A 68,571-nucleotide genomic window follows, 5' to 3' on the forward strand; every position below is an offset into this window, starting at 1 on the left:
GGAATGGTGCGGGCTTCTTCCTGCGACCCTACAACTTCTTTGACCATGAGCCATCCGTCAGTTCTGACTCCATCATTCCCAGGAAGTCCAGGATGCTGGGTCCTACTAGGTCAACTCCCTGGCTTGCCTGCCCCAGGCTCCTGCCTGTGTCCCTGACCTCCCTGCCTTCTCCCACGCGGGCTTCTTCCAGAACTAGGTGTTCCCTGGGATGGGGAATGAGAATGGGGCTCCAGGGTCTGGGAGTGTGGGGAGAAGGGCCAGGAACTGGGGAGCCTGTGCCCTCTTCTCCCTCCTCACCCCCAGGGTCCTCTCTCTCCTCCATCGTCCTCCCTTGCTTACCACCTCGCTGGGATCATCCTGAAGCTATGCTGCCTGAATCAGGGGCTTCTCAGCTCTGTGCACCCCAACAAGCTGGGTTCCTGTCACAGAGGAGAGGAATGGTCAGATGAGAGTCTGGAGTCATGGTTACACCTTTCTAGAAGACTCCTCAGTTTGGTGTTTTTCATTTTCTTTTCTTTGGTCTTTGCTTTCTGCTTTCCCCAGATCGTTTTAGGCCATGCCAGGTCTCTCTTGAAACTCCCCAGTCCTCACCTGGGAGGAGAGGATGCGGGGTCTCTCTGGGGCTGGTTGCCTAGAGGCCCTGGGCAGGGTTCCTGGCAGGCTTGTGAATCCAGGAGTCCAGCCGGAAGGGGCTCTTTGGCACATGTTTCCTCTCATCCTGGTTCTCCTTCTCCCTCTTCCTTCTTGCCTCACCTCCTCCCATTCTTAACTATTCTTATAACCTGGGATTTACCTCCCAGCCCTGAGGAGATGTTCCTCAGCTCTCACTTTTCAACTCTGGTCTCCTCTTCTGACTCTAGGCCCGTGGACGTCTGAAAATGCAAGGGCCCTCTAGCTTGAGAGGACAGCCCCCGTCTGTCTCCCTGTGTCTGGGAGCTGCCCCTTCCCCCAGTGCAGGGGCAGGGTGTTTCCCCACAGTTCTTCCTGCCCATGTGTATAGGCCTGTCTTGCGACCTCTTGCTGAGGATGCTCATGGAGACAGCAGCAGCTCTAGTTAGCACCTGAGGTGGTTTGTGGGTGCAGTGGTAATGAGGAGTGGTCATTTTGTGCCAGGTGTGTGGTGTGACCAGTGTCCTCTGAACTTGGCAATAGCCAACATGGAAGACTGGGTGAGAGCCAAGGGTGAGAAGCAGAAAGACCAGTCACACCATGCCATGGGGGCGAGGGGCTGACCAATCACGTGTGAGCATGCAAATGAGCCAGGGCCTCTGGGGCTGGAGTCTCCCCCACAGGCTGTCCCTTCAGGATCCGGGGTCTCTCCACACATGTCCAGAGATTGGCCATAATAGAACTCTGCTTTCTTGAAAATTTGTTAGGCAAGTTCTAATTTGGCTTGACAAAACAATACTCTGCAGCTATAAAACTGTATCTTTTTATACAAATTACTCTTCTAAAGAGTAAGGCAATGCACAGAATTGTGGACCGGGCACCTCCATTTGTATTTTATGGGGGAGGATCATATAAATCCATATTTTCATATCTTATAGATACATATTCAGAAGACACGGGTAACACTGGTTGCTTCTGTGAAGAGGAACCAGGAGACTTGATACTTCATATCCTTTGGTACATTTTGAATATTGAACCGTGTGACTCTATTACCTATTCATTTATTATTATTGAAAAATAAATGGGGCCAAGTAGTTTCTGACTTCATTCTTTAAACTAACTTGTCTTCTTCTTGCCTGGAAAATCCCATGGACAGAGGAGCCCGATAGGCTACAGTCCACGGGGTGGCAAAGAGTCCCACATGACTGAGCGACTTCACTTTCAGGGTAGGGGAGGGTACTGTGCCCAGGGACTCAATTTTTTCAAGTGTTTGAGACCCAGAGAAATGGGTGTGGCCTCTGTGCTTATTCAGTCAATCACGGCCAACTCTTTGTGACCCCATGGACTATAGCCTACCAGGCTCCTCCATGGATGGAATTCTCCAGGTAAGAATACTGGAGTGTATTGCCTTTTCCTTCTCCAGGGAATCTTCCTGACCCATGGAGAGAACCTGGGTCTCTTGCATTGCACAGAGGTGTGGCCTCTGGTGACCCCTTGGCCTCTTCTTGCCTGCATATCTCCAAGAAAAAATGTTAAATGTCAAGAAATTTCTTCTGCTGTCTCTTGCTCACTCTCCCTGTCTGTCTCACTTCAAAGAGGAGGAATGAGAGCCTGCTGGAAGCCAAGGTAGGGCTGGGCGTTGAGGGACAGGAAACAGATTTCAGATGCCGCTCAGCTTCTGACTGGAGGGAGATCATATCCAGGGAACACAGAAGCTTCTGCTCCCTTCTGTCCTGCTCCAGGCCCAGGTTCACTTCTGGGACAAAGGTGGATGAAGGTGAGCTGGACAGAAGCTAGGTTCCAAAGAACAGGGAGAAAGCCCTCAGTCAGGAGAGAGGGCCAGCGCTGGGTGGGTGAATTTATAACATGACCTGAAATGAAAGTCAGAGTGACAGAGGACAGGGCTGGAGGGAAAGAGAGGCTAAAGACTGAGACAGAGGAGAAAAATGGGTGCTGTTGCTGCTGTGGCTCAGATACTGACTTGATGCCTGTTCTTTCTCTGACTTGAGTCATTGAACTTCTCCACGAGCACTTATACGGTTCTCTCCACCTCCTCCTGGTTCCTCTGTCTGATCAGATGCACAACAGTGAGTGCTGGAAGCAAATGGAAGAAAGACATGTTGTGTCCACCGCTCCCCCACCCTGGTTGAATAAGTTACAAGTCATTGCCTTGAGTCCCATGTCCAGACCTAGGCTGTGAGTGTTTGCAAGTAGTGAATGTGCCTCTGAGTGTGTGTGGCTGCACGCTTAAAGCTTTTCTCAAAGTTTGTTGTCGCTTTTTTTTTTTTAATTTATATTTCTTTCTTTGGCTGTGCTAGGTCTTAGTTGCCCCATGAAGGATCTTCAGTCTTAGCTGTAGCCTGTGGGATCTGGTTCCCCAACCAGGGATTCAACCAAGGCCCCTGCACTGGAAGCAGGGGAATGTTACCCACTGGACCATCTGAGAAGTCCCAGGCATTGCTATATTTAGGAGCACTTACCACCTGGCAGGTTCAGTTACTGATTAAGGTAAAATCCCAGCCAAAAATCAGTAGTAGTTTGTGCGGTGATGAGATATTAACAATTGTGTAGAAGATTCTTGTATACTTTACACAGTGCTTGGTGGGTTTGGAAAAAGGGGATACCCTTAACCAAATAAAAAAGGTGTATGAGGTCCTGCTGACAGCTTCTCTGATGAGACTTATCAGTGAGAATCGGCTACCCTTTCCAGTATTCTTGCCTGGAGATTCCCAACAACAGAGGAGCTTGGCGAACTACAGTCCATAGGGTCGTGAAGTCGGACTCGAATCGACTTAGCACAGCACCTATCAGTGAGAATGGGCTCGTTAATTCTACAGCCTGTTCACTTGTTTTAAGGGGAAACCCACCCCTCCAGCTGCTCCCAAAAGGTTCTCTCTCATTTATCCAACCCTCTCCCTTCCCTTTCGATCTCTCCCTCTTGACTAGCTCTTGACTCACATCTCGTTAAGTCTCTGCCAGGACCCTGACTCTCCAGGACAGGGTCTTCCCTCAGCTTGTGCTTCTCAGATGCCTTCCTCCATGGAGAGCTCTACTTTTCCCGCCTCCAGCTTCCCTCCCCACCCAGTCCCTCCTTATCCTGCTCTTCCAAATGCTGATGCACAGTCGAATCACAGTCCCTTCCAGCCGCCACTTTCTGGACTTCTGGATGGCATTGGTCCTCTCTGATTAGTCCCTACTGAAAACTCTCTCCTGTTGTGACCTCCTCCCAATCTGACCCCTCCGAGGGCATGCTGGCTGCTTCTTAGGCTCCTATGCAAGCCCCTTTGCCTCTGCTGTGCCCACAACCTGCTCAGCCCACACATGGACATCTTCTGGACTGTGGCCCTGCTCCTCCTCTCTCCCCTCTGCAGAGTCCTCTCTGGGTGATCTCAGGCTTCCTATCTTCGTGCGTTAGTGGCTCAGTCATGTCAATTCTTTGCCACCCCATAGACTGTAGCCTGCCAGGCTCCTCTGTCCATGGAATTCTCCAGGCAAGAATACTGGAGTGGGTGGTCATTTCTTTCTCTGGGGAATCTTCCCAACCCAGGGATCAAACCTAGGTCTCCCATATTGCACACAGGGTCTTTATCATCTCAGCCAGTGACTACCTTTTGTTGGTTGACACAAATCTCTATTTCTAGCCTAGAGGATGTTCTCTGGCCTTTGAAACCTTTAGACCCAATGCCCCTTTTTCTGGGCATGTATGCTGGGGCTTCCCACAGGAACCTCACCTCAAACTTGTTGGAATCCTCCTTCAACTTGCTGCTCCTCTTGTAGGTCCTTCTTCTGGAGAAAGCCCCTCACCCTCCCAAGTCACCCAATGGAAACCTGGTGTCCTTGTGTCACCAAAGAGTCTGTATCCTTTCTCCCGCACCCACCCAGTCAGACACCATGTCCTGTCAACACCCCCGGCCACATTGCTCAGATTCCTCACTTCTCTGTCCTGGAGGTCACTGGCCTCATCTGACCCTTTGCCTCCTGTCGCTGTCCTCGCTTCTGTCTTTCACACACTTGGTGCTCTCTTAGCACTGAAGCCAGAGCTGTACCCCTGGGGTGCAGATCAGAGTACAGTGACCTGGGCATCCGGGGCGGTTCCACTGGCCTCATGGGGACTCCGGGATGGCAGGCAGGCTCAGGCAGCACGTTCTGGGGCCCAGCCTGGGGACTGGGGATGGCACCTGGCTCCCTGGAATCCAGTCACCTTCAGCACATTTACACAGGCTGCGGGCAAGTTTGTCCAAAGGGCAATAAGACTTACTGGAGGAAGCAGGATGTGTAGCTCCTTTCCCCTGGGTAACTGTCCAACAGGAACACGTTTAAACAGTTGTTTACAGTGTGTGATATGGTGATGGTGAAGCCTAGGATGACACAAATTCAGAGGAAGCCATGTGACAGCAAGACGCTTCTAGAGAAGGTGGGCAGAGGGGCACCTTCTGCTATGTCAGTTCCTCCTCAATGTCCGGCCAAAGCTCTCCCTCCCACTCCCTGATCATTACTCACTCTCCTCTGGGAGACCTGGGGATTCCCCACCAGAGTGGACATTCTTGATCTGTGATTGGTAACACTGGTCGGGACAAAAAGTTGTAGGTGTTCTCTTGACAATGTGTTCTGAGCTGGGAGGAAATACCACCACTTATCAAAGGATCCAGAATGAAGTTCTTGGGCTGGAAAGGCTTGCCGTGAGGCCAGGGCCGGGTTTGACCTTAGATTCTGTCCCCCCTTTATTACAAAGTCCACATGAACCATTTCAAGCTGAGACAGGCTAGGGCCTGAGTTCCTATACTGGAGTGCTTGCACTTGGCATGTGGACAAATATCTCCTTGAGCAACAGAATACAAAGGAACTGTAACAGGCTAAAAATATCGGCAAGCACTGGGCAGTCCCCGCAGTTATGTACAGTGAGACACAAAAGACACAGAAACGTATTGCTGCTTCTGAGGTGAAAGGAGAAGAGCAGGTGTTGGGCATGATCCCTGCACACAGCACCACCAAAGGGGTGGGCAGACCACCTAAGCCAGCCCTCAGTCTGCTCCACGGATCTGCTCCGACTCTTACTCCACTGAAGGAACCTGTGTTTTCTTCTTGCTCCTTCCTGCAGCAGCTTGAGTACCAGTTAACTCTTATTTCCTTCACCAGCTTCTTTATCTATTCAATTGATGTAAGAGTCCGAGGATCCAGGTTGGTCACAAAATGAACAGTGTGTGGAATTTGCATATCAAAATAGAGCTGGTTGCAGAAGCAGCTGGTATCTGGAGAACTGACCTTTCTGAGGTTGATTTCCCTGATTTCACAGTGCCCAGATTCCTGTCTTTCTGCAAGGCCTACTTTGCTTAAGACCCACACACTGCACAAGCCTTCCTGACCTGATCTCTTCTGCTGTCCCACCGATTCCTGTTTCCACCTCACACCCAATGTGCTGACCTCGGCCATTTCCTGCCCATGCCAGGTGCTTCAAGGTACCTTTGCACCTTCTGATCCTTTTGGCTGGGATGTACTGTCCATTCTCCTCCAGCAAACATACTCTGTCTGCAAGGTCATCTAATGTGCTTTCTGGGAAAGTGGTCTTGGACAAGTCCAGGCTGGAAAGGTCTTCCCCCAGTTCACCAGGGAAGCATGTCCCATCTCTGGATCCTCAGTCTCTCCTGGTTCCCTCAGGACCTGGCTGAACAGAAGATGGTGTCTACGTCACATCAACTTCCTGACAATGGTGATGGCTTTGCTCTCTGCTTCTGCAGCATTCTGGAAAAGGGTTTCCTGGGGATGAAGGCTGTGGACAGCAAGGTTAAATTCAGAGCCAGGGTGTTATGCCCCTGACGTCTGATGTGGTCCATCAGTTCTGTTCGATGGGGGGTCTCTGTAAGCAGCAACTTCCCACCCGCTCCAGCTTCTGAATGGATTCACTCCCCTCAGGCTCTCCTCTAGTGACTCAGGGAGTTCAGGACCTCCACGATGTTGACCGGGCTCAGCTCTTCAGCCCCCCAGCTCCCCACAGGTGATCGGTGTTCTCAGCATGACTCTCCAGGCTCCTATACAAGTCAGAAGGGTTCTGGTTGCTGCATGGGAGCCCTCATCAGAGGGCTTCTTGGACTAGAGGAAGGAAGACAGAATCTGGCTGGATGGCTGAACACAGGAGTTTTGCTTGCAGCCATGTAGCAGGGAGCAAGGTTCCATCAGGAGAGTGGAAAAAGAGCCCCAGGACCCGTCACTTCTACCACTTCCTCCCTCCAGCTGTGTCTCCCATACCCACCCCTCCCCCATTTTGTGAAGCTGAGTGTTTGATTTGAAACAGGAAGACAGAGGCTGACATAGGCCACTTAAAATTTAATTTACAACCTCAGCTGCATCTTCTGACCTGGCCTGATCACTGCCCCGCCCAGCCTGCAATCACTGCCAACCCTCTTTCCTTGGCTCTTTGTCCTCAGTGTACATATAACGCGTTGACTCAACCACAACTCAAAGACAGGCACCTACAGACACTGAAGGAGGCACTGTGCCCCCAGTTCTGTCGGTCTGTCCATCTTGCCTGCTGCACTCCAAATCAAGAGCCTGAAGACAGCCAGAGCTTTAGTGATGTTCATCTTCATTTCTCTGTCCTTGTGGACTCCTCTGGTGATGGGCAGGGAGGAAGGTGGTACTGGGTGTGAGGAGGGCGTTGGAAAGCAATGTCATCCCAGCCTGCCTCCCCCTTGCCCCTCCGGATCCCCCAGTGCCCAGCCCTGGACACACCCTGACCAGAGCCAGCTGTTTGCAGACCTGAGCCGAGAAGAGCTGAGGGCTGTGGTGAGCTTCCTGACCCAAAAGCTGGGGCCAGACCTGGTGGATGCAGCCCAGGCCCTACCCTCAGACAACTGCATCTTCTCAGTAGAGCTGCAGCTGCCCCCCAAGGAGGCAGCCCTGGCCCACCTGGACAGGGGGAGCCCCCCACCTGCCCGGGAGGCACTGGCCATCGTCTTCTTTGGCGGACAACCCCAGCCCAATGTGACTGAGCTGGTGGTGGGGCCGCTGCCCCAGCCCTCCTACATGCGGGATGTGACCGTGGAGCGTCATGGGGGCCCCTTGCCCTATTACCGACGCCCCCTGACTCTCCGAGAGTACCTGGACATAGACCAGATGATCTTCAACAGAGAGCTGGCCCAGGCTGCTGGTGTCCTCCGCCACTGCTGCTCCTACAAACAAGGAGGAAGGAACCTGGTGATCTTGACCACAGCTCCCCGTGGTGTCCAGTCAGGGGACAGGGCCACGTGGTTTGGCCTCTACTACAACATTTCAGGATTTGGGGTCTACCTGCACCCTGTTGGGTTGGAGCTGCTGGTAGATCACAAGGCTCTGGACCCTGCCCAGTGGACCATCCAGAAGGTGTTCTTTCAGGGCCGCTACTATGAGAGTCTGGCCCAGCTGGAGGAGCAGTTTGAGGCTGGCCGGGTGAATGTGGTGGTGATCCCAAACAATGGCACAGGTGGGTCCTGGTCCCTGAAGTCCCAGGTGCCCCCGGGTCCAGCTCCCCCTCTGCAGTTCCATCCTCAGGGCGCCCGCTTCAGTGTCCAAGGCAGTCGAGTGACCTCCTCATTGTGGACTTTCTCCTTTGGCCTCGGAGCTTTCAGCGGTCCTAGGATCTTTGACGTTCGCTTCCAGGGAGAACGGCTGGCTTATGAGATCAGCCTGCAAGAGGTCCTGGTTGCCTATGGTGGGAATACCCCAGTAGCAATGGTGAGCCACTATATGGATCGAGGCTTTGGTCTGGGCAAGTTCACCACGCCCCTGACCCGCGGCGTCGACTGCCCCTATCTGGCCACCTGTGTGGACTGGCACTTCCTTCTGGAGTCCCAAGCCCCCAGGACCCTACACGATGCCTTTTGTGTGTTTGAGCATAACGAGGGCCTGCCCCTGAGGCGACACCACTCAGATGCGTTTTCTCACTATTTTGGGGGTCTTGTGGAGACAGTGCTGGTCTTCAGATCTGTGTCAACCTTGTACAACTATGACTATGTGTGGGATGTGATCTTTCACTCCAGTGGGGCCATTCAAGTCAAATTCTATGCCACGGGCTTCATCAATGCAGTGTTCCACTTTGGTGCTGCCAGAAGATATGGAAACCAGGTTCGGGAGAACACACTGGGCACTGTCCACACCCACACTGCCCACTACAAGGTGGATCTGGATGTGGGAGGTAAGACCCCCCAGGGGAGGCACGGATTGCAGTAGAGGGGCCTGAAAGATTGGGGACATCTTTGGGTGAGAGGTGGGAAGCAAGGGACACACTCAGTCTGGCCTTGTCTTTGGCTCCTAGTCTGAAGCCAGAAGCAGGCAGACTCCAGAGGGGGCAGGGTAGCTGCCTGACTAACTCTTGCCCCTCCCGTCTCCCCACTCCATTCCTGCAGGACTGGAGAACTGGGTCTGGGCTGAGGACATGGCTTTTGTCCCCACTGCGATACCCTGGAGCCCTGAGCACCAGATACAGAGGCTGCATGTGACCCGGAAGCAGCTGGAGACAGAGGAGCAGGCTGCCTTCCCCCTGGGAGGGGCCTCCCCTCGCCACCTGTACCTGGCCTGCAAGCAGAAGAACAAGTGGGGACACCCTCGGGGCTACCGCATCCAGCTGCTCAGCATCCCTGGGGAGCCGCTGCCCCAGAACAGCCCTTTGGAGAGAGCCGTCAGCTGGGGGAGGTGGGTGGGGTGCGTTGTTGGAGGGTTGGTTGAGATGAGAAGAGTGTTGGGAGGGGCATTTGGGAACCCAGTTCAAACTGTGCATGAGGCGAGGTAAGAGCCCAAAACCTATTTCCTGATTATCAAAAGGACCACACTGGATACACACCGCCCAAGTGGGAACAGTCTTTTCTGTTTGGGTGGGGCCATGTTGTGAAATTGAAAGGGATGTACAGATAAAAATGGAAAGGTGTTGGGCCACCCACTAGAGTGACATTGAGTGATTGTAGATGAGAGGGGAAACCTGAGGTCCATGGGCTCGGCTCCCTTCCATGATGATCAGGCAGCAGGACAGGGACAGTGACCATGGAACCCTGACCAGAGCATCTCTAGGTACCAGCTGGCCGTGACCCAGAGGAAGGAAACAGAGCCCAGCAGCTCCAGCGTCTTCAACCAGAATGACCCCTGGACTCCCACCGTGGACTTTGCTGACTTCATCAACAATGAGACCATTGCTGGAAAGGTCAGCTGTATGTGGGAATTGAGGGAGTTGTGGGGGACACAGAGATCAGCCCCACCTTCTCTTGGATGGGGCTTTGAAACCCTGTGAAAACCTGAAGGGCTGAGCTGACTCCTGCTTCTGTGCTTTTGTGGATCTGCTCCTTACCTGTGGAGGGAAACATCCTAAGCTGGGAGTTCATCTGCAGACCCTGGCTGAGGCTCCAACTTTTCCTCGAGAGGCAGCAGTCTCTCAGTCTCTGCTTGTGTACTGAGTCCTTAAGGGCCCCAGGATTCAGAAGGGCTCGAATGACCAGGGAAGACCACATCTCTTATACCTTAAACCTCTCCCCTTCTCTCTTCCCCACCAAATGGTTAATTTCTAAATGTCAGCCTTTGTGTCACCCACGCCCTGATTTCACTCCTCCATTCACCTCCTCTCAGTTACACTTTGGGAACTCTCCCAGAGTCAGAGGTGGTGCTGAAGTAGCCTGTGTGTGTCATCATTTCTCTTGGAATGGGTAGGCTGATGGCGATGTGATGGGAATTGTCAGAGATGGCAGCTGCAGGCTGGAACAGTGGAGGCTGGTGTTGCTCCTAATATGAAGTTGATTTCTTATGCGTTGACTTCTGGGCTACTATGATAAAGCATTTAGAGCTTAATACCCTCTTGAGTGACGGTGGGCTCCTAAAGTGAATTCTGTGGGAGGCAGAGGTGTTCTTAGCAGCGCCAGGCCTCATGACCCTCTTTCTTCCCCTACTAGGACTTGGTGGCCTGGGTGACAGCTGGTTTCCTGCACATCCCACATGCAGAGGACATTCCCAACACGGTGACAGTGGGCAACAGTGTGGGCTTCTTTCTGCGACCCTACAACTTCTTTGACGAGGACCCCTCCATCAATTCTGCGGACTCCATCTACTTCCGGGAAGACCAGGATGCTGGGTCCTGTGAGGTCAACTCCGTGGCTTGCCTGCCCCAGGTTGCTGCCTGTGTCCCTGACCTCCCTGCCTTCTCCCACGCGGGCTTCTCCCCCTAGGTGTTCCCTGGGATGGGGAACGTGGCTGGGGCCCCAGGGCCAGGGAATGTGTGGAGAAGAGCTGGGAGCTGTGGAGTCTGTGCGCTCTTCTCCCTCTTCACTCTCCAGGGTCCTTTCTGTCCCTTGCCTTCCCCTCCCTGCTGGGAGCATCCTGAGCCTGTGCTGCCTGACACAGGGCTGTCTCAGCTCTGTGGACCCCAACCTGCGGGATTCCTGTCACAGAGAGGAAAGGAATGGTCAGTGGGGAGTCTGGAATGATTATTAAACCTTAGCAATCGATTCCTGGTTTTGGTGTGTTTTGCTTTTTTATCCTTCTGTCTTTGGTTTCCTGCGCTCTCAAATCTTTTTAGGCCATGCCAGGTCTCCCCAGTCCTCACATGGGAGGGGAGGATGGGGGCTGTCTAAGGGGGTGGCTGCCAATAGGATTCCTGGCAGGACTGTGAATCCAGGAGTCCAGTTGGAAGGGGCTCTTTGGCCCTTGTTTCCTCTCATCCTGGCCCTCCTTCTTCCCTTCCTTCTTGCCCTGCCTTCTCCTGTTACCTGTTCTTCTATCTTGGTATTTACCTCCTGGTCCTCAGCAGAGGTTCCTCAGCTCTCATTGTTCAACTCTGGTCTCCTCTCCTGACTCTAGGCCTGTGGAAGTCTGAAAATGCAAGGGACATCTAGCTTGAGAAGACAGTCCCCATCTGTCTCCCAGTGTCTGGAGGCTGCCCCTTCCCCAGTCCTGGGGCAATGTGTTTGTATGTCCTGTCTTGCATCCTCTTGCAGGAGTGGTCATGGAGACAGCAGCAGCTCTAGGGGGCACTTGAGGTGGTTTTGTGGGCACAGCGATAGTGAGGAGTGGTCATTTGTGCCAGGTCTGTGTGTGACCTGTGGCCTCTGCACACGGCAGCAGCCAGTGGAGGAGGCTGAGTGGGCACCTAGGGAGCGAGGCAAGAAGACCTGTCATGGGGCCAGGGGTTGTCCAATCACATGGGAGCATGCAAAGGAGCCAGGGCATCTGGGGGTGGAGCCTCCCCCACAGGCTGTCCCTCTGGAGATGTGGATGGAAAAGGTCTGGATATAGGGTCTCTCTACAAATATCCAGAGACTGGAAATTATAGAACAGTTTTTTTTAGAAGATTTATTAATAAATTCTAATACAGTCTTACAAGCAATATTACGCAGCTGTAAAACCAGTCATATTTCCTTCTAGAAATTAATCTTCTAAAGAGCAAGGCAAGGTAGAGAAGTGTGTATAGGGCACCACCTTTTGTGTTCTAAAGGAAAGGTCATATGAGTACATATTCCCATATCTTATAGATGCATATTCAGAAGACATGGGTGACACTGGTTGCCTCTGGAGAGCATCCAGGTGGAAGGGACCCAGGAGGGGGTACTTAGTAGTATAAGCCCTTTTAAAAACTTTGAGCCATATGAGTATATTATCTATTCATTTATTATTATTCAAATAATAAATGGTCCCATACAAGACCTGACCGCATCCTTTAAACTATTAATAAGTTGTCTTTTCAGATAGAGTATAATGGGGGAGGATAAACTGTGTTGAGAGATGAGCCCAGGGACTCAATTTTCTCAAATATTTGAGACCCAGAGAAAAAGGTGTGGTCTCAGGTGACCCCATGCTATGGTTTGTGCAGTAGTCATGTGTGGATGTGAGAGTTGGACTATAAAGAAAGCTGAGCACCGAAGAACTGATGCTTTTGGACTGTGGTGTTGGAGAAGATTCTTGAGAGTCCCTTGGACTGCAAGGAGATCCTAAAGAGGATTAGTCCTGGGTGTTCATTGGAAGGACTGATGTTGAAGCTGAAACTCCAATACTTTGGCCACCTGATGCGAAGAGCTGACTCATTTGAAAAGATCCTGATGCTGGGAAAGATTGAGGGCCAGAGGAGAAGGGGATGACAGAGGATGAGATGGTTGTATAGCATCACCGACTCAATGAATATGAGTTTGGGTAGAGTCCGGGAGTTGGTGATGGACAGGGAGGCCTGGCGTGCTGCGGTTCATGAGTTTGTGAAGAGTTGAACATGACTGAGTGACTGAATCGACCTGACTGACTGACTGATGACCTCTTTGCCTCTTCTTGTCTGTATGTCTCCAAGGAAAATGTTAAACCTCAATCAGTCTCTCTTTGACTGTCTATGGCTCACTGTCCCTGTCTGTCTCTCTTCAAGGAGGGAGAATGAGAAGCAATGGGGAGGGGTGACTTCCACCTGCTGGAAGCCCAGGCAAGGCTGGGAGGTGAAGGACAGAAAACAGATTTTAGATGCTGCTCAGCTTCTGGCCTGAGGCAGTCACATCCAGGGGGCTCACACAGCACAGAAGCTTCTGCTCCTTTCTGCATTGCTCCAAACCCAGGTTCCCTGCTGGGTCAGCAGTGGATGCAGATGAATCAGTGAGCGGAGAGAAGCTAGGTTTCAAAGAACAGGGAGAAAGCCCTCAGCCAGGAGAGAGGGTGGCGGGTGCATGAACTTATAACACGAGCCAAGGTGGAGGCCAGAGTGCAGAGGACAGTGACTGAGGAGAAGGAGAGGCTGAAGACTGGGACAGAGGACAAAAATGGGTGCTGCGGCCGCATGGTTCTGATACTGACCTGATGCCTTTTCTTTCTCTGACCTGAGTCACTGAACTTCTCCATGAGATTTGTATGCCGTTGTTTCTTACCTCCTCCTGGCTCCTTTTTATGGTCAGTTGCAGGAGAGTCAGTTTTGGAGGCAATGGAATAAAGGAACTTATTTTGTTTTTGGAATAAAGGAATGTGGTATCAACCCCTCCCTTACCCGGGCAGAATAACTTGCAAGTCATTCCCTTGAAACCATGTCCAGACCAAGGCAGTGAGTGTTTACAGTGGTGAGTGTGCATGTGAGTGTGTCCGGATGGTCGCTCATAGCTTTGATGTGGAACAGGGACTATGGTTGAGTCTCTCTACAGCTGGTCTAGGGATGACTTCCCTGGCCCAGGCCTCAGTAGACATGTAGATAGTGAGCTTATCAGCCCACTGAGGTCAGGAGGCCTGCAAGGCAGACCTCCAGCTGGCCACCCCTCCCACTCTCATTAAAACCTGAAGCTTGCTGGATTGTTGGCCTCAGACTCAGCGTCAAGCCAAAGGAGGGAAGAGTAACCCAGGATGTCAGGTTCTGAAAGAACTCTGCCGGGGGCCAGTATGAGGAACTCCGCCCATGGCAAAGATCATGAGGAAGGAAGCTTGGCGTACGCAAAGGTGTGATCAAGCCTCAGGAAACCTCCTGTTCCCGAGCATCTACCCCAAAACCAGAGTCTGTTTCATGCTCTCTCCTACACCTCTGACTTTACAGGGGGCTCTCCCCCATAACCATTTCTCTCGGACAAGGAGTTAACTTGCAGCTCCAGTTAATAAAAATTCCTGGGCGTGCAAGAGTGTTTCAACTTAGAAATTCTTCTGGAGGTCCTCTAGCCTTCCTGATCAGGTTTGTAAGGCCACATGTGACTGTTTACAGCCTCCCAACCTTGAGAGGCATGAGATGCTTTAAAACTTTCTAAATACAGACTCTTTTGAGAAGTTAGATAATTATTAGTATAGTATAGTGGGTTGATTAGAAATTATATTGGTGAAGGGTTTTTTCATTTGTTGTGCCAATAATTACTGCTAATTCCCTGCCCTGGGTGTGACAAGGGTGTCTCAGGTCAAACCTCTCTGCTGACAGACTAGCTTGTGTGACAACCTCTCAACCATAAACAGCACAGAGAGTTTGGAGTATTAGCATAGGGCTTTTTTCATTGATGAGTCAATGATTGCTGCCAGGCCTCCATATCCTTAGGCAACTGGGAATATATTAATCAATGTATTTGGAATATAGAAAAGGAAATATAGTAGTTTTTTGATGTTAGCAATACTAGACTTTTTGCGTTAATGAAATTTCTCTTTTGTTATAGATCACTGTACTTTGTTATAAATCACTATAAATCACTATGCTATGTAATGTAACTTTATCACTATCTTAAGACAAAATAGATCTTAAGGGGAACATTGGTGAAGGGTTTACATTTGTTGAGCCAATATTTGCTGCTAAATCCCCATATTCCTTGCCCTTATAAAGAATATAACTAACATATAGGAAAAATAAGTATTAACCTTTAAGATTAATCATGTTAAACCTTAGGTTAAGTAAATTCCTTTTTTGATTGTAACTCACTACACCCTCACCCTATAGGAATACAACTTTATTTAGAGGGTGGTGCCTGATTTAAGAAAAAATCACCCCTGGAAAAGTAAGTTTTCTGGTTAACTGACCGATATCAGAAAGGGCCATGAAATGTCAGCAGACCTCATGGCTAGAAGATGATGTAAAAACCCATAAGACCTTTGTATAATTTTATATGAAGCACCTGATTGTGACAAGGGTCAGGTCTGCTGACCCCCGCGTGACTCTGTATTCATCCCTATGTATAACAAAAAGGTATATAAACAAACCTGAAAAATAAAGAAATCGGATCAGTTTCTAGAAAGACTGATTCCCCCATGTCGTTTCTTTCTTGCTCCCCATTTTCCTGGCTGAATTCCCATCTGGTACGAGGGTAAGCACCAAGCCCACTAACTTTGCCGGGGCTTCTAACTTCGGACCGGGGAGGCCTCAGTGCCTCCTCTCCTTCGGGAGAACGGAAAGACGCCTGTGGCCTACGTAGGTGGTGATTAGTATTCTACGTGAACCAGTTATTCAGCCTCTTTTTCTCCACTAATTTTCCTACTACACTATCTGTTTCTAATCTCTCTCTATATCTGCAATTAAATAAGTTTTTTCCAGGACGCCGATTCCGTCCCTACCTTCGAATTACCCTAGATCCACAGGGGCTGGACCCCGGAGGAACTCCTGTCCACAAAGGCACAAATTCTGGACTTGGGCCCATTGCCCTTGAGGAACTGAATTAGGGGACACCCAAGATGTCCTTACAGGAGGGGCATAACTGGGATTCCAGGAATGGAGACACAGGCAAACTGTGAGCAGCAGAAGCTGTGCCCTCCTGCCTCGGCTCTCGTCCTGCAGCCCCTAGGCAGGGCTCCCTCTGTGACTGCAGGATAGGATTCCCACACACATTCAACAAGACTTCCCCAGTGCCTCTTGTGTGCCAGGCGCCCTGGGAGGCACCAGGGTACATTATGGAGTAAGACACAATGTCATCCCCAGGGGTGATAGCCGCAAGTCAGGAGTCAGTTACATCAGGGACTTTTTCAGGGAGGTGGGAGGAGGACAAAGCAGCGGCTCCTGACCTGGACTTAGGGACTGGAGAAGGCTTCCTGAGGGACGAGATGTCTAAGCTGATGGATAGAGCTGGCCATAGGAGAAGAAAGTGAGTGGTGACAAGTTTCCTGGAAGAGAGAACAACATGTTCAAAGGCCAGGAAGTGACAAGGTAACACCATGCAAGTCCCCAAGTTCACTGACGGGTGTGTGGGCTGAGAGGAGAGTCTGGAGGGACAAGCAGGGGCAGAGAAGGCAGGTGCTTGCAATCCATGGTTACCCTAAGGGAAATGGGGAGCCATGGAAGGATTCTAAGCAAGGGAGTGCCAGGGTGAGAGTGTGCTTTGCCCCTCCTGCAGTGGGGGCCCAGCGTGTGAACCACTGGGCCACCAGGGAAGTCCCAGAGCATCACTGTATTTAATGAACACCTAACACTTGGGAAAGTCAGTTGCTGATTAAAGTAAAATCTTACCCAAAATAGTTCCCTTGGTCCTTTGTGCGCTGATGGGATAATTGCTTAGATGATCCTTGTAAACTTTATACAGAGCATGGTGGGATGGGAGAAAATTAAACCCCTAAGGAACAAAATAAAAGGTTTCTTGGCTCTCCCAGACAGCTTCGACTGGATTTGGCAGTGAAAATGGGTTCATTATTCCTACAGACCCTTTACCTGTTTTAAGGGAAACCCACCCCTACTGGCCCCCTCCAGAAGGGGGTCCTCTCGCTAAGTCAAATCCAGCACACTGCCTCTCCTGGGGGTGTCTTCCCTGGGTCTGTTCCTTCCAGGCACCATCCTCCAAGGAGAGCTCTCCCTTTCCAGGGTCAGCTTCCCTTCCCCCTGAGTCCCTCCTCATCCCATTCCCCTCCATCTGCTGAGACAGAAGCCACAGGCCCTTCCAGCCCCTACTTCTGGACCTCTAGGTGGCATTGGTCCTCTCTGACTAGTCCCTATGGAAAACTCTTGCCTGTTGTGACCTCCTCACCTTCTGACCCCTCCGAGGGCATGCCGGCTGCTTCTCAGGCTCCTGTACCAGCTCCTTTGCTTCTTCTCCACCAACCAGCCCGCTCAGCCCCACACCTGGGCGTTTTCTGGCCTTTGGCCCCGCCCCTCCTCTCTCCCTTCTGCACAGTCCCATGGATGATTGCAGGCTCTTTTATCTTTAATGATTACTACTTGTTGTTCGATCTACATCTCAATTTCCAGCCTAGAAGCTGCTCTCCCATCCCTGGAAACCCATAGAGACAATGGTCCTTTTTCTAGGCATGTATGTTGGGGCTTCCCAGGAGCACCTCAACCTCAAATTTATTGGTTTTCCCCTTAACCTTGTTGTTCTTCTTGTAGGTTCTTCTGATGAGGAAAACCTCTCACCCACTCATGTCACCCATTAGAGGAAATTCCTTGGCGGTCCAGAGGTTAGGGCTCCTCTCTTCCACTGCAGTGGTCACGGGGTCCATGCATGGCTGGGGAACTAGGGTCCTACAACGTGCAGTGTGGGACCAGAAAAAGAAAAATCCATATATAACCAAATCACCGAGTGGAATTGTATCTTTGTGTCATGTAAGACACTGTGCTCTTTCTCACCCATCCACCCGGCCAATCTGATACTGACTCCTGTCAACTCGACCCACCACACTGCTCAGACCCTCGCTTCCTCTTGTCCTCCAGGTCAGTGGCTTCAGTCTGGCCCATTGCCTCCCATCCAGTGTCATGATCTCTGTCTGTCCCACATCCAAGCCTGCTCGGAACCACAGGCAGAGCCGTGTCCCCAGATTGCAGATTGGAGTGCAGTGAACTGTGTGTCCTTCTGCTGCTAGACCGGGCCTCCAAGCACAAGCTCAGCTCAGTCACCACCTCCTGGGGCCCAATCGTGGGGCTGGAGATGGCTCTGGGTCCCAGGAATCAACTCACCTTGAGCATAGTCACAGAGGCTGAGGAAAAGTTTGTCCAAAGAAAAATAAGACCTACTGGGGGGAACAGGACATGTGGTCCTGTCTCCTGAGTAATTCTCCAAATGAGACTCCTTTTTTGTTTTAGGATGGCTGACACGATGATTGTGAAGCCTTCAATGAAAGGACATCAGAGGAAGGGATGTGTCAGCAGGACGCTTAGATGGGCAGGGGGCACCTTCTTCTATATCAGTTCCTCCACCAGGTCAGGCAGAATCTCTCCCTCCTGCTCCCTGATCATTACCCACCTTCCCTAGGAGACCTAGGATACCCCAGCACAGTGGCTCTTCTTGACCTGTGCTTGGTCACACTGGTTGGGATTACTTTTCCCAAGCATAGGGAAAGCATTATCCATCCTCTTGATGATGTGTTCTTACCAAGGAGAAGAGGCCATCGCTTACAAAAGGATCCAGAATGAAGTTCTTGGCCTGGTGAGGCTGGCCTCGTGGCCAGGGCTGAGTGTGACCTCAGATTCTGCTCTTCTTAGTACAACGTCTGCATGAACAGTTTCAATTTCAGAGACTGGGGCTGAAGACCCTTGACTGGGGTGCTTGCACTGGCACATGGACAAATGTCTCCTCAAGCAACAGAACACAGGGAAAGTATGTGGTATTCAAAATACCGGCATGGACCAGCAATTGGGGCGATCATGAACCATAAGATACAAAAAGAGCACAAGTGTACTGCCACTTCTGAGCTGCCAAAAGCAAAAGCAGTGTATTGGGCATGATCCCTGCCACAGCATCACAAGCAGCTGGGCAGACCACCTAAGCCAGCCCTGGGGCCCGCTCTCCGGATCTGCCCCCACTCATTCTCCATTGAAGGAACCAGGCCACAGAGGGCAAGCAGGGAACCTGTGTTTTGTTCTTGCTCCTTCCTGCAGCAGCTTGAGTACCAGTAAGGCCCTGCCTCAATTCCTCCTCTGTCCTCTTATCAACTCTACTGATGGAAGTGTCCAAGGACGCAGCTTGGTAACAAAATGACCCGTATGTGGAATTTGCATATCAAAATAGAGCTGGTTGCAGAAGCAGCTGGTATCTGGAGAACATGACCTTTCTGCGGTTGATTTCCCTGGTTTCACAGTGCCCAGATTCCTGTCTTTCTGCAATGCCTGCTTTCCTTAAGACCCACACTGCACAAGGCTTCCTGACCTGATCTCTTCTGCTGTCCCACTGACTCCTGTCTCCACCTCACACTCAATACGCTGACCTTGGCCATTTCCGACCCATGCCCAGGCTGGTTCAAGTTCTGTACCTTTGCACCTCCTGATCCTTTCGGCTGGAATGTACTGTCCATTCTCCTCCAGGCAAACATACTCTGTCTGCAAGGTCATCTAAGGTGCCTTTCGGGGGAAGTAGTCTTGGAGGTGTGCAGGTTGGAAAGGATTCTCCCCCAGTTACCAGGGAAGCATGTCCCATCTCTGGAACCCTCAGTTTCTCTGGTCCTGTCAGGACCTGGATGCACAGAAGATGATGTCTCCAGCATATCACCTGCCTGACAACAGAGGTGGCTTTGCTCTCTTCCTCTGCAGTATCCTGGAAAGGGGTTTCCTGGGGATGAGGGTTGTGGACAGCTAGGTTAAGTTCACAGGGTTCCAGGCACCCTGACCTGTGATGGTCCGTCAGTCCTGCTCCTGGTATAATGAGGGGGTCTTTCTTACACTGACTCCTCCCCCCACCGCCTGCTCCCCTCCAGTGAGTCAGGGAGCTCAGGGCCTCCACGATGTTGAACTGGCTCAGCCCTTCAGTTCCCCAGCTCCCTATAGGTGCTTTGTGTTCTCAGCATGACTCTGCAGGCTCCTGTGGGTGCCTGTAGGATTCTGGTTTTGGGGGAGCAGAAGACAGTGATGAGGGCTTCCCAGTCTAGAGGAAGGAAGGGGCGAATCCTGCTGGAGGGTTGTGCTCAGGTGTGATTTGCTTACAGCCAGGTAGCCAGGAGAAAGTTTGGGCCTGGGGCAGAAGGAAGAGCCCAAGGGCAGTCCCTTTCTGTCCCCGTCACATCTTCCTCTTCTGTCTCCAGCTGTGTACACAAGCCCAGCCCTCCCCAACTTTGTGTTCCAACCTTGAGCCTGAGTGTTTGATTTGGAACAAAAAGAGAGGCTGACATGGGCCCACTTAAAATGCAGATTCCTACCTCAACCCCATACCCGAAGTTAGTTAACCACTTCCCCCACCCACCCTCCACTCCCTGCCAACCCTCTGCCCTTGGCTGCTTGTCTTCAATGTACCCTTCATGCCATCGCCCAGAAGACCCACCCAGAACCAGAAACTTCCAGACACTAAGGAGGCATCGTGCACCCCATTCTGTCTGTCCGTGTGTCTATCTTGCATGCTGCATTCTGATTTAAGAGCCTGAAGAGTCCGGAGTTTTAGTGATGTTCATCTTCATTTTTCTGTCCTTGTGGACTCTTCTGGTGATGGGCAGGGAGGACAGTGGTGCTGGGAGTCAGGAGGGAGTTGGGAAGCAATGTCATCCCAGCCTGCCTGCCCCCTGCCCTTCTGGATCCCCCAGTGTCCAGCCCTGGACACAGCCTGACCAGAGCCAGCTGTTTGCAGACCTGAGCCAAGAAGAGCTGAGGGCTGTGATGTCCTTTTTTACCTAGAAACTGGGCCCAGACCTGGTGGATACAGCCCATGCCCGACCCTCAGACAACTGTGTCTTCTCAGTAGAGCTGCAGCTGCCCCCTAAGGCTGCAGCCCCTTCACAACTGAACAGAAGGAGCACCCCCCCCCCCACCTCCCAGGAAGGACTGGCCATCGTCTTCTTTGGCAGAGGACCCCAGCCCAATGTGACTGAGTCCTGGAGACAGTGCTGGCCTCAGGTCTGTGCCCACGATGCTCAACTCCGACTATGTGTGGGATATGGTCTTCTACCCCAGTGGGGCAATAGAAGACAAATTCCATGCCACCAGCTACATCAGCTCAGCGTTCCTCTTTGTTGCCGCCCAAAGACGCAGAAACCAGGTTGGAGAACACACGTTGGGCACCATCCACACCCACAGTGCCCACTGCAAGGTGGATCTGGACGTGGGAGGTAAGACACTCTACGGGAGGCAATGATTCCAGTAGAGGGGGCTGAAAGATTGGGGGCATCTTTGAGTGAGAGGGGAGGGAAACAGGGGACACACTCAGTCTGATCTTCTCTTTGGCCCCCACTCTGAAGCCAGGAGAAGGCAGAGTCCAGAGGGGCAGAGCCGCTGCCTGACCAGGCCTCCCTCCTCTGCTCCCCCTTTGCACCTCCACCTCCAGGACTAGAAAACTGGGTCCGGCTGAGAACATGGCTTTTGTCCCCACAGCGATACCCTGAAGCCCTGAACACCAGGTTCATAGGCTGCATGTGACCCGGAAGCAGCTGGAGACCGAGGAGCAGGCCGCCTTCCCCCTGGGAGGGGCCTCCCCTCGCTACCTGTACCTGGCCAGCAAGCAGAGCAACAAGTGGGGGCACCCTCACGGCTATTGCACCCAGACGGTCAGCTTTTCTGGGGGGCCACTGCCCCAGAACAGTTTCATGGAGAGAGCCTTCAGCTGGGGGAGGTGGGGGTGTGTATTGTTGCAGATGGGTAGATGAGATGAAAAGAGCATGTTCAATTCAGTTCAGTTCAGTCGCTCACTCGTGTCTGACTCTTTGTGACCCCATGAATCGCAGCACTCGAGGCCTCCCTGTCCATCACCAACTCCTGGAGTTCACTCAAACTCAGGTCCATCGAGTCGGTAATGCCATCCAGTCATCTCATCCTCTGTCGTCCCCTTCTCCTCCTGCCCTCAATCCCTCCCAGCATCAGAGTCTTTGCCAATGAGTCAACTCTTCGCATGAGGTGGCTAAAGTATAAGAGTTTCAGCTTTAGCATCAGTCCTTCCAAAGAACACCCAGGACTGATCTCCTTTAGAATGGACTGGTTGGATCTCCTTGCAGTCCAGGGACTCTCAAGAGTCTTCTCCAACACCACAGTTCAAAAACATCAATTCTTCGGCGCTTGGAAGGGGCAATTGGGAACCCAGTTCAAATTCTGTACGAGTTGATGTAAGAGTACAAAACATTTCCTGGTTATCAAAAAGCTGACAGTAGATAAACGGTCCCCTTGGAAAGCTAAAGCCCAGGCAGATAAGTCTTTCCTGTTTTTCTAATGCTGTGAAATACAAAGGGATCAACAGAAGAAGGCCATGAAAAGATGTTGGGTTCAGGTCAAGAGAAAACAAAGATAAAGGAAAAGTTCACCCCAGTACTGTATCTTTAAAAAAAACAAAATGTGTTGGACCACCCACTAGGTGGGATGTGGGATGTGCAGGAAAATGGCTGCACACTAGGGTGACATCACGGTGAGGGTGTGCATGAACTGGGAAGCTGAGGTCCATGGACTCAGCTCCCTTCCATGATGATCTGGCTGCAGGACAGGGACAGGGACCACGGACCCCTGACCAGAGGTCTCTAGGTACCAGCTGGCCGTGACCCAGAGGAAGGAGACAGAGCTCAGCAGCTCCAGCGTCTTCAATCAGAATAACCCCTGGACTCCCACCGTGGACTTTGCTGACTTCATCAACAATGAGACCATTGCTGGAAAGGTCAGCTGACTGTGGGAGAAGAGGGAGGGGTGGGGGACACGGAGATCAGCCCCATCTTCGCTTGGTGGGGGGGCCTGAAAACCCGTGATCACCTCGGGGGCTGAGCTGACTCCTGCTTCTGCGCTTTTGTGAATCTGCTCACTACTTGTGGGGGCAACTTCCTAAGCTGGGGTTCATCTGCAGACCCCGGCTGATGCTCCAGTCTTTCCTCGAGAGGCAGCTCTCTCAGTCTCTGCTTGTGGACTGAGTCCTTTAAGGGCCCCAGGATTCAGAAGGGCTGGAATGACCAGGGAAGACCACCTCTCTTATACCTAAAACTTATCCGTTTCTGTCTTCACCACTAAAGGATTAATTTTCAAACGTTGAACTTTTCTGCCACCCAAACCTGATCTACCCTCCTCCATTCTCCTTCCTTCAATTACAGTTTGGGAACTCTCCCAGAGTCGGGGGAGGTGCTAAAGTAGCCTGTGGGTGTCATCATTTCTCTTGGATGGGTAGGCTGATGGCAATGTGATGGGAAATGTCAGAGATGGCACCTGCAGGCTGGGTCATTGAGGGTGGTGTTGCTCCTAATATGAAGTTGATTCTTTATGCTTTGACCTCTGGGCTACTATGAAAACACGTTTAAAGATTTAAAACCCTCTTAAGTGATGGTGGGCTCCCAAAGTGAATCCTGTGAGAGGCAGAGGTGTCCTTAGCAGCACCAGGCTTTGTGACCCCCTTTCTTCCTGCACTAGGACTTGGTGGCCTGGGTGACAGCCGCTTTCCTGCACATCCCACATGCAGAGGACATTCCAAACACGGTGACAGTGGGGAACGGTGTCGGCTTCTTCCTGCAACCCTAAAACTTCTTTGATCTGGACCCCTCCATCAATTCTGCGGACTCCATCTACTTCCGGGAAGACCAGGATGCTGGGTCCTGTGAGGTCAACTCCCTGGCTTGCCTGCCCCAGGCTCCTGCCTGTGTCCCTGACCTCCCTGCCTTCTCCCACGCGGGCTTCTTCCAGAACTAGGTGTTCCCTGGGATGGGGAATGAGAATGGGGCTCCAGGGTCTGGGAGTGTGGGGAGAAGGGCCAGGAACTGGGGAGCCTGTGCCCTCTTCTCCCTCCTCACCCCCAGGGTCCTCTCTCTCCTCCATCGTCCTCCCTTGCTTACCGCCTCTCTGGGATCATCCTGAAGCTATGCTGCCTGAATCAGGGGCTTCTCAGCTCTGTGCACCCCAACAAGCTGGGTTCCTGTCACAGAGGAGAGGAATGGTCAGATGAGAGTCTGGAGTCATGGTTACACCTTTCTAGAAGACTCCTTGGTTTGGTGTCTTTCATTTTCTTTTCTTTGGTCTTTGCTTTCTGCTTTCCCCAAATCATTTTAGGCCATGCCAGGTCTCTCCAGAGAATCCCCAGTCCTCACTTGGCAGGAGAGGATGCGGGGTCTCTTTGGGGCTGGTTGCCTAGAGGCCCTGGGCAGGGTTCCTGGCAGGCTTGTGAATCCAGGAGTCCAGCTGGAAGGGGCTCTTTGGCACATGCTTCCTCTCATCCTGGTCCTCCTTCTCCCTCTTCCTTCTTGCCTCAGCTCCTCCCGTTCTTACCTATTCTTGAGATTTACTGCCCGGCCCTGAGGGGATGTTCCTCAGCTCTCACTTTTCAACTCTGGTCTCCTCCTCTGACTCTAGGCCCCTGGACGTCTGAAAATGCAAGGGCCCTCTAGCTTGAGAGGACAGCCCCCGTCTGTCTCCCTGTGTCTGGGAGCTGCCCCTTCCCCCAGTGCAGGGGCAGGGTGTTTCCCCACAGTTCTTCCTGCCCATGTGTATAGGCCTGTCTTGCGTCCTTTTGCAGAGGATGCTCATGGAGACAGCAGCAGCTCTAGTTAGCACCTGAGGTGGTTTGTGGGTGCAGTGGTAATGAGGAGTGGTCATTTTGTGCCAGGTGTGTGGTGTAACCAGTGTCCTCTGAACTTGGCAATAGCCAACATGGGAGACTGGGTGAGAGCCAAGGGTGAGAAGCAGAAAGACCAGTCACACCATGCCATGGGGCGGGGGGGAGGGGGGCGAGGGGCTGACCAATCACGTGTGAGCATGCAAATGAGCCAGGGCCTCTGGGGGTGGAGTCTCCCCCACAGGCTGTCCCTTCAGGATCCGGGGTCTCTCCACACATGTCCAGAGATTGGCCGTAATAGAACTCTGCTTCCCTAGAAGATTTGTTAAGCAAGTTCTAATTTGGCTTGACAAAACAATACTCTGCAGCTATAAAACTGTATCTTTTTATACAAATTACTCTTCTAAAGAGTAAGGCAATGCACAGAATTGTGGACCGGGCACCTCCATTTGTGTTTTATGGGAGAGGATCATATAAATCCATATTTTCATATCTTATAGATGCATATTCAGAAGCCACAGGTAACCCTGGTTGCTTCTGTGAAGAGGAACCAGGAGGTAGGGACTTGGGAGGGAGGAGACTTGATACTTCATATCCTTTTGTACATTTTGAATTTTGAACCGTGTGACTCTATTACCTATTCATTTATTATTATTCAAAAAATAAATGGGGCCAAGTAGTTTCTGACTTCATTCTTTAAAATAACTTTTCTTCTTGCCTGGAAAATCCCATGGACAGAGGAGCCCGATAGGCTACAGTCCACGGGGTGGCAAAGAGTCCCACATGACTGAGCAACTTCACTTTCAGGGTAGGGGAGGGTACTGTGCCCAGGGACTCAATTTTTTCAAGTGTTTGAGACCCAGAGAAATGGGTGTGGCCTCTGTGCTTAGTCAGTCAATCACGGCCAACTCTTTGTGACCCCATGGACTATAGCCTACCAGGCTCCTCCATGGATGGAATTCTCCAGGTAAGAATACTGGAGTGTATTGCCTTTTCCTTCTCCAGGGAATCTTCCTGACCCATGGAGAGAACCTGGGTCTCTTGCATTGCACAGAGGTGTGGCCTCTGGTAACCCCTTGGCCTCTTCTTGCCTGCATATCTCCAAGAAAAAATGTTAAATGTCAAGAAACTTCTGCTGTCTCTTGCTCACTCTCCCTGTCTGTCTCACTTCAAAGAGGAGGAATGAGAGCCTGCTGGAAGCCAAGGTAGGGTTGGGTGTTGAGGGACAGGAAACAGATTTCAGATGCCGCTCAGCTTCTGACTGGAGGGAGATCATATCCAGGGAGCACAGAAGCTTCTGCTCCCTTCTGTCCTGCTCCAGGCCCAGGTTCACTTCTGGGACAAAGGTGGATGAAGGTGAGCTGGACAGAAGCTAGGTTCCAAAGAACAGGGAGAAAGCCCTCAGTCAGGAGAGAGGGCCAGCGCTGGGTGGGTGAATTTATAACATGACCTGAAATGAAAGTCAGAGTGACAGAGGACAGGGCTGGAGGGAAAGAGAGGCTAAAGACTGAGACAGAGGAGAAAAATGGGTGCTGTTGCTGCTGTGGCTCAGATACTGACCTGATGCCTCTTCTTTCTCTGATCTGAGTCATTGAACTTCTCCATGACGGGCTTTTGCTGTTGTCTCCACCTCCTCTTGGCTCCTGTTTCTGATCCCTTGCACAATAGTCAGTGCTGGAGGCAAGAGGAAGAAAGAAATGGGGTGTCCACCGTTCCCCCACCCTGGTTGAATAAGTTGCAAGTCATTGCCTTGAGTCCCATGTCCAGACCTAGGCTGTGAGTGTTTGCAAGTGGTGAGTGTGCCTGTGAGTGTGTGTGGGTGCTCGCTTACAGCTTTTTTAAAGTGTTGTTGTTGTTATTGTTGTTTTCTAATATTTTTCTTTCTTTCTTTCTTTGGCTGTGGCATGAAGGATCTTCAATCTTAGCTGTAGCATGTGGGATCTAGTTCCCCAACCAGGGATTCAACCAAGGGTTCCTGCACTGGGAGCAGGGGAATGTTACCCACTGGACCATCTGAGAAGTCTCAGGCATTGCTATATTTAGGAGCACTTACCACCTGGCAGGTTCAGTTACTGATTAAGTTAAAATCCCAGCCAAAAATCAGTAGTAGTTTGTGTGGTGATGAGATATTAATAATTGTGTAGAAGATTCTTGTATACTTTATGCAATGCTTGGGTGAGTTTGGAAACAGGGGATACCCCTAACCAAATAAAAAGGGTATATGAGGTCCTGCTGACAGCTTCTCTGCTGAGACTTATCAGTGAATTGGCTACCCTCTCCAGTATTCTTGCCTGGAGAATCCCATGGACAGAGGAGCTTGGCGGACTACAGTCCACAGGATTGAGAAGAGTCGGACTTGACTGATTCTTAGCACAGCATATATCAGTGAGAATGGTTGCGTTTATTCTACAGCCTGTTTACTTGTTTTAAGGGGAAACCCACCCCTCCAGCTGCTCCCAAATGGTTCTCTCAGTTATCCAACCCTCTCCCTGAACTTTAAATCTCTCTCTTGACTGCCTCTTGACTCTCATCTCGCTAAGTCTCTGCAAGGACCGTGACTCTCCAGGACAGTGTCTTCCTCAGCTTGTGCCTCCCATATGCCTTCCTCCAAGGAGAGCTCTACTTTCTCTGGATCAGCTTCCTGTCCCCAGCCTGCCCCAGATCACCAGTTTCTGCTTATCCCACTCCCCTCTTACTGCTGATGCAGAATGACAGGCCCTTTCACCTGATACTTTCTGGACTCTGGGTGGCACTGGTCCTCTCTGATTAGTCCCTACTGAAAAGTCTCTCCTGTTGTGACCTCCTCCCAATGTGACCCCTCCGAGGGCATGCTGGCTGCTTCTTAGGCTCCTATGCAAGCCCCTTTGCCTCTGCTGTGCCCACAACCTGCTCAGCCCCACACATGGACATCTTCTGGACTGTGGCCCTGCTCCTCCTCTCTCCCCTCTGCAGAGTCCTCTCTGGGTGATCTCAGGCTTCCTATCTTCGTGCGTTAGTGGCTCAGTCATGTCAATTCTTTGCCACCCCATAGACTGTAGCCTGCCAGGCTCCTCTGTCCATGGAATTCTCCAGGCAAGAATACTGGAGTGGGTGGTCATTTCTTTCTCTGGGGAATCTTCCCAACCCAGGGATCAAACCTAGGTCTCCCATATCGCAGGCAGCTTCTTTATCATCTGAGCAATGACTACCGTTTGTTGTTTGACACAAATCTGTTTCTAGCCTAAAAGTTGCTCTCCGGCCGTTGAAACCTTTAGACCCAATGCCCCTTTTTCTGGGCATGTATGCTGGGGCTTCCCACAGGAACCTCACCTCAAACTTGTTGGAATCCTCCTTCAACTTGCTGCTCCTCTTGTAGGTCCTTCTTCTGGAGAAAGCCCCTCACCCTCCCAAGTCACCCAATGGAAACCTGGTGTCCTTGTGTCACCAAAGAGTCTGTATCCTTTCTCACGCACCCACCCAGTCAGACACCACGTCCTGTCAACACCCCCGGCCACATTGCTCAGATTCCTCACTTCTCTGTCCTGGAGGTCACTGGCCTCCTCTGACCCTTTGCCTCCTGTCGCTGTCCTCGCTTCTGTCTTTCACACACTTGGTGCTCTCTCAGCACTGAAGCCAGAGCTGTACCCCTGGGGTGCAGATCAGAGAACAGTGACCTGGGCATCCGGGGCGGTTCCACTGGCCTCATGGGGACTCCGGGATGGCAGGCAGGCTCAGGCAGCACGTTCTGGGGCCCAGCCTGGGGACTGGGGATGGCACCTGGCTCCCTGGAATCCAGTCACCTTCAGCACATTTACACAGGCTGCGGGCAAGTTTGTCCAAAGGGCAATAAGACTTACTGGAGGAAGCAGGATGTGTAGCTCCTTTCCCCTGGGTAACTGTCCAACAGGAACACGTTTAAACAGTTGTTTACAGTGTGTGATATGGTGATGGTGAAGCCTAGGACGACACGAATTCAGAGGAAGCCATGTGACAGCAAGACGCTTCTAGAGAAGGTGGGCAGAGGGGCACCTTCTGCTACATCAGTTCCTCCTCAAGGTCCGGCCAAAGCTCTCCCTCCCTCTCCCTGATCATTACTCCCTCTCCTCCGGGAGACCTGGGGATTCCCCACCAGAGGGGCTATTCTTGATCTGTGATTGGTAACACTGGTCGGGACGAAAAAAAGTTGAAGGTGTTCTCTTGACAATGTGTTCTGAGCTGGGAGGAAATACCACCACTTATCAAAGGATCCAGAATGAAGTTCCTGGGCTGGAAATGCTTGCCGTGAGGCCAGGGCCGGGTTTGACCTTAGATTCTGTCCCCCCTTTATTACAAAGTCCACATGAACCATTTCAAGCTGAGACAGGCTAGGGCCTGAGTTCCTATACTGGAGTGCTTGCACTTGGCATGTGGACAAATATCTCCTTGAGCAACAGAATACAAAGGAACTGTAACAGGCTAAAAATATCGGCAAGCACTGGGCAGTCCCCGCAGTTATGTACAGTGAGACACAAAAGACACAGAAACGTATTGCTGCTTCTGAGGTGAAAGGAGAAGAGCAGGTGTTGGGCATGATCCCTGCACACAGCACCACCAAAGGGGTGGGCAGACCACCTAAGCCAGCCCTCAGTCCGCTCCACGGATCTGCCCCGACTCTTACTCCACTGAAGGAACCTGTGTTTTCTTCTTGCTCCTTCCTGCAGCAGCTTGAGTACCAGTTAACTCTGATTTCCTTCACCAGCCTCTTTATCAATTCAATTGATGCAAGAGTCCGAGGATCCAGGTTGGTCACAAAATGAACAGTGTGTGGAATTTGCATATCAAAATAGAGCTGGTTGCAGAAGCAGCTGGTATCTGGAGAACTGACCTTTCTGAGGTTGATTTCCCTGATTTCACAGTGCCCAGATTCCTGTCTTTCTGCAAGGCCTACTTTGCTTAAGACCCACACACTGCACAAGCCTTCCTGACCTGATCTCTTCTGCTGTCCCACCGACTCCTGTTTCCACCTCACACCCAATGTGCTGACCTCGGCCATTTCCTGCCCATGCCAGGTGCTTCAAGGTACCTTTGCACCTTCTGATCCTTTTGGCTGGGATGTACTGTCCATTCTCCTCCAGCAAACATACTCTGCAAGGTCATCTAAGGTGCCTTCTGGGAAAGTGGTCTTGGACAAGTCCAGGCTGGAAAGGACTTTCCCCCAGTTCACCAGGGAAGCATGTCCCATCTCTGGATCCTCAGTCTCTCCTGGTTCCCTCAGAACCTGGCTGAACAGAAGATAGTGTCTATGTCACATCACCTGCCTGACAATGGAGATGGCTTTGCTCTCTGCTTCTGCAGCATTCTGGAAAAGGGTTTCCTGGGGATGAAGGCTGTGGACAGTGAGGTTAAATTCAGAGCCAGGGTTTTATGCCCCTGACGTCTGATGTGGTCCATCAGTTCTGCTCAAGGTGGAGGGTCTCTGTAAGCAGCAACTTCCCGCCCGCTCCAGCTTCTGAATGGATTCACTCCCCTCAGGCTCTCCTCTAGTGACTCAGGGAGTTCAGGACCTCCACGATGTTGACCGGGCTCAGCTCTTCAGCCCCCCAGCTCCCCACAGGTGATCGGTGTTCTCAGCGTAACTCTCCAGGCTCCTCTGCGTGCCATTAGGGTTCTGGTTGCTGCATGGGAGCCCTCATCAGAGGGCTTCATGGACTAGAGGAAGGAAGACGGAATCTGGCTGGATGGCTGAACACAGGAGTTTTGCTTGCAGCCATGTAGAGAGAGTGGAAAAAGAGCCCCGGGACCCGACACTTGTACCACTTCCTCCCTCCAGCTGTGTCTCCCATACCCATCCCTGCCCCATTTTTTAAAGCTGAGTGTTTGATTTGAAACAGGAGGACAGAGGCTGCCATGGGCCACTTAAAATTCAGTTTATAACCTCAGCTGCATCTTCTGAGCCTGGCCTGATTCCTGCCCCGCCCTAATCTCCAACCACTGCCAACCCTCCTTCCTCGGCTGCTTGTCTTTAGCGTACAGTAATGCGATGCCCCGAGCACAACTCAAAGACAGGAACCTACAGACACTGAAGGAGGCACTGTGCCCCCAGTTCTGTCGGTCTGTCCATCATGCCTGCTGCACTCCAAATCAAGAGCCTGAAGACAGCCAGAGCTTTAGCGATATTCATCATTTTCCTGTCCTTGTGGACTCCTCTGGTGATAGGCAGGCAGGAAGGTGGTTTTGGGAGTGAGAAAGGAGTTGGAAAGCAATGTCATCCCAGCCTCCCTCCCTGCTGCCCCTCCTGATCCCCCATTGCCCAGCCCTGGAAACACCCTGACCACAGCCAGGTGCGTGTAGACGTGAGCTGAGAAGAGCTGAGGGCTGTGATGAGCTTCCTGACCCAGAAGCTGGGGCCAGACCTGGTGGATGCAGCCCAGGCCCGACCCTCAAACAACTGCATCTTCTCAGTAGAGCTGCAGCTGCCCCCCAAGGCTGCAGCCCTGGCCCACCTGGACAGGGGGAGCGCCCAACCTGCCTGGGAGGCACTGGCCATCGTCTTCTTTGGCAGACAACCCCAGCCCAATGTGACTGAGCTGGTGGTGAGACCGCTGCCCCAGCCCTCCTACATGCGGGATGTGACCGTGGAGCGTCATGGGGGCCCCCTGCCCTACTACCGACGCCCCCTGATTCTCCGAGAGTACCTGGACATAGACCAGATGATCTTCAACAGAGAGCTGCCCCAGGCTGCAGGTGTCCTCCACCACTGCTGCTCCTACAGACAAGGAGGAGGGAACCTGGTGATCTTGACCACAGCTCCCCATGGTGTCCAGTCAGGGAACAGGGCCACGTGGTTTGGCCTCTACTACAACATTTCAGGATCTGTGGTCTACCTGCACCCTGCAGAGTAGGAGCTGCTGGTAGATCACAGGGCTCTGGACCCTGCCCAGTGGACTTTCTAGAAGGTGTTCTTTCAGGGCCGCTACTATGAGAGTCTGGCCCAGCTGGAGGAGCAGTTTGAGGCTGGCCAGGTGAATGTGGTGGTGATCCCAGACAATGGCACAGGTGGGTCCTGGTCCCTGGAGTCCCAGGTGCCCCTGGGTCCAGCTCCCCCTCTGCAGTTCCATCCTCAGGGCGCCCGCTTCAGTGTCCAGGGCAGTTGAGAGACCTCCTCATTGTGGACTTTCTCCTTTGGCCCCGGAGCTTTCAGCGGTTCTAGGATCTTTGACATTCGATTCCAGGGAGTATGGCTCTCTTATGAGATCAGCCTACAAGAGGTCCTGGTATCTATGGTGGGAATACCCTAGTCACAATGGTGAACCGCTACATGGATCGAGGCTTTGGTCTGGGCAAGTTTGCCATGCCCCTGACCCGTGGCATCGACTGCCCCTATCTGGCCACCTATGTGGACTGGCACATCCTTCTGGAGTTCCAAGGCCCCAGGACTCTCTATGATGCCCTTTGTGTTTTTGAGCAGAACGAGGGTCTGCCCCTGAGGCGACACCACTCAGATGTGTTTTCTCACTATTTTGGGGGTCTTGTGGAGACAGTACTGGTCTTCAGATCTGTGTCAACCTTGTACAACTATGACTATGTGTGGGATGTGATGTTTCACTCCAGTGGGGCCATTCAAGTCAAATTCCATGTCACGGGCTTCATCAATTCAGTGTTCCACTTTGGTGCTGCCAGAAGATATGGAAACCAGGTTCGGGAGAACACACTGGGCACTGTCCACACCCACACTGCCCACTACAAGGTGGATCTGGATGTGGGAGGTAAGACACCCCAGGCGAGGCACGGATTGCAGTAGAGGGGCCTGAAAGATTGGGGACATCTTTGGGTGAGAGGTGGGAAGCAAGGGACACACTCAGTCTGGCCTTGTCTTTGGCTCCTAGTCTGAAGCCAGAAGCAGGCAGACTCCAGAGGGGGCAGGGTAGCTGCCTGACTAACTCTTGCCCCTCCCTTCCCCTCCAACTCCACTCCCACAGGACTGGAGAACTGGGTCTGGGCTGAGGACATGGCTTTTGTCCCCAAGGCAGTACCCTGGAGCCCCGAGCACCAGATACAGAGGCTACATGTGACCCAGAAGCAGCTGGAGACAGAGGAGCAGGCTGCCTTCCCCCTGGGAGGGGCCTCCCCTCGCCACCTGTACCTGGCCTGCAAGCAGAAGAACAAGTGGGGACACCCTCGGGGCTACCGCATCCAGCTGCTCAGCATCCCTGGGGAGCCGCTGCCCCAGAACAGCCCTTTGGAGAGAGCCATCAGCTGGGGGAGGTGGGTGGGGTGCATTGTTGGAGGGTTGGTTGAGATGGGAAGAGTATTGGGAGGGGCATTTGGGAACCCAGTTCAAATTGTACACGAGGCGAGGTAAGAGCCCAAGACATTTCCTGATTATCAAAAGGACCACACTGGATACACACCGCCACAGTGGGGAAAGTCTTAAATTTTGGTGGTCCATGTTGTGAAATCCAAAGGGATATACAGGTAAATATGGAAAGGTGTTGGGCCACCCACTAGGGTGGCATCGAGTGACTGAAGATGAGAGAGGAAACCTGAGGTCCATGGGCTCGGCTCCCTTCCATGATGATCAAGCACCAGGACAGGGACAGTGTGGGTGAGCTGGGAAGCTGAGGTCCATGGGTTTGGCTCCCTTCCATGATGATCAGGCAGCAGGACAGGGACAGTGACCATGGACCCCTGACCAGAGCATCTTTAGGTACCAGCTGGCCGTGACCCAGAGGAAGGAGACAGAGCCCAGCAGCTCCAGCGTCTTCAATCAGAATGACCCCTGGACTCCCACCATGGACGTTGCTGACTTCATCAACAATGAGACCATTGCTGGAAAGGTCAGCTGACTGTGGGAGATGAGGGAGGAGGGGGACACAGAGATCACTCCCACCTTCTCTTGGGGTGGGGGCTGAAAACCTGTGATCACCTGGAGGGCTGAGCTGACTCCTGCTTCTGTGCTTTTGTGGATCTTCTCCTTACCTATGGAGGGAAACTTCCTAAACTGGGAGTTCATCTGCAGACCCTGGCTGAGGCTCCAGCCTTTCCTCAAGTGGCAGCAGCTCTCTCAGTCTCAGCTTGTGGACTGAGTCTTTATGGGACCCAGGATTCAGAAGGGCTGGAATGACCAGGGAAGACCACCTCTCTTATACCTGAAACTTCTCCGCTTCTGTCTTCACCACTAAAGGATTAATTTCCAAATGTCAGCCTTTCTGTCACCCATACCCTGCTCTTACCTCCTTCATTGACCTCCTCTCAGTTACAGTTTGGGAACACTCACAGAGTCAGAGGTGGTGCTGAAGTAGCCTGTGTGTGTCACCATTTCTCTTGGGATGGGTAGGCTGTTGGTGATAAGATGGGAAATGTAAGAGATGGCAGGTGCAGTCTAGGATAGTGGAGGCTGGTGTTGCTCCTAATATGGAGTTGATTTTTTATGCTTTGACTTCTGGGCTACTATGATAAAGCGTTTAGAGCTTAAAACTCTCTTGAGTGATGGTGGGCTCCCAAAGTGAATTCCGTGGGAGGCAGAGGTGTTCTTAGCAGCGCCAGGCCTCATGACCCTCTTTCTTCCCCAGCTAGGACTTGGTAGCTTGGGGGACAGCTAGTTTCCTGTACATCCCACATTCAGAGGACATGCCAAACACAGTGACAGTGGGCAACAGTGTGGGCTTCTTTCTGCGACCCTACAACTTCTTTGACGAGGACCCCTCCATCAATTCTGCGGACTCCATCTGCTTCCGAGAAGACCAGGATGCTGGGTCCTGTGAGGTCAGCTCCCTGGCTTGCCTGCCCCAGGCTGCTGCCTGTGTCCCTGACCTCCCTGCCTTCTCCCACGCGGCCTTCTCCCCCTAGGTGTTCCCTGGGATGGGGAACGTGGCTGGGGCCCAGGGCCAGGGAATGTGCGGAGAAGGGCTGGGAGCTGTGGAGTCTGAGCGCTCTTCTCCCTCTTCACTCTCCAGGGTCCTTTCTGTCCCTTGCCTTCCCCTCCCTGCTGGGAGCATCCTGAGCCTGTGCTGCCTGACACAGGGCTGTCTCAGCTCTGTGGACCCCAACCTGCGGGATTCCTGTCGCAGAGAGGAAAGGAATGGTCAGTGGGGAGTCTGGAATGATTATTAAACCTTAGCAATCGATTCCTGGTTTTGGTGTGTTTTGCTTTTTCATCCTTTTGTCTTTGGTTTCCTGCGCTCTCAAATCTTTTTAGGCCGTGCCAGGTCTCTCCTGAGACTCCCCAGTCCTCACATGGGAGGGGAGGATGGGGGCTGTCTAAGCGGGTGGCTGCCGATAGGATTCCTGGCAGGATTGTGAATCCAGGAGTCCAGTTGGAAGGGGCTCTTTGGCCCTTGTTTCCTCTCATCCTGGGCCTCCTTCTTCCCTTCCTTCTTGCCCTGCCTTCTCCTGTTACCTGTTCTTCTATCTTGGTATTTACCTCCTGGTCCTCAGCAGAGGTTCCTCAGCTCTCATTGTTCAACTCTGGTCTCCTCTCCTGACTCTAGGCCTGTGGAAGTCTGAAAATGCAAGGGACATCTAGCTTGAGAAGACAGTCCCCATCTGCCTCCCAGTGTCTGGAGGCTGCCCCTTCCCCAGTCCTGGGGCAATGTGTTTGTATGTCCTGTCTTGCATCCTCTTGCAGGAGTGGTCATGGAGACAGCAGCAGCTCTAGGGGGCACTTGAGGTGGCTTTGTGGGCACAGTGGTAATGAGGAGTGGTCATTTGTGCCAGGTCTGTGTGTGACCTGTGGCCTCTGCACACGGCAGGAGCCAGTGGGGGAGGCTGGTGGGCACCTAGGGAGTGAGGCAAGAAGACCTGTCATGGGGCCAGGGGTTGTCCAATCACATGGGAGCATGCAAAGGAGCCAGGGCGTCTGGGGGTGGAGCCTCCCCCACAGGCTGTCCCTGTGGAGATGTGGATGGAAAAGGTCTGGATCCAGGGTCTCTCTACAAATATCCAGAGTTTGGAAATTATAGAACTGTTTTTCCTAAAAGATTCATTAAATAAATTCTAATACAGTCTTACAAAGCAATATTATGCAGCTGTAAAACCAGTCATATTTCTTTCTAGAAATTAATCTTCTAAAGAGCAAGGCAAGGTAGAGAAGTGTGTATAGGGCACCACCTTTTGTGTTCTAAAGGAAAGGTCATATGAGTACATATTCCCATATCTTATAGATGCATATTCAGAAGACATGGGTGACACTGGTTGACTCTGGAGGGCATCCAGGTGGAAGGGACTCAGGAGGGGGGACTTAGTAGTAGAAACCCTTTAAAAAATTTTGAACCACATGACTGTATTATCTATTCATTTATTATTATTCAAATAATAAATGGTCCCATACAAGACCTGACCTCATCCTTTAAACTATTAATAAGTTGTCTTTTTGGATATGGTAGAATGGGGGAGGATAAACTGTTGAGAGATGAGCCCAGGGACTCAATATTCTCAAACACTTGAGACCCAGAGAAATAGGTGTGGTCTCTGTTGTGCATCTCCAAGGAAAACGTTAAACCTCAGTCAGTCTCTCTTTGACTGTCTATGGCTCACTGTCCCTGTCTGTCTCTCTTCAAGGAGGGGGAATGAGAAGCAATGGGGAGGGGTGACTTCCACCTGCTGGAAGCCCAGGCAGGGCTGGGAGGTGAAAGACAGGAAACAGATTTTAGATGCTGCTCGGCTTCTGATCTGAGGGAGTCACATCCAGGGGGCTCACACAGCACAGAAGCTTCTGCTCCTTTCTGCATTGCTCCAAACCCAGGTTCCCTGCTGGGTCAACAGTGGATGCAGATGAATCAGTCAGCAGAGGGAAGCTAGGTTTCAAAGAACAGGGAGAAAGCCATCAGCCAGGAGAAAGGGTGGCGGGTGGATGAACTTATAACACGAGCCAAGGTGGAGGCCAGAGTGCAGAGGACAGTGACTGAGGAGAAGGAGAGGCTGAAGACTTGGACAGAGGACAAAAATGGGTGCTGCAGCCGCATGGTTCCGATGCTGACCTGATGCCTTTTCTTTCTCTGACCTGAGTCACTGAACTTCTCCATGAGATTTGTATGCTGTTGTTTCTCCCTCCTCCTGGCTCCTTTTTATGGTCAGTCGCATGAGAGTCAGTGCTGGAGGCAAAGGAATAAAGGAATTTTTTCTTTCAGAATAAAGCAATGTGGTGTCAACCCCTCCCCTACCCGGGCAGAATAACTTGCAAGTCATTGCCTTGAAACCATGTCCAGACCAAGTAGTGAGTGTGAGTGTGTGTGTGTGTGGATGCTCACTCACAGCTTTGATGTGGAACAGGGACTATGGTTGTGTCTCTCTACAGCTGGTCTAGGGATGACTTCCCTGGCCCAGGCCTCAGTAGACATGTAGATAGTGAGCTTATCAGCCCACTGAGATCAGGAGGCTGGACCCCCAGCCGTACACCCCACCCACTCTCTCCTTCATAACTTGAGGCTGGCTGGATTGCCAAAGGAGGGAAGAGTAACCCAGGATGTCAGGTTCTGAAAGAACTCCTGTCCACAAGGGCACAAATTTTGGACTTGGGCCCATTGCCCTTGAGGAACTGAATTAGGGGACACCCAAGATGTCCTTACAGGAGGGGCATAACTGGGATTCCAGGAATGGAGACACAGGCAAACTGTGAGCAGCAGAAGCTGTGCCCTCCTGCCTTGGCTCTCATCCTGCAGCCCCTAGGCAGGGCTCCCTCTGCGACTGCAGGATAGGATTCCCACACACATTCAACAAGACTTCCCCAGTGCCTCTTGTGTGCCAGGCGCCCTGGGAGGCACCAGGGTACATTATGGAGTAAGACACAATGTCATCCCCAGGGGTGATAGCCGCAAGTCAGGAGTCAGTTACATCAGGGACTTTTTCAGGGAGGTGGGAGGAGGACAAAGCAGCAGCTCCTGACCTGGACTTAGGGACTGGAGAAGGCTTCCTGAGGGACGAGATGTCTAAGCTGATGGATAGAGCTGGCCATAGGAGAAGAAAGTGAGTGGTGACAAGTTTCCAGGAAGAGAGAACAACATATTCAAAGGCCAGGAAGTGACAAGGTAACACCATGCAAGTCCCCAAGTTCACTGACGGGTGTGTGGGCTGAGAGGAGAGCCTGGAGGGACAAGCAGGGGCAAAGAAGGCAGGTACTTGCAATCCATGGTTACCCTAAGGGAAATGGGGAGCCATGGAAGGATTCTAAGCAAGGGAGTGCCAGGGTGAGAGTGTGCTTTGCCCCTCCTGCAGTGGGGGCCCAGCGTGTGAACCACTGGGCCACCAGGGAAGTCCCAGAGCATCACTGTATTTAATGAACACCTAACACTTGGGAAAGTCAGTTGCTGATTAAAGTAAAATCCTACCGACAATAGTTCCCTTGGTCCTTTGTGCGCTGATGGGATAATTGCTTAGATGATCCTTGTAAACTTTATACAGAGCATGGTGGGATGGGAGAAAATTAAACCCCTAAGGAACAAAATAAAAGGTTTCTTGGCTCTCCCAGACAGCTTCTTTGACTGAATTTGGCAGTGAAAATGGATTCATTACTCCTACAGACTCTTTACCTGTTTTAAGGGAAACCCACCACTCCTGGTCCCCTCCAGAAGGTTCTCTCTCAGTTATCCACTCCTCTCTCTGAACTGTAAATATTTCCCTTTTCATTGGCTCTTGACTCATCTCACCACGTTGAATCCAGGACCCTGCCTCTCCTGGGGGTGTCTTCCCTGGGTCTGTTCCTTCCAGGCGCCATCCTCCAAGGAGAGCTCTCCCTTTCCAGGGTCAGCTTCCCTTCCCCCTGAGTCCCTCCTCATCCCATTCCCCCCCCTCTGCTGAGGCAGAAGCCACAGGCCCTTCCAGCCCCTACTTTCTGGACCTCTGGGTGGCATTGGTCCCCTCTGACTAGTCCCTATGGAAAACTCTCATGTGTCGATACCTCCTCACATTCTGACCCCTCCAAGGGCATGCCAGCTGCTTCTCTGCCTCCTGTGTGGGCTCCTTTGCTTCTGCTCCGCCAACCAGCCCACTCAGCCCCACACCTGGGTGTTTTCTGGCCTTTGGCCCTGCCCCTCCTCTCTCCCCTCTGTACAGTCCTCCCTGGCTGATTGCAGGCTCTCCTATCTTTAATGATTACTACTTGTTGTTCGATCTACATCTCAATTTCCAGCCTAGAAGCTGTTCCCCCATATCCGGAAACCCATAGAGACAATGTTCCTTTTTCTCGACATCTGTGCTGGGGCTTCCCAGGAGCACCTCAACCTCAAACTTATTGGTTTCCCCCTTAACATTGCTGCTCTTCTTGTAGGTCCTTCTGATGAGGAAAGCCCTCACCCACTCAGGTCACTCGTTAGAGGAAATTCCTTGGTGGTCCAGGGGTTAGGGCTTCTCCATTCCACGGCAGCGGTCACGGGGTCCACGCATAGTTGGGGAATTAGGATCCTACAACATGCACTGTGGGACCAAAAAAAAAAGCCCATAAATTACCAAGTCATCGAATGGAAACTGTGTCTTTTGTTGCCTATGTCACCGTGCCCTTTTCACCCACGCACCCAGCCAATCAGACACCGAGTCCTGTCAACTCCACCTACCACACTGCTCAGTCCCTCCCTTCCTCTTGTCCTCCAGGTCACTGGCCTCAGTCTGGCCCTTTGCCTCCCATCCGGTGTCATGGTCTCTGTCTGTCCCACAACAAAGCCCTGCTCGGAACCACAGTCAGAGCTGTGTCCCCAGATTGCAGATTGGAGTGCAGTGACCTAAAGTCCTTCCGCTGCTGGACAGGGCCTCTGAGCAGAAGCTCAGCTCAGGCACCGCTACCTGGAGCCCAGATCTGGGGGCTGGAGATGGGCTCTGGCTCCGAGGACAACTCACCTTGAGCATAGTGACAGAGGCTGGGGTCAAGTTTCTCCAAAGGGAAATAAGACCCAGTGGGGGCAACAGGACGTGTGTTCTAGTAATTCTCCAAATGAGACTCCTTTTTTGGTTTAGGATGGCTGACTTGATGATTGTGAAGCCTTCGATGAAAGGAAATCAGAGGAAGGGATGTGTCAGTAGGACACTTAGAGAAGGTGGGCAGGGAGCACCTTCTTCTATATCAGTTCCTCCACCAGATCAGGCAGAATCTCTCCCTCCTGCTCCCTGATCATTACCCACCTTCCCTAGGAGACCTAGGATACCCCAGCAGAGTGGCTCTTCTTGACCTGTGCTTGGTCATACTGGTTGGGATTACTTTTCCTAAGCTCAGGGAAAGCATTATCCATCCTCTTGATGATGTGTTCTTACCAAGGAGAAGAGGCCATCGCTTACAAAAGGATCCAGAATGAAGTTCTTGGCCTGGAGAGGCTGGCCTCGTGGCCAGGGCTGAGTGTGACCTCAGATTCTGCTCCTCTTATTACAAAGTCCGCATAAACCGTTTCAATTTCAGAGACTGGGGCTGAAGACCCTTGACTGGGGTGCTTGCACTGGCACATGGACAAATGTCTCCTCAAGCAACAGAATACAGGGAAACTGTAAGGCATTAAAAATACCGGCATGGACCAGCAGTTGGGGCGATCATGAGCCATAGATACAAAAACAGCGTAAGTGTACTGCCACTACTGAGCTGCCTAAAGCAAAAGCAGTGTATTGGGCATGATCCCTGCCACAGCATCACAAGCAGCTGGGCAGACCACCTAGGCCAGCCCTGGGGCCCGCTCTCCGGATCTGCCCCCACTCTTACTCCATTGAAGGAACCAGGCCGCACAGGGCAAGCAGGGAACCTGTGTTTTGTTCTTGCTCCTTCCTGCAGCAGCTTGAGGACCAGTTAACTCTCACTTCATTTACTTCACCAGCCTCTTATCAGTTCTATTGATGAAGAGTCCAGGACCCAGGTTGATAACAAAATGCCCCATATGTGGAATTTCCATATCAAAATAGAGCTGGTTGCAGAAGCAGCTGGTATCTGGAGAAGATGACCTTTCTGTGGTTGATTTCCCTGGTTTCACAGGTTCCCAGATTCCTGTCTTTCTGCAATGCCTACTTTCCTTAAGACCCACACACTGCACAAGCCTTCCTGACCTGATCTCTTGTGCTGTCCCACCGACTCCTGTCTCCACCTCACACCCAATACGCGGACCTTGGCCATTTCTGACCCATGCCCAGGCTGGTTCAAGTCCTGTACCTTTGCACCTCCTGATTCTTTTGGCTGGGATGTACAGTCCATTCTCCTCCAGGCAAACGTACTCTGTCTGCAAGATCATCTAACATGCCTTTTGGAGGAAGTGGTCTTGGAGGTGTGCAGGTTGGAAAAGATTCTCCCCCGGTCACCAGGGAAGCGAGTCCCATCTCTGGAACCCTCAGTTTCTCTGGTCCTGTCAGGACCTGGCTGCACAGAAGATGATGTCTCCGGCATATCACCTGCCTAAGAACAGAGGTGGCTTTGCTCTCTGCCTCTGCAGTATTCTGGAAAGGGGTTTCCTGGGGATGAGGGTTGTGGACAGCTAGGTTAAGTTCACAGGGCACTTTGACCTGTGACATCAGTCCTGCTCCTGGGGTAAGGAGGGGGTCTCTCTTACACTATGACTCCTCTACCCCTGCATGCTCCCCTCCAGTGACTCAGGGAGCGCAGAGCCTCCACGATGTTGAACTGGCTCAGCTTGAGTCCCTTCAGTCCCTTCAGTCCTCCAGCTCCCTACAAGTGCTTTGTGTTCTCAGCATGACTCTGCAGGCTCCTGTGGGTGCCTGTAGGATTCTGGTGATGAGGGAGCAGAGGACAGTGAGGAGGGCTTCCCAGTCTAGAGGAAGGAAGGAAGGAGCGAATTCTGCTGGAGGGTTGTGCTCAGGTGTGATTTGCTTACAGCCAGGTAGCCAGGAGAAAGTCTGGGCCTGGAGCAGAAGGAAGAGCCCAAGGGCAGTCCCTTTGTGCCCTCATCACATCTTTCTCTCCTCCCTCCAGCTGTGTCTCACAAACCCAGCCCTCCTCCACTTTGTGCCCCAACCTTGAACCTGAGTGTTTGATTTGGAACAAGAAGACAGAGGGCCAGTTAAAATGACGTGGGCCAGTTAAAATGTAGATTTCTACCTCAGCCCTATTTCCCGAACTAAGTTAACCACTGCCCCCACTCCACCCTCCACTCCCTGCCAACCCTCTGCCCTTGGCTGCTTGTCTTGAATGTACCCATCATGCCATTGTCCAGAAGCACCACCCAGAGCCAGGAACTTCCAGACACTGAGGAGGCATCGTGCACCCCGTTCTGTCTGTCCGTGTGTCTATCTTGCATATTGCATTCTGATTCAAGAGCCTGAAGAGTCAGGAGTTTTAGCGATGTTCATCTTCATTTTTCTGTCCTTGTGGACTCTTCTGGTGATGGGCAGGGAGGAAGGTGGTGCTGGGAGTCAGGAAGGAGTTGGGAAGCAATGTCATCCCAGCCTGCCTCCCCGCTGCCCCTCCAGACCCCCTAGTAACCAGTCCTGGACACACCCTGACCAGAGCCAGCTATTTGCAGACCTGAGCCGAGAAGAGCTGACAACTGTGATGAGCTTCCTGACCCAGCAGCTGGGGCCAGACCTGGTGGATGCAGCCCAGGCCCGACCCTCAGACAACTGCGTCTTCTCGGTAGAGCTGCAGCTGCCCCCCAAGGCAGCAGCCCTGGCCCACCTGGACAGGGGGAGCCCCCCACCTGCCCGGGAGGCACTGGCCATCGTCTTCTTTGGCGGACAACCCCAGCCCAATGTGACTGAGCTGGTGGTGGGGCCGCTGCCCCAGCCCTCCTACATGCGGGATGTGACTGTGGAGCGTCATGGGGGTCCCCTGCCCTATTACCGACGCCCCGTGCTTCTCCAAGAGTACCTGGACATAGACCAGATGATCTTCGACAGAGAGCTGCCCCAGGCTGCAGGTGTCCTCCACCACTGCTGCTCCTACAAACAAGGGGGACAGAAACTGTTGACCCTGAACTCAGCTCCCCGTGGCGTGCAGTCAGGGGACAGGGCCACGTGGTTTGGCATCTACCTTAATGTCACAAAGGGTGGGCCTTACCTGCATCCTGTGGGGTTGGAGCTTCTGGTAGACCATAAGGCTCTGGACCCTGCCCAGTGGACCATCCAGAAGGTGTTCTTTCAGGGCCGCTACTATGAGAGTCTGGCCCAGCTGGAGGAGCAGTTTGAGGCTGGCCAGGTGAATGTGGTGGTGATCCCAGACAACGGCACAGGTGGGTTCTGGTCCCTGAAGTCCCAGGTGCCTCCGGGTCCAACTCCCCCTCTGCAGTTCCATCCTCAGGGCCCCCGCTTCAGTGTCCAGGGCAATCGAGTTTCCTCCTCATTGTGGACTTTCTCCTTTGGCCTCGGAGCTTTCAGCGGTCCTAGGATCTTTGACGTTCGATTCCAGGGAGAACGGCTGGCTTACGAGATCAGCCTGCAAGAGGCCGGCGCTGTCTACGGTGGGAATACCCCAGCAGCAATCCTCACTCGCTATACGGATAGTGGCTTTGGCATGGGTTACTTCGGCACACCCCTGATTCGTGGGGTAGACTGCCCTTATCTGGCCACCTACATGGACTGGCACTTCGTTGTGGAGTCCCAAGCCCCCAAGACACTACATGATGCCTTTTGTGTGTTTGAGCAGAACAAGGGCCTGCCCCTGAGGCGACACCACTCTGATTTTCTTTCCCACTATTTTGGGGGCGTTGTGGAGACAGTGCTGGTCTTCAGGTCTGTGTCCACGATGCTCAACTATGACTATGTGTGGGATATGATCTTCCACCCCAATGGGGCCATAGAAGTCAAATTCCATGCCACGGGCTACATCAGCTCAGCGTTTCTTTTTGGTGATGCCCGAAGATATGGAAACCAGGTTGGGGAACACACGCTGGGTACCGTCCACACCCACAGTGCCCACTACAAGGTGGATCTGGACGTGGGAGGTAAGACACCCTAGGGGAGGCAACGATTCCAGTAGAGGGGGCCGAAAGATTGGGGGCATCTTTGGGTGAGAGGAGAGGGAAGCAGGGGACACACTCAGTCTGGTCTTCTCTTTGGCCCCACTCTGAAGCCAGGTGCAGGCAGAGTCCAGAGGGGGCAGGGCAGCTGCCTGACCAGGCCTCCCTCCTCCTCTCCCCCTTTGCCCCCCACCCCCACCCCCAGGACTGGAAAACTGGGTCTGGGCTGAGGACATGGCTTTTGTCCCCACGGCGATACCCTGGAGCCCTGAGCACCAGATACAGAGGCTGCAGGTGACCCGGAAGCAGCTGGAGACTGAGGATCAGGCCGCCTTCCCCCTGGGAGGGGCCTCCCCTCGCTACCTGTACCTGGCCAGCAAGCAGAGCAACAAGTGGGGGCACCCTCGTGGCTATCGCATCCAGACGGTCAGCTTTGCTGGGGAGCCGCTGCCCCAGAACAGCTCCATGAAGAGAGCCTTCACCTGGGGGAGGTGGGTGGGGCGTGTTGTTGGAGGAGGGTGGATGAGATGAGAAGAGTGTGTTGGGAGGGGCAATTGGAAATCCAGTTCAAATTCTGCACCAGGTGAGCTAAGAGCACAAAACTTATTTCTTGGGTATCAAAAGGCCAACAGTGGATACACAGCCCCCTGGGAATGCTAGAGCCCAGGTGGGAAAACTCTTTTTTGTTTTGGTTGGATCACCCTGTTAAACTGCAAGGGATTAACGGGTAGACATGGAAGGATGTTGAGCTACTGACAACTTCTAGGGTGACACTGAGTGACTGTAGATGAGAGGGGAACCTGAGGTCCGTGGGCTCAGCTCCCTTCCATGATGATCAGGCTGCAGGACAGGGACAGTGACCATGGACCCCTGACCAGAGCATCTCTAGGTACCAGCTGGCCGTGACCCAGAGGAAGGAGACAGAGCTCAGCAGCTCCAGCATCTTCAATCAGAATGACCCCTGGACTCCCACCGTGGACTTTGCTGACTTCATCAACAATGAGACCATTGCTGGAAAGGTCAGCTGACTGTGGGAGAAGAGGGAGGGGTAGGGGGCACACAGAGATCAGCCCCACCTTCCCTTGGTGGGGGGGCCTGAAAACCCGTGATCACCCGGAGGGCTGAGCTGACTCCTGCTTCTGTGCTCTTGTGGATCTGCTCCTTACCTGTGGAGGGAAACTTCCTAAGCTGCGAGTTCATCTGCAGACCCTCAAGACTCCTCAAGACTGCTCAAGAGGGAGCAGCCCTCTCAGCCTCAGTCTCAGTCTCAGCTCTGTGGACTGAGTCCTTTAAGTGCTGCAGGATTCAGGAGGGCTCGAGTGACCACAGAAGATGACATTGCTTATATCAACATCTCTGTTTTTGGCTTCACACTAAAGATTAATTTCTAAATGTCAGCCTTTTTTGCCTCTCAATGCCTCATCTTCCCTCTTCCATTCTCCTTCTCTCAGTTACAGTTTGGGAATCCCCCCAGAGTCGGGGGAGGTGCTAAAGTAACCTGTAGGTTGCATTAGTCCCCTCCAATGCATAGACTGATGGCGATGTGACAGGGAAAGTCAGAGATGGAGACTAGGCTGGCAAGAGGTTCTGCTATTGCTCCCAATGTGAAATCAATTCTTTATGCTTTGGTTCCTGGGCTAGTAGGAAAAACGTTTAAGACTTAAAACTCTCTTGTTTGAAGTTGGGCTCCCAAAGTGAATCCTGGGGGAGGCAAGTGTCCTTAGCAGTTCCAGGAGTCATGAGTCTCTTTCTACCCCACTAGGATTTGGTGGCCTGGGTGACAGCTGGTTTCCTGCACATCCCACATGCAGAGGACATTCCCAACACGGTGACAGTGGGGAATGGTGTGGGCTTCTTCTTGCGACCCTACAACTTCTTTGACCAGGAGCCCTCCATGGATTCTGCTGACTCCATCTACTTCCGGGAAGGCCAGAATGCTGGGTCCTGTGAGATCAACTCCCTGGCTTGCCTGCCCCAGGCTGCTACCTGTGCCCCTGACATCCCTGCCTTCTCCCATGGGGGCTTCCCTGAGTATTAGGTGGTCCTTGGGGTGAGGAATGTGTCTAGGACCCAAAGACAAGGGAGTGTGGAGAGGGGAGGGGCTGGGCACTGAGTTTCTCCCAGCTCCCACCCCAGGTTCCTCCCTGTCCCATCTTCTGCCCTTGCCTCCTCAACCCTGCTGGGAGTATCCATAGCCTGCGCTGCCTGACCCATGGGCTTCTCAACTCTGTTGACTCCAGACCTGCTGCATTCCTATCTCAGAGAGAAAAGGAATGGCCAACTGGGAGTCTAGAGTGATGATTAAACATTTCCAGAAGACAACTTTGGCAATTTCTTTGGTTGTTTTCTACTTATTTTGCCTTCTGGGTTTCTCAAATCATTTTAGGCCATGCCAGATCTCTCCTGAGACTCCCCAGTCCTCACTGGGGAGGGGAGGATGGGGGCTTTCTATGGGGATGGCCACCTAGGTGCCCTGGGCAGGGTTCCTGCCAGGTGAATCCAGGAGTCCAGCTGGAAGGAGCTCTTTGGCCCATATTTCCTCTCATTCTAGTCCTCTTTCTCTCTCTTCCTTCTTGTTTAACCCCCTCCTGTTCTTCAGTTCAGTTCAGTTCAGTCCCTCAGTCATGTCCGACTCCTTGAGACACCATGGACGACAGCACGCCAGGCTTCCCTGTCCATCACCAACTCCCGGAGCTTGCTCAAACTCATGTCCATCAATTCAGTGATGTCATCCAACCATCTCATCCTCTGTCGTCCCCTTCTCCTCCTGCCTTCAATCTTTCCCAGCATTAGGATCTTTTCCAATGAGTCAGTTCTTCGCATCAGTTGACTAAATAGTGGAGTTCAAGCTTCAGCATCAATCCTTCCAATGAGATGGTAGGAGGGGTGAAATCACATTTAGAATCAAACCCCATACCTGCCAGAGACATTCGGAGGGCTCAAACAAAACCTTGTGCATACCAGGATCCAGGGACCCCACAAGAGACTGAGCCAGACCTCCTGTTCTTTCTTATCTGTTCTTATTTTCTGGGATTTCCCTTTCTGCTCTGAGCAGATTTTCCCCAGTTCTCATTTCTCAACTCTGGTCTCCTCTCCTGACTCCAGGCCTGTGGAAGTCTGAAAATGCAAGGGACGTCTAGCTTGAGAGGACAGTCCCCATCTGGCTCCCTGTGTCTGGGAGCTTCCCCTTCCCCGAGTCCTGGGGCAGAGAGTCTCTTCACAGTTCTTTCTGCCCATTTGTATAGATCCGCCTTGGACCTTGCATCCTCTGGCAGAAGCTGGGCATGGAGACAGCAGCAGCTCTAGGCAGCACTTTAGATAGCTTTGTGGGTGCAGAGCTAATGAAGAGTGGTCATTTTGTGTCAGGTGTGTGTGTGACCAGTGCCCTCGGTACTCAGCAGTAGCCATCAGGGGAGGTGGGACAGGCAAAACAGGAAGACCAGGCACTAGCACCACGGGGCCAGGTGCTGTTCAATCATATGTAAGTATGCAAATAAGCCAGGGTTTCTAGGGGTGGAGCCTCCACACAGGCTGTTCCTATGGACAGCTGGGTGGTGGCAGCCTGGATTTGGGCTGCCTCTGCAAATAACCAGAGATGGGAAGCAGTAGAACTCTTGTCCCTAGAAGACTGATTAAATAAATCCTGATACACTCTTGAAAAGCAATAACTATGCAGCTGTAAAAGTAATTATATCTCTTTATAGGGAATCATAATCCAGTGAACAAGAAAAAGCACAGAAGTGTGTATAGGACACCTCCACTTGTGTTTTACAGGGAAGGATCACATAAATACATATTTTCATATCTTAGAAATGTGTATTCAGAAGACATGGGTAACACTGGTTGTTGCTGTGGAAAGGAACCAGGAGGTGGGGACTCAGATGGGAGGCGATGGGAGGTTTAGTAGTATAAACAGTTTCGAAAATTTTGAATTTTGAACCATATGACTGTATTAATATTCATTTATTATTATTCAAATAATAAATAGGCCCAACAAGATTTGACTCTGTTCTTTAAACTAACTTGTGTTTCAGGAAGGGGTAGGATAGGGAATGGCACCCCACTCCAGTACTCTTGCCTGGAAAATCCCATGGATGGAGGAGCCTGGTGGGCTGCAGTCCATAGGGTCGCGAAGAGTCGGACACGACTGAGCAACTTCACTTTCAATTTTCACTTTCCTGCATTGGAGAAGGAAATGGCAACCCACTCCAGTGTTCTTGCCTGGAGAATCCCAGGGACGGCGGAGCTTGGTGGGCCGCTGTCTATGGGATCGCACGGAGTCAGACACGACTGAAGTGACTTAGCAGTAGGGTAGGGAAAGCTAAAATGAGTTGAGACATGGGCTTGGGGGCTCAATTTTCTCAAGTGGTTGAACCCAGAAAAATGGGTGTGGCCTCTGGTGATCCCTTTGCCTCCTCTTGTCTGCATATGTACAAGAAAAATGTTAAACCTCAGTCAGTCTCTCTTTGACTGTCTATGGCTCACTCTCTGTCTGTCTCTCTTCAAGGAGGGGGAATGAGAAGCAATGGGGAGGGGTGACTTCCACCTGCTGGAAGCCCAGGCAAGGCTGGGAGGTGAAGGACAGGAAACAGATTTTAGATGCTGCTCAGCTTCTGGCCTGAGGGAGTCACATCCAGGGGGCTCACACAGCACAGAAGCTTCTGCTCCTTTCTGTCCTGCTCCAAGCCCAGGTTCCCTGCTGGGTCAACAGTGGATGGAGATGAGTCCGTGAGCTGGAGAGAAGCTAGGTTCTGAAGAACAGGGAGAAAGACCTGTTGGGAGAGAGGGGCCCGTGATGGCTGGATGCATTTATAACTTGGCCCAGGATGCAAGTTCACAGCCAGGGTTCCAGGCACCCTGACCTGTGATGATCCACTGAGATAGAGAGACGGTCTTTCTTACACTGCAGCTCCCAACTCCCTCTAGATTGTTACTGGTTCCATCCCCCAAATGTTTCCCTCCAGTGACTCAGGGAGCTCAGGGCCTCCAATATGTTGAACTGGCTCAGCCCTTCAGTTCCCCAGCTCCTCCCTGGCGCTTTGTGTTCTCAGCATGATTCTCCAGGTTCCTGTGGGTGCCTGTAGGATTCTGGTGATGGGGAAGCAGAAGACAGTGATGAGGGCTTCCCAGACTAGAGGAAGGAAGGAGCGAATCCTGCTGGAGGGTTGTGCTCAGGTGTGTTTGCCTTGCAGCCAGGAGAGAAGCCCAAGGACAGTCCCTTTCTGCTCCCCCGTCACATCTTCCTCTCCTCCCTCCAGCTGTGTCTCACAAACCCAGCCCTCCTCCACTTTGTGCCCCAACCTTGAACCTGAGTGTTTGATTTGGAACAGGAAGACAGAGGCTGACGTGCACCACTTAAAGTCCAGGTTTCTACCTCAGTCCCACCTCCCAAGCCTGGTTTGACCATTGCCTGCACCCAACCTCCACTCCCTGCCAATCCCTTCTCCTTGGCTGCTTGTCTTGAATTTACCCATCATGCCACTGCCCAGAAGGACCACCCAGAGCCAGGAACCTCCAGAGACTGAAAGAGGCATTGAGTACCCAGGTCCTGTCTGTCTGTCTATCTTGCATTCTGCATTCCGATTGAAGAGGCTGAGGACAACCAGGAGTTTTAGAGATGTTCATCTTCATTTTTCTGTCCTTGTGGACTCCTCTGGTGATAGGTAGGGAGGAAGGTGGTGCTGGGAATGAGGAGGGATTTGGGAAGCAATGTCATCCCAGCCTGCCTCCCCGCTGCCCCTCCGGATCCCCCAGTGTCCAGCCCTGGACATACCCTGACCACAGCCAGCTATTTGCAGACCTGAGCCAAGAAGAGCTGACGACTGTGATGAGCTTCCTGACCCAGAAGCTGGGGCCAGACCTGGTGGATGCAGCCCAGGCCCGACCCTCAGACAACTGTGTCTTCTCAGTAGAGCTGCAGCTGCCCCCCAAGGAGGCAGCCCTGGCCCACCTGGACAGGGGGAGCCCCCCACCTGCCCGGGAGGCACTGGCCATCGTCTTCTTTGGCGGACAACCCCAGCCCAATGTGACTGAGCTGGTGGTGGGGCCGCTGCCCCAGCCCTCCTACATGCGGGATGTGACCGTGGAGCGTCATGGGGGCCCCCTGCCCTACTACCGACGCCCCGTGCTTCTGCGAGAGTACCTGGACATAGACCAGATGATCTTCAACAGAGAGCTGCCCCAGGCTGCAGGTGTCCTCCACCACTGCTGCTCCTACAGACAAGGAGGAGGGAACCTGGTGACCATGAACTCAGCTCCCCGTGGCGTGCAGTCAGGGGACAGGGCCACGTGGTTTGGCCTCTACTACAACATTTCTGGGGCTGGGTTCTTCCTGCACCCCGTGGGGTTGGAGCTTCTGGTAGACCATAAGGCTCTGGACCCTGCCCAATGGACCATCCAGAAGGTGTTCTTTCAAGGTCGCTACTATGAGAGTCTGGCCCAGCTGGAGGAGCAGTTTGAGGCTGGCCAGGTGAATGTGGTGGTGATCCCAAACAATGGCACAGGTGGGTCCTGGTCCCTGAAGTCCCAGGTGCCCCCGGGTCCAACTCCCCCTCTGCAGTTCCATCCTCAGGGGCCCCGCTTCAAGATCCAGGGCAATCGAGTTTCCTCCTCATTGTGGACTTTCTCCTTTGGCCTTGGAGGTTTCAATGGTCCTAGGATCTTCGACATCCGCTTCCAAGGGGAGAGAATTGCGTATGAAGTTAGTGTCCAGGAGGCCTTGGCCATCTATGGTGGAAATTCTCCTTCTGCCTTGAGAGGCCGATATGCAGATGCCAACTTTGGTTTGGGGTACTTTTCCACACCACTGAGCCGAGGGGTGGACTGTCCCTATCTGGCTACCTACGTGGACTGGCATTTCCTTCTGGAGTCCCAAGCCCCCAAGACACTACGAGACGCCTTTTGTGTGTTTGAGCAGAACAAGGGCCTGCCCCTAAGGCGACACCACTCAGATTTTCTTTCCCACTATTTTGGGGGCGTTGTGGAGACAGTGCTGGTCTTCAGGTCTGTGTCCACGATGCTCAACTATGACTATGTGTGGGATATGATCTTCCACCCCAATGGGGCCATAGAAGTCAAATTCCATGCCACGGGCTACATCGGCTCAGTGTTTCTCTTTGGTGATGCCCGAAGATACGGAAACCAGGTTCGGGAGAACACACTGGGCACCATCCACACCCACAGTGCCCACTACAAGGTGGATCTGGACGTGGGAGGTAAGACGTGCTGGCAGAGACAGCGATTCCAATACAAGAGTCTGAAGTCTTAAGCCTAGATTTAAAAGTTTTCATTGTGCCAATTCCTTGGTTGTCCAGTGGGTTAGACTCTACATTTCCACTGCAGGAGGCAGGGTTCCATCCCTGGTCAGGGTACTAATATCCTGCTTGCTGGGAGGCCAAAGAGAAGAAAAATCTCTTTGAAACATTAAAGATGTAAAAGTATATGAATAAATATGAAAGTCATCGAACTCCTCAGAGATTTTCAACTTTAGATAGTTATTCCTTCATGCTTAAAAAAAATAATTCTTTCCTTTTTCAAACTGGGCACCTGCAGTTCTAGAATATATCACGGTGTGTTCTATGTAGGATACTATAGAGTGGTGGTTTAGTTGCTCAGTCGTGACCAACTCTGCGACCCCATGGACAGTAGCCCACCAGGCTCCTCTGTCCATGGGATTTCCCAGGCAAGAGTACTGGGGTGGGTTGCATTTCCTTCTCCAGGGGGTCTTCCCAACCCAGGGATGGAACCCACGTATACTGCATTGGCAGGTGGATTCTTTACTACTGAGCCACCTGGGAAGACCCATGGTAAGATATACTGGTATAGATTTTTACTGAAAATTTTTGATCATAAGGTACATATATTTTCTAAGTTATAATTTCTCACATAACAACATATCACACTTATGCAAACAACAAATGTTTACTGAATGCATATTTGTGCCAAGCACTGCACTAAAACAGTTTAACAAAAGAAACCATATCTCTGCTCTCAGGAGGCTTAGGTTATAATGGAGGTACAGTAGGGACCACATGAAGAGCTCCTGGCAAATGTGAGAGCAACCTTTTTTTTTTTAAATTGAAGTTTAGTTGATTTATGATGTTGTGTTAATTTCTGTTATGCAGCAAAGTGATTCAGTTATACATACATATTTTTTTTCATATTATTTTCCATTATGGTTTATCTCAGGATATTGAATACAGCTCTCTGTGCTGTCTTTGTTGTTTATCCATTCTATATACAGTAGTTAATATCTGCTAACCTCAAACTCCCAATCGTCCCTCCCCCACAGCAACCACAAATCTGTTTCTATAGCTGTAAATCTGTTTCTGTTTCATAGATACGTCAATTTGTGCTGCATTTTATTATTTTTGAAATTTTTAAATTGGAAGATAATTTCTTAACAATGTTGTGTTAGTTTCTGCTGTTCAACAATGTGAATCAGCCATAAGCGTGTGTGTGTGTATACATATATATAACCCCTCCCTCGTGAGTCTCCCTCCCACTCTTTCCCATCCCACCCCTCTAGGTCATCACAGAGCACCTGGCTGAGCTCCCCACATTATATAGGAACTTCCCACTAGTTATTTTACACAAAGTATTTCAATGCTGCCCTCTGAATCGTCCCACCCTCTCCTTCCCTCGCTGTGTCCGCAAGTCAGTTCTCTCTGTTTATGTCTCCATTCCTGCCCTGCAAATAGGTTCACCACTACCATTTTTCTAGATTTGATATATATGTGTTAATATACAATATTTGGTTTTCTTGTTCTGACTTACTTTACTCTGTGTAACGGGCTATAGGTTCATCCACTTCAGTTCAGCTGACTCTCATTTGTTCTTTTTTATGGCTCAGTAATATTCCATTGTGTATATGTATTACATCATCTTTATCCATTCACCTGTCAATGGACAGTTAGGTTGTTTCCATGTGTTGACTATTGTAAATACTGCTGCTATGAATATAGGGGTACATGTATCTTTTCAAATTATAGTTTTGTCTGAATATATGCCCAGGAGTGGGATTGCTGAATCATATAGTAACTCTATTTTTAGGTTTTAGTGTAGGAGGGCTCCCTTTTCTCCACACCCTCTCCAGCATTTGTTGGGAAATGCTTTTTTCTATTCTTTTATTCTGTTCAATATGGTAGTCACTAGCCACTTCTACTGTGTATATGTATATCTCACATCTTCTTAATCTGAGCATCAGTTGTTGCACTTAGGTTGCTTCTAGGTCTGGGCTATCATAAATACAGTGGCTATGAACTTTGGGGTGCATATATTTTTTTGAATTACAGTTTTCTCCCAGGCCCAGAAGTGGAATTTCTGGATCACATGGCAACTCTATCTTTACTTTTCTGAGGAACCTCCGTACTGTTCTCCTTGGTGGCTGCACCAATTTACATTCCTACTAACAATGTAAGAAGGTTCCCTTTTCTCCACACCCTGAGAGAAAGATTTTTACGCTTATCCTCTTTGTATCTCAGCTTACTCAAGTGTAAAAATGGTTTAACAGTGCATTTCTCATAAGATTGTTGTGAGGATTAATGACTGTTTGAAAACATTTTTTCTTTTGAAATAACTTTTGGTTTTGGCTGAGCTGGGCCTTCATTGCAGAGCATGGTCTCTTCGTCATCATGGTTGGGCTTTCTCTAGTTGCGGCTCACGGGCTTCTCTTGTTGTGGAGAACAGGCTCTAGAACGTGAGGGCTCAGCTAGTTGTGGCTCTTGGGCTTAGATGCCCCAGGGCATGTCAAATTTTAGCTCCTTGACCAGGGCTCAAACCTGCATCCTCTGCAGTGGAAGATGAATTCTTAACCACTGGACCACCAGGGAAGTCCCTGAAATAACTTTCAGTTCAGTTCAGTCGCTCAGTTGTGTCCAACTCTTTGTGACCCCATGAATCGCAGCACGCCAGGCCTCCCTGTCCATCACCAACTCCCAGTAACTTTTGCAAAGGAGGTAGCTGGAAAATACCACCTTAACCAACTGCTTGAGTCCCCCATCAGTGGTGATAAGACATAAGGACATGATGTACCCCATGATACAATGCTCTGAGAAGGGTGTAATGTCATTTCTGAGGTTTTCTTACTCAAGAAACTCCATGAAAACAAAAACACAAGCTCAATCTAATCATGAGACCGTATCAGAGAAACCCCAGTGAAAGGCATTCTACTGCTGTGTCTTTGTTGCTGTGTGTGGGGTTTCTCTAGCTGCAGGGCAGAGGCTTCTCATTGTGGTGGTTTCTCTTGTTGCAGAGCACAGACTCTAGAGTGCAGACTCAGTAGTTGATGTGCAAGGGCTTAGTTTCCCTGAGGCATATGGAATTTTCCCAGACTAGGAATTGAACCCATGTCCCCTGAATTGGACAGGGAAATCCATTAAAAAAAAAAAAAAAAACTTTTCTATTGGAGAATAGTGTTTAGAACACTGATTAATAGTGTTGTGATAGTTTCAGGTAGATAGCAAAGGGACTCAGCCATACATATACTTTTATCCATTCTCCCTCAAGCTTCCTGCCATCCAGGCTGAAAAATATTTATGTATTTATTTATCTATTTGACAGCACCAGGTTGCATGCGAGTTCTTAGTTGATTCATGTGTATCTAGTTCCCTGACCAGGAATCAAACCTGGGCCCCCTGCATTGGGAGCTCAGAGTCTTAGTCACTGGACCACTTGAGAAGTCTCTATGGCAAACCTTAAAGCACATGTAATGGTGCCTGATACGCATGGAAAAGTATTAGCTATTATTGTTGTTAGTATTATCCATATGAGTTTGCTCGTGTACCTGTACCAGAAGAGAGAACTCTTAGGCTGTAGTTATCACCTATAAGTAGAAAGGATTCACCGGTGGCTCAGATGGTAAAGAATCTGCCTGCAAGGCAGGAGAGTCTGGTTCGCTCCCTGGGTTGGGAAGATCCCCTAGAGAAGGGAATGCTTACCCACTCCAGTATTCTTGCCTGGAAAATTTCATAGACAGAGGATCCTGGAGACCTACAGTCCATGGACTCACAAACAGTCAGAAATGGCTGAGCAACTAACACACACGTAAGCAAAAAATGTGAAGTGTGGACTAGGAGCGGTAATTCACAAGAGGCAGCTGAGGCTTTGCTGAATCGGTCTCTGCTCTCTCTAATCTTTTGAAAGTATGGAGGGGGCTTCCGGCGTGTTTTCGTTTACTGTTCCTTGGCCTCGAATCACTTGAGTTGACTTCTCATGTGGAACCTAGCTGGACTCCAATAAATTCGTTCAAAACAAATATGTAGGCATCATACTGTGCCTAATTCTGTGCCAAACCCCAAACAATAGGAAACACCACTCAGCTCCAGCAGTGTTGGGCCTGGGGTCTGACTTTCCTTCCCACTGGCCTGCGTGTCTGCTGTCCATGTGTGCTGGAGCCACTTGATGTTGGTTTCCTCTGGGTACTCTTGTATAGTCAGTGTAGAACCAGACTGAGACCTAGGTCTCCGGCACTACCATGAAACTAGCCACGTGCCCTTGGTGACAAACCGGGGCACACCTAAGCCTCAGTTGTCCCATCCATAAAATGAGTTGTTGTGTAAGTAAAGCATCAATTCATGTAAAGCCCTTAGCACACTGTCTGTGTAGAACTTCTCCAAGTTCAGTAAATTGAGCTACTGCTGGGTTTATGTTCATGAGAAGGCAGTTCTAATGATGGAGCTTCAGATATGATATGCAGACCTTTTCCTCAGGTCAGAAAGAACCTGACTCTGCACATCGCCTGCTAGACTGCTCCAACCTCAGGTAAACTACCCTACCTTCAGCTCCTCAGAAGGAGAAGGTCAATGGAAACTCAGTTGTAGGGCATCTGGGGTTATTACCAGAGATGATGTCCAGAAGAAAAATCTCCAAATGTCTGGATCAGGGACATTCTAGGGAGAGGGGAGGGAAGCAAGGGACACACTCAGTCTGGCCTTGTCTTTGGTTCCTACTCTGAAGCCAGGAGCAGGCAGACTCCAGACAGGAAGGGCAGCTGCCTGACTAACTCTCGCTCCTCCCTTCTCCCCATTCCATTCCTGCAGGACTGAAAAACTGGGTCTGGGCTGAAGACATGGCTTTTGTCCCCACGGCGATACCCTGGAGCCCCGAGCACCAGATACAGAGGCTGCAGGTGACCCGGAAGCAGCTGGAGACCGAGGAGCAGGCCGCCTTCCCCCTGGGAGGGGCCTCCCCTCGCTACCTGTACCTGGCCAGCAAGCAGAGCAACAAGTGGGGGCACCCTCGGGGCTACCGCATCCAGACGGTCAGCTTTGCTGGGGAGCCACTGCCCCAGAACAGCTCCATGGAGAGAGCCTTCAGCTGGGCAAGGTGAGTGATGGGATGTAAGGCAGGCACTGGGGGAGGTGGATGGTACAAAAGGCTACGTGTTGCTGGGAACCCAGGTTCCCCACCTCCCATGGGTGTGTGTATACACTCATAACCACACATTTTCACACACATGCATTCCTACAACCACAATGTTAGGCTGCTCAAATTGAAGCCTACTGGGTGAGTGGATGAATGGAAAGATACTGAATCAAATGTGAAAAAATGTTTAAGGCATCAGTAGAATCTATGAGGTGGGTATGTGGGTGTTCACTATACTACTCTTTCAAGTTTTCGGTATGTTTAAAATGTTCATAATCAAGGTTGGAGAGGAGAGACTTCCCTGGCAGTCTAGTGGTTAAGACTTCACCTTCCAGTGTAGGGGGTGCGGGTTTGATCCATGGTCAGGGAGATAAGATCCCGTATTTCTTACAGCCAAAAAGCCAAAACATGAAACAGAAGCAAGATTATAACAAATTCAATAGACTTTTAGAAAATGGTCCACATAAAAAAAAAAAACCTTATAAAAAAAGATTGAGTCAAAATAGTTATTAAAAAGTCCGTAAACAAATGCTGGAGAGGGTGTGATGAGAAGAGAACACCCCCTATACTACTTGTGGAAATGTAAATTGGTACAGCCACTATGGAGAACATAGTATGGACATTCCTTAAACACTGAAAAATAGAACTACCATAGAATCCTGCAATCCCACTCTGGGCATATACCCAGAGAAAAACATGATCTAAAAGTGTACATGTGTTCATGTATACACGTGTCCTAAAAGTATCCAGTGTTCACTGAAGCACTCTTTGAAGCTCTCTCTACAGCACTGTTTACAGCCAAGACGTGAAAACAGCCTAAATGTCCATCGACAGAGGAATGGATAAAGCACATATGGTACATATACGCAATGAAATATTACGCAGCCATTAAAAGACGTGATGGCTTCAGCTCCTCAGAAGGAGAAGGTCAGCTGAAACCCAGCCACATAAAATAAGAGTTTAAGGAGTATGCTCAACCTAGTTGAATCAAATATCTTTAAGTTCCTTGGAGGAACACCCTAACGTAAAATGTATGAAATTTAACCACCAGTGGTCACTTCTCTCTCAATAAAATGGGGGTAGGGACATTGGTAGGGTGGAGGACATTTGCAGCAACATGAAAGAACCTAGAGATTGTCATACCAAGTGAAGCAAGTCAGATAGAGAAGGAGAAATATCGTATGACATGCCTTATATTCGAAATCTAAAAAAAAAAAAAATTATACAAATAAACTTCTTTACGAAACAGAAACAGACTGACAGATTTAGAGAACAAACTTATGGTGGCCAGGAAGGAAGGGTGAGGGGAAGGGATAGTTGGGGAGTTTGGGATCGACATATACACGCAGCTATACTTAAAACTGGGCTTCCCTGGTGGTCCAGTGGCTAAGAATCCACCTGCCAATGCAGGGGACATGGGCTCGATCCCTGGTCAGGAAGCTAAGATTCCCACATGCTGCAGGGCTACTGAGCCCGTTTACCACAACTACTGAGCCAGCACTCCAGACCTCTGAGCCGCCACTACTGAAGCCCTCATGCCTAGAGCCCACACTCCACAATGAAGACTAGTCCCCACTCCCTGCAACTAGAAAAAGCCTGAGCTCACAGCAGCAAAGACCCTGTGCAGCCAAAAATAAAAAAAAAATAAAATGGATAACCAATGATATCCTACTATGTAGCACAAAGAAGTCTGCTCAATGTTATGTGGCAACCTGAATGGGAGGGGAGTTTGGGGGAGAATGGACACATGAATCTGTATGGCAGAGTCCCTTTGCTGTTCACCTGAGACTATCACAACATTGTTAATTGACTGTACCCCAATACCAAAAAAAAAGGTTGAAGGAGGGAAGAAAAGAGGAAGAAAGGAGCACAGTTCTGAGGGAGTCCTCCCTAAAATCCAGGTACGTGAGATACTGAAATTGACCTAAGATGGGAATCAGGCCATGTCTGTGCCTATGCATGCAGGTCCAGAGTCCCATGTGCATGGAGGCATGAGCCACAGTCCCACCTGAAGTCTGAACGAAGGGCTAGTAGATGTCTGCTGCTGCTGCTGCTGCTAAGTCGCTTCAGTCGTGTCCGACTCTGTGCGACCCCATAGACGGCAGCCCACCAGGCTCCCCTGTCCCTGGGATTCTCCAGGCAAGAACACTGGACTGGGTTGCCATTGCCTTCTCCAGTGCATGAAACGGAAAAGTGAAAGTTAATTCGCTCAGTTGTGTCTGACTCTTAGCGACCCCATGGACTGCAGGCTACCAGGTTCCTCCGTCCATGGGAATCATCAGGCAAAAGTACTGGAGTGGGGTGCCATTGCCTTCTCCAGTAGATGTTTGAGATACGTGATATTGAACACATGCAGGAACCTTGTGAGAGAGGGTGGGAAGTGGACAGAGGACGAGAACGAGGCTGGACACCCTAAGACCTTTATGCTCCTTTCCCGTTAATGTCCTCTCCTCAGTGCAGCTTCAGGCAGCAGGATGGGTCGATGATCTTGTGGGTCTAATCCAAACCCCCTGCAGGTACCAGCTGGCCGTGACCCAGCGGAAGGAGGGGGAGCCCAGCAGCACCAGCATCTATAATTTGAATGACCCCTGGAGCCCCACCCTGGACTTCAGTGACTTCATCAACAATGAGACCATTGCTGGGCAAGTGAGTTGAGAGGGGGCCTGTGGGGGTGAGGGAGGAGGAGGAGGGAGCAAGCACGAGCCTCCTCACTTTCTTCCAAGTCAGAATCCTCCAGGGGTCTTTAGGACTCACTAAGTGAAATGAACTGAACTGAACTGAACTGAAGGGAGAAAGTGTTATGATTTCACATTTTTCCTGGCTGATGAGCTCAGTCCTTCCATATGAGGCCACTGTGGGAGGCAGAGGTGTTCTTAGCAGTACCTGACCTCATGATCCTCTTTCTTCCCCCACTAGGACTTGGTGGCCTGGGTGACAGTCGGTTTCCTGCACATCCCACATGCAGAGGACATTCCCAACACGGTGACAGTGGGGAATGGTGTGGGCTTCTTCTTGCGACCCTACAACTTCTTTGACCAGGAGCCCTCCATGGATTCTGCTGACTCCATCTACTTTCGGGAAGACCAGGATGCTGGGTCCTGTGAGGTCAACTCCTTGGCTTGCCTGTCCCAGGCTCCTGCCTGTGTCCCTGACCTCCCTACCTTCTCCCATGGGGGCTTCTCCCACAACCAGGTGATTCTTGGAATGGGGAATGTGGCTGGGGCCCCAGAGCCAGGGAGTGTGGAGACAGGAGGGGATGGGCACTGAGCTGGGGAGCCTGTGCCCTCTTCTCCCTCCTCACACCCCGAGGTCCTCTCTTTCCCATCATCCTTCCTTGCCTCCTCTCCCTGCTGGGAGCATCCTGAATCTGTGATGCCTGAGACAGGAGCTTCTCAGTTCTGTGGATCCCAACCTGCTGGGTTCCTGTCACAGAAAGGAAAGGAATTGCCAGCAAGGATTCTGGAGTCATGGCTATACTTTCCCCAGAAGGCTATTTTTTTTAAGTTTTTAAAAATCTTATTCTTTAAATAAGATATGATTCATATACCATGAAGTTCATGCTTTTAACATGTACAATTTAATGGGTTTTAATATATTCATAAAGTTGCATAACCATGACTACTATCTAATTCTAGAACATTTTCATCACCCCACAAATAAACTCCAAATTGTGTTAACTATACTTTCTATTTGCCTCCAACCCCTTCCCAATTCTACATAACCACTAAACCTTTCTGTCACGACAAATGTGCCTAGATCCTGGAAATTTCACATAATAGATTCAGGCAATGAGTGGTCTTTTGTGGTTGGCTTCTTTCCCTCAGTGTAGCATTTCTGAGGGACATCCATGCTGTAGCGTGAGTCAGTACATTACTTTATGGCCAAACAATATTCCATTATATGAATAGACCATACTATGTTTCCACTTTTTGGTTATGATGGATAATGCTGCTCTGAACATGGATAATGCTGCTATTGTGTACAATTTTCATGTGAGTGAATGCCTTCATTTCTCCTGGGTGTATACCAGGGAATGGAATTGCTAGGTCATATGGTAAAGGACATCAACCCTGAATATTCATTGGAAGGACTGAAGCTGAAGCTCCAATACTTTGGCCACTTGATGCAAACAGTCAACTCATTGGAAAAGGCCCTGATGCTGGGAAAGATTGTGGGCAAGAGGACAAGGCAGTGACAGAGGATGAGATGGTTGGATGGCTCAATGGACATGAGTCTGCGCAGACGCCAGGAGCTAGCAAAGGACAGGGAAGCCTGGTGTGCTGCAATCCATGGGGTCGCAAAGAGTCAGACACGACTGGGCGGCTGAACAACAAATGGTAATTCTGTGTTTACCCTTTTGAGGAATTACCAGGCACTTTTCTAAAGAAACTGTACCCTTTCCTTTCATTTTTTTGATATGACATAGCATAAAACTTTTACTTCAGCTTTTATGCAACATACTTACACACATCATAAAATGTACCATTTGGCCACTAAAATTTTTTTATCATTCATTTGTTTATTTTTGGCTGTGCTGGATCTTTGTTGCCGCACTGGTTTTTCTCTAGCTGTCGCGAGCGGGGGCCCCTCTCTTGTTGCAGAGCATGGGCCGTAGGGCGCACAGGCTTCAGTAGCTGCAGCACATGGGCTGGGTAGTTGTGGCTCCCAGGCTCTAGAGCACAGGCTTAATCATTGTGGCCTATAGCCTTAGTCGCCCGCAGCATGTGGGATCTTCCACGCACCAGGGATCGAACCCATGTCTCCTACATCGGCAGGCAGATTCTTTACCAGTGAGCCACCAGGGAAGCCCTCACTGGGCCATTTTTAAATGTACAGTTCAGTTACGTTAAGTACCTACAGAAGCTTTCTTGGGTCTTTGCTGACTGGGTAAATCTCCTCTTCTGTACTGACTGGGTCTTTAATATGAAGGTGAGGCGTCTACAGACCACTTTATCTCTGGAGCCCCAGGACAGGGTCCCCACAGGCCTGTGTCCCAGGTCTTATAAGGTGCTTCCTTCAACTCCCTGTCACCCTGCCTAGCTCCCTCCTTCTCTCTCCTTTCTTCTCTTTCTCCTCCCCCTCCCCTTGTTACTTGTTTCCACTCTGTGGTATTTCCCTCTGCTGTTCTAAGGGAAGTCCCTGCTGCCACAGGTTCCAAAATCCTCACCTCCCCATTTCCTCAGCTTTAGAGTCCTCCTCTGTCCCTGCGCTGAGGATGCCTCAGGCATACGGAGGTGTCCCAGTGGGGACAGTCCCACCTAGTCAAGCAACAGCCGCCAGGGCCTCACATCCTGGCTGCCCCTCCCTGGCCATGGACTTCGGATGGACATAAATAAGAACTGGGACATTTTCCAGAAAGGAGTGTAGGCGCAGGAGTAAGGCCAGGGGCAGGTAGGCCTCAAAGCCCGAGTTTCTCAGGTGCCTCCAGGCTAAAGGAACCCTTGCGGTGTCTGCATCTATAGTTTGCTTTATCCTGTCTAGTGTTTCCTTCTCGAGGGGGCTGTGAGGTCAGGAGGAGACGGGGTTCTTACCCCAGCTGGAAACCATGACTGCAGACCCAGCCCTCGGGGAGGACACTGGCAAGGGCAGGTCCTGGCAAGAGGAGAGTTCAGGGCACAGAGATTTGGGTACAGCTCAGCTTGTGACCAGAAGGAAACCGGAAGTTCAGACTACGTGGAAATCCCGTCATTTCTCACAGGAGCTGCCTGGACCCAGACTCAACCAGGAATTAAGTTTTGGCAAAAGGACTTTCATAGAAAGACTTAAAAGTCACAGGAGGCACATTCTTGATTCCAGAATATCAGCAGCATATGGTAAAAAGTGGAGCTTCCCAGGTGGTGCTAGTGGTAAAGAACCCACCTGCCAATGTAGGTAGATGAAAGAGACACGGGTTCGATCCCTGGGTCGGGAAGATCCCCTGGAGGAGGACAGGACAACCCACTCCAGTATTCTTGCCTGGAGAATCCCATAGACAGAGGAACCTGGCGGGCTGCAGTCCATGGGACTGTGCGGAGTTGACTTAGCATGCGTGCACGCATGGTGAAAAGTGCTGACGGGAAGGGGTTAAAGGCGCAGCTGGTTTGCTATTGATGATTATTTTTATTTTGCTTCTCACCTCAGTGATTCAGCATTTCTTTACTCTCTCACCCCCAGTGAATGAATGTCATATTTTGACTTTCTTGTGTTTTCTTGTTTAAAGAAATTTGAACCATGACAAGTATAAATGCTCTCATCTTGCCCCCTAAAGATGGGCGGGGCGGGGTGGAGGAGGGTTAGGGTTGCTTCTCCTGGCTGGTCCACCTCTGCTTCTCCATATACAGGGATGGGGAGAGGGGACCTGTGGCTCTAGGCTGACATCTGTGTGGGGGAGCTCCGCTGCTGATGCTGACTTGCTGACCAAGGAGTGTACAATAGGGCTCCCCACTGGGGTCAGAGGGCACAAGGGAGGCTGCACACAGGGAACACTCAAGAACAGTCATGGAGGAGGTGGCCCTGTTAGAAGGCTTTCCCGGAAACATACCTTTCATCCAAAAGAGAGAGGCAAGCAGCCTAGAGAGATCCAAAGGGTCAGAGCAGCAAAGTTAGCAGGGAGCCTGGCGAGTGGGAGGAATGCTTGGGAATGTGGCCCCTCCGGGACTGTTGGACTTACACCTCGAGCACTACACACACTCACACACACACACCCACACACACAGAGTCAGTGTGAGCTCCCTGGCCTGGCATCTCAGGAGTGTCCGCCTCATGTCCTCGCCCTTCCACTTGGCCTGTGCCAAGGGGTGACCAGGTTTTCTCCACTCAGGCCCTGCAGGTGGGTGTCTGCAGCTTCTGCCCCGTCCCTCCTCCTTACCTCTGTGAAGGGAAAGAGCCTGTAGTGTTCTCAGCGGAGCTTGACTCTCAGTTACCTTCCCACTGAAAATTATTTTTCTTTAGCCAACTGCCCGTGCACCTCATTAAGAAGGGTTTATATTCTTAATTTGGGTGCACATATTGTTTAACATGGGGCTTTCCTGGTGGCTCAGAAGGTAAAGAATCTGCTTGCAACGCAGGAGACCTGGATTCGATCTCTGGGTCAGGAAGATCTCCTGGAGAAGGAAGCGGCAACCCACTCCAGTATTCTTGCCTGGAGAATTCCATAAACAGAGGAGCTTGGTGGGCTACAGTCCATGAGGTTACAAAGAGTCGGATATGACTGAGCAACTAAGAAGCAGCAGCAGCAGCATTGTTTAAAGTATGAACTACTTTGTAAATAAAGTTGTTGATTAATAGAAGAAACTGAACACTGCAGGGACCTCCCTGGGGGTCCAGTGGCTAAGGCTCCACACTCCCAATGCGGGGGGCCTGGGTTTGACCCCTGGTCAGGGAACTAGATCCCACATGCCACAACTAAAGATCCCAAATGCTCTAAGGAAGATAGCCAATTCCATGTGCCACAACTAAGATCTCTCGCAGCCAAATAAATATTAAAAACAAACAAACACAAAACAAACAAAAAAACTACCCAAAGTCATTCTTGATGCTTGTAATAAAACAACAACAACAAACATACACCTTGGCCATAGTCCGTGGGCCAGGATATGATGGGGGAGCACCCCACTTTCTCAAGGACCCTCAAAGAATATGATATCTCAGCCTCTCCCACTTCTCCCATTGAATGGAGCCAGGGTGGTGGCAATGACCCGGGCTAGTAGATTTCCATCTGCTGCCTCGTTTATTCCTCACAACTGCCTGAAGAAGCAGATAATGCTATTCCCATTTTACAGATGAGGGCTCAAAGATTCGGAGGGATTAGGTAACTTGCCCCAAGTCACCTGACTGGTAGGCAGTGAGGCTGGGATCAAACCCAGGTCTTCATGGAATAATACCTGACTCCTTCCTCCACACCATTGCTCTTCTCCACTGCCTGGCAGCCTGGTTAAATAATTAAACAATGTAATGCTTGAGAAGCACTTGGCACCTGATCCATGAGAAGTGACCCTCTAGGAGAAAAATCAGCACTCAGTGGACCAGAGCAGAAATCTGCAGTTGCCTTAAAGCAAAGCCTCTCAACCTTGACAGGACATTGAAATCACTGGGGAGCTTGTAAAACTCCACACACCCAGGCTGCATCTCAGCCCAATAAAATTAGAATTTCTGGAGGTGAAGCTCAGATATTAGCAGCTTTTTCCTTTCCCCCCGCTGATTCTAACATGAAACCAAGGTTGAGAAAATCCAAGGACACCAGTTCAGTTGCAAACCTGCCAGAGGAGGCTGACCAGAGAATCTAAAAAAGAATGTGGCTGTCTGAAGGCACTGAAAAGGAGCATTGCGGAGCCGCCCTGGCAGAGCCGGTCCACCAGTGTCTGGAGCAGATGGTCTGGCCCGCAGCCGGGTCGCGTCCAGCCCTGGAGGTGCGACAGCCACGTGGATGGAGACTCCAGCCCTCTCAAATCTCTCTCATGACCAACTGCTGCTTCTGATTCGCAGCTCAGTGGGCCAGCTTCCCACCACATCTCAGTCATGGAGAGAAAATGGGCAAGTCAGTTGTAGCTCTTTTGTAGATGGTATGCATGTATCTCGTGTAAACTGGTATTCTGTAAATGTAAATTGATGTAAATTGATCATTGCTATTGCTTTGACAGTTATTGGAAATGGAGATTAGCCTTCAAGTGTTACTCTGGTAAATTTGGATTTTCCCTAAAAGACCATCCCTCTAGGGGAGCTGACGAGTGTGGGTTCTGATTTAGGCCCCTCCCTTGGACTCTGGTGAATTCACTAGGAAACCATCGTAGGGTACCCCACAGGACAACAGCCAGACTCCCCCAACACAGCGCACACCTGCCTCGCCGCAGACTTTGCATCTAACGTCCTGTGCACAGACTCACTGTGAACGAATTCCCACCTTCTTCCAACTGCCTCCACAGTTTTCCTTGCCCAAACTGCACTTTATAAATCTCCAGAGCATCCCACTGTCTTTAGGGCATTACAGATCAGGTACAACAGCCCCCACCATCCTGATGCCCTGCGTGCTAGATTCTCCCAACCATGGGACCTTCCCCAATTAGGCTGTTCCCATCCACTCATGCCTCTGCCCATGAGCTCCCCTCCTCCTTTTCTCTGGTTCCTTCCTCTTTCCCCTTCCTCTCTTCTTTATTGGGTGACGCTTTATTCATCCTCTAAAACCCAACTCAGAGTATTATTCTGTCTCTCTTTCCCTGCTGGTGGCTTTGTTCTCCCTGAACCCTTAGTTCTTCAGAAAGAACTGTACAATGGAGGTTCACACACTGAACTCTAGTTAATTATCGACACATTTCCTCCCCTTGCTTCCCTAGGGTTAGAACCATGTCCTGTTGGCCTTGGTGGCCTGGTGCCCAGCATGGTGGCATGCCCAGTGCTTGCGTGCGTGCATGCTTAGTCGCTTCAGTCATGTCTGACTCTGTCTGATTATGGGTGCTTAAAATGTATCTTTGTTGAAATCTGAACAGTGACAATTGTTACATTCAGTGATTCAAGTAAATAACCATTTCATTTCCCGTTTCTCCTTTGACTACCTCAAAAAAGAAAATCTAAAGAAGCCTGATGTCTGTGTAGTTGAAGCTATGGTTTTTCCAGTAGTCACATATGGATGTAAGAATTGGACCAAAAAAAAAAAGACTGAGCACCAGGAATTGATGCTTTTGAATTGTGGTGCTAGAGAAGACTCTTGAGTCTCTTGGACAGCAGGGAGATCAAACCAGTCAATCCTAAAGGAAATAAACCCTGAAGATTCATTGGAAGGACTGATGCTGAAGCAGAAGCTCCAGTACTTTGGCAACTTGATGTGAAGAGCCGACTCATTGGAAAAACTCCTGATGCTGGGAAAGATTGAAGGCAAAAGGAGAAGGGGGCAGCAGAGGATGAGACGGTTAGAGAGCATCACTGACTCAATGGACATGAATGTGAGTAAACTCAGGGAGATAGTGAAGGACAGGGAAGCCTGGTATGCTGCAGTCCATGGGGTCCCAAGGAATTGGACATGACTTAGCAACTGAACAACAACAAAAGAAGGCTAATGAGACTTCCCTGGCCATCCAGTGGTTAAGACTGAGCTCCCAGTGCAGGGGGCATGGGTTCTACCACTGGTCGGGATAAGATCCTGCATGCCTCATGGTGTGGTAAAAAAAAAAAAAAGAAGAAGAAGAAGACGCCCAAAGATCCTGAGTGAATGATCACCCTGGCTGCACAGGCTAAGCTGGGACACAGGGCCAAAGGGCAATGCTGACACATTAGCCTGAGTATTTCCTTTCCAGATGAGAACTGCACTGCTGGAATCAACAATCTAGCCAAGGTTGCAGGAGGGAGGAGATGGAGCAGAAACGTTTCAGAGCAGGTGGATGTTGGTGGGTCTGTAAACCTGTTTCCCATGCTGGGTTTTCCCTGAAACAGGCAGGAGGGGTCCAGAGCCTGGGATGGCATGGAGTGGGAAGGTTTGAAGCATAGACTGGACGTTGGACTCCAAGCAGTAGTAATAGTGTCACTCAGTCACGTCCAACTCTTTGCAACCCCATGGACTGTAGCCTGCCAGGCTCCTCTGTCCATTGGGTTGTCCAGGCAAGAATATTGGAGTGGAGCCCCATTCCCTTCTCCAGAGGATATTCCCGATCCAGGGATCAAACCCGGGTCTTCTGCATTGCAGGCAGATTCTTTAACATGCTATAGAATTTGACATGTACGTAGGAAAGATGTCTGTGAGGCAGCAGGGCAATGAGTTAAAAGTTTTCCTCATTCTGTAACACGATATAGTGTTTTATAGCGTAGTATCTGGAAACAGATTGCTAGGATTTGGAACTGGCAAGTATGTCCCTGAGCAAATTAACTTCTCTGTGCCTCATTTTCCTCACCTGTAAAATGGGAACAGTAATAAAAATCTCACTCAGGATTTTTATGAGGACTAAAGGAATTAGCTCATGTAATTTTCCAATACTAGTTCTTGTGCATGCATGCATGGATGTTCAGTCACTTCAGTCATGTCCAACTCTTTGTGATCTTATTGACTGTAGCCCACCAGGCTTCCCTGTCCATGGATTCTCCAGGCAAGAGTAATGGAATGGGTTGGCCGGCATTTCCTTTTCCAGGGGATCTTCCCGACTCAGGTATCAAACCCAGGTCTCCTATATTGCAGGTGGATTCTTTACCCACTGAGCCACTTGGGAAGCCCATACTAGTTCTTGGCATATAATAAATGCTCAATGAATGCTAGTTAGTGTTTGGTATCAGTTCAGTTCAGTTCAGTTCAGTTCACTCGCTCAGTCGTGTCTGACTCTTTGCGACCCCATGAATCGCAGCACACCAGGCCTCCCTGTCCATCACCATCTCCCGGAATTCACTCAGACTAACGTCCATCGAGTCCGTGATGCCATCCAGCTATCTCATCCTTGGTCGTCCCCTTCTCCTCCTGCCCCCAATCCCTCCCAGCATCAGAGTCTTTTTCAATGAGTCAACTCTTCACATGAGGTGGCCAAAGTACTGGAGCTTCAGCCTTAGCATCATTCCTTCCAAAGAAATCCCAGGGTTGATCTCCTTCAGAAGGGACGGGTTGGATCTCCTTGCAGTCCAAGGGACTCTCAAGAGTCTTCTCCAACACCACAGTTCAAATGCATCAATTCTTAGGCGCTCAGCCTTCTTCACAGTCCAACTCTCACATCCATACATGACCACAGGAAAAACCATAGCCTTGACTAGACGGACATTAGTCGGCAAAGTAATGTCTCTTCTTTTGAATATACTATCTAGGTTGGTCATAACTTTTCTTCCAAGGAGTAAGCGTCTTTTAATTTCATGGCTGCAATCACCATCTGTAGTGATTTTGGAGCCCCCCAAAATAAAGTCTGACACTGTTTCCACTGTTTCCCCATCTATTTCCCATGAAGTGATGGGACTGGATGCCATGATCTTCGTTTTCTGAATGTTGAGCTTTAAGCCAACTTTTTTGCTCTCCTCTTTAACTTTCATCAAGAGGCTTTTCAGTTCCTCTTCACTTTCTGCCATAAGGGTGGTGTCATCTGCATATCTGAGGTTATTGATATTTCTCCCAGCAATCTTGATTCCAGCTTGTGTTTCTTCCAGTCCAGCGTTTCTCATGATGCACTCTACATAGAAGTTAAATAAGCAGGGTGACAATATACAGCCTTGACGGACTCCTTTTCCTATTTGGAACCAGTCTGTTGTTCCATGTCCAGTTCTAACTGTTGCTTCCTGACCTGCTTACAGATTTCTCAAGAGGCAGGTTAGGTGGTCTGGTATTCCCATCTCTTTCAGAAATTTCCACAGTTTATTGTGATCCACACAGTCAAAGGCTTTGGCATACTTAATAAAGCAGAAATAGATGTTTTTCTGGAACTCTCTTGCTTTTTCCATGATCCAGCAGATGTTGGCAATTTGATCTCTGGTTCCTCTGCCTTTTCTAAAACCAGTTTGAACATCAGGGAGTTCACGGTTCACGTATTGCTGAAGCCTGGCTTGGAGAATTTTGAGCATTACTTTACTTTACTAGCATGTGAGATGAGTGCAATTGTGTGGTAGTTTGAGCATTCTTTGGCATTGCCTTTCTTTGGAATTGGAATAAAAACGGACCTTTTCCAGTCCTATGGCCACTGCTGAGTTTTCCAAATTTGCTGGCATATTGAGTGCAGCACTTTCACAGCATCATCTTTCAGTGTTTGATATATATTTTTTAAATTTAATTTTTTTTTGACTGCACTGTCTGACTTGTGGGATCTTAGTTCCATGACCAGGGATCGAACCTATGCCCTTGCACAAGATCAACCCTAAATTCAAAGGATGGAGACATAAACTTCACATCTTGACAGGAAAAGAGGCAAAGTCACAATGCAAAGGATGTACGTCAGTAATGGAGGAACGACTGCAACTGTCTTATGAAGTAACCATACTGACCCTAGGTATGCAAGCAGAATCAGTTCTGGTGACTAGAAGGGATGCTTTCTTGGCCTCAGGGCTCAGGATTACAGGAAAAGGGTTAAGGT

General features: G+C 50.8%; 5 protein-coding genes, 1 long non-coding RNA gene and 1 pseudogene across 10 annotated transcripts in view; 6 read left to right on the top strand and 1 right to left on the bottom strand.

Annotated features, from left to right (window-relative positions):
• Nucleotides 1-733, top strand: part of LOC106501774 (primary amine oxidase, liver isozyme) — a 4,283-nt gene extending 3,550 nt beyond the window's left edge. Inside the window, 2 exon segments of the mRNA XM_018065149.1 lie at nt 1-75; nt 78-733. The exon segment at nt 1-75 is cut by the window's left edge and continues 76 nt beyond it. Of these exon segments, the coding sequence (XP_017920638.1) occupies nt 1-75; nt 78-196 (194 nt within the window). The 3' untranslated portion in view covers nt 197-733.
• Nucleotides 7,063-11,066, top strand: LOC102182869 (primary amine oxidase, lung isozyme-like). Of its 2 annotated transcripts, XM_018065148.1 has the most exons (5): nt 7,063-8,065; nt 8,669-8,776; nt 8,988-9,273; nt 9,646-9,775; nt 10,515-11,066. In XM_018065148.1, the coding sequence occupies exons 1-5, from the start codon at nt 7,180-7,182 to the stop codon at nt 10,785-10,787; spliced, it is 1,683 nt and encodes a 560-aa protein (XP_017920637.1). In that variant the 5' UTR covers nt 7,063-7,179; the 3' UTR covers nt 10,788-11,066. The 2 variants fall into 2 exon arrangements, with proteins under 2 accessions (XP_017920637.1, XP_017920636.1); XM_018065147.1 differs by having other exon boundaries at nt 7,063-8,776.
• On the top strand, nt 18,367-24,055 carry LOC102184553 (primary amine oxidase, liver isozyme). The gene is given in 6 exon segments (XM_018064010.1): nt 18,367-18,383; nt 20,774-20,985; nt 21,201-21,215; nt 21,218-21,485; nt 22,382-22,511; nt 23,249-24,055. Coding segments are annotated over 6 exon segments (918 nt in total). The 3' UTR covers nt 23,525-24,055.
• Nucleotides 28,680-34,466, top strand: LOC102169513 (annotated as a pseudogene).
• Nucleotides 35,639-39,931, bottom strand: LOC106503244. The gene is made up of 4 exons (XR_001919755.1): nt 39,579-39,931; nt 39,168-39,310; nt 37,667-38,750; nt 35,639-36,433 (listed from the first exon to the last, which is right to left on the bottom strand). It is a non-coding gene; the product is annotated as an uncharacterized LOC106503244 (long non-coding RNA).
• Nucleotides 41,447-45,541, top strand: LOC102169793 (primary amine oxidase, liver isozyme). 2 transcript variants are annotated; one of them, XM_018065152.1, is made up of 4 exons: nt 41,447-42,484; nt 43,416-43,701; nt 44,100-44,229; nt 44,973-45,541. In XM_018065152.1, the coding sequence occupies exons 1-4, from the start codon at nt 41,599-41,601 to the stop codon at nt 45,246-45,248; spliced, it is 1,578 nt and encodes a 525-aa protein (XP_017920641.1). In that variant the 5' UTR covers nt 41,447-41,598; the 3' UTR covers nt 45,249-45,541. The 2 variants fall into 2 exon arrangements, with proteins under 2 accessions (XP_017920641.1, XP_017920640.1); XM_018065151.1 differs by having other exon boundaries at nt 41,449-43,195.
• Nucleotides 47,477-59,558, top strand: LOC102170459 (primary amine oxidase, lung isozyme-like). Of its 3 annotated transcripts, none has more exons than XM_018065154.1 (4): nt 47,477-49,713; nt 55,249-55,534; nt 58,090-58,219; nt 58,490-59,558. In XM_018065154.1, the coding sequence occupies exons 1-4, from the start codon at nt 48,828-48,830 to the stop codon at nt 58,838-58,840; spliced, it is 1,653 nt and encodes a 550-aa protein (XP_017920643.1). In that variant the 5' UTR covers nt 47,477-48,827; the 3' UTR covers nt 58,841-59,558. The 3 variants fall into 3 exon arrangements, with proteins under 3 accessions (XP_017920643.1, XP_017920642.1, XP_017920644.1); XM_018065153.1 differs by having other exon boundaries at nt 47,478-50,424; XM_018065155.1 differs by lacking the exon at nt 47,477-49,713 and adding an exon at nt 54,232-54,970.

The sequence above is a fragment of the Capra hircus genome, chromosome 19 (genome assembly GCF_001704415.2).
Source record: "Capra hircus breed San Clemente chromosome 19, ASM170441v1, whole genome shotgun sequence".
Taxonomy (NCBI): domain Eukaryota; kingdom Metazoa; phylum Chordata; class Mammalia; order Artiodactyla; family Bovidae; genus Capra; species Capra hircus.

What these genes read in the sequence shown, in the direction of transcription:
- LOC102182869 (XM_018065147.1), top strand. Translation starts at nt 7,180, where the DNA reads ATGTTCATCTTCATTTCTCTGTCCTTGTGGACTCCTCTGGTGATGGGC. An exon ending in AGAGCCGTCAGCTGGGGGAG is followed by an intron (nt 9,274 to 9,645) that starts GTGGGTGGGGTG and finishes GAGCATCTCTAG; the next exon opens with GTACCAGCTGGCCGTGACCC. An exon ending in ATGAGACCATTGCTGGAAAG is followed by an intron (nt 9,776 to 10,514) that starts GTCAGCTGTATG and finishes TTCCCCTACTAG; the next exon opens with GACTTGGTGGCCTGGGTGAC.
- LOC102169793 (XM_018065151.1), top strand. Translation starts at nt 41,599, where the DNA reads ATGTTCATCTTCATTTTTCTGTCCTTGTGGACTCTTCTGGTGATGGGC. An exon ending in GGTGGATCTGGACGTGGGAG is followed by an intron (nt 43,196 to 43,415) that starts GTAAGACACCCT and finishes CCCCACCCCCAG; the next exon opens with GACTGGAAAACTGGGTCTGG. An exon ending in ATGAGACCATTGCTGGAAAG is followed by an intron (nt 44,230 to 44,972) that starts GTCAGCTGACTG and finishes CTACCCCACTAG; the next exon opens with GATTTGGTGGCCTGGGTGAC.
- LOC102170459 (XM_018065153.1), top strand. Translation starts at nt 48,828, where the DNA reads ATGTTCATCTTCATTTTTCTGTCCTTGTGGACTCCTCTGGTGATAGGT. An exon ending in GGTGGATCTGGACGTGGGAG is followed by an intron (nt 50,425 to 55,248) that starts GTAAGACGTGCT and finishes CCATTCCTGCAG; the next exon opens with GACTGAAAAACTGGGTCTGG. An exon ending in ATGAGACCATTGCTGGGCAA is followed by an intron (nt 58,220 to 58,489) that starts GTGAGTTGAGAG and finishes TTCCCCCACTAG; the next exon opens with GACTTGGTGGCCTGGGTGAC.